At 40.8% G+C, this 72,089-nt stretch overlaps 1 protein-coding gene across 1 annotated transcript; it reads left to right on the top strand.

The window, feature by feature from the left end:
* The first annotated feature begins 42,368 nt into the window (after window positions 1-42,368).
* Window positions 42,369-69,639, top strand: smad6b (SMAD family member 6b). The gene is made up of 4 exons (XM_084733823.1): window positions 42,369-43,896; window positions 47,588-47,644; window positions 48,325-48,402; window positions 68,737-69,639. Exons 1-4 carry the CDS (start codon window positions 43,092-43,094, stop codon window positions 69,276-69,278), a joined length of 1,482 nt encoding a protein of 493 aa, XP_084589949.1. The 5' UTR covers window positions 42,369-43,091; the 3' UTR covers window positions 69,279-69,639.
* Window positions 69,640-72,089: the final 2,450 nt, after the last annotated feature.

Genomic DNA, 72,089 nt, shown 5'->3' with positions numbered 1-72,089 from the left:
AGGATTTGATTTAGTTTATGTGTTTGTGTTACTGTAATTTATTCTGACTCACTTCAGTCAACAGTGAGGAAATGACTGTGCATGAATTGAAGCTGGCTTGTATGTTTCTGCACACAAAAAATACAAAAACACACACTGCCTGCAGAATTTCTCAGTATTGTAAATGAAGAAAAGATTTTTTTTTTTTAATGAAGAATGACAATGCCATTGGACTCCTTATGTAACTGTGGTTTTGCCTTTTCTCTGTGCTGGATATGTACATTTTCCATGACCTGTTTTTCAACTGGCAACCAGCCTGGCACATTGTAGGTAATTGTACAATTTTCCCCTCCAGCTAGATGTTGTTTTTTTTAAACCAAAGCCTTTGATATTTCAACTTATTTTTATTCGAGCCTTTAATGTCTCCCAACAAAATCACTCAGGAGAACATTGCCACTGCTTCAAATTCATTTGCATCCCTGGACCGTGTAACGTATGGGTGTTTCTCCACTAAGAACTACAGAACCCTTGAATAAAATCATTTGATGACTTATAGGGAAAACATGATACATGTAATATCCAGAACTAATAAGGATAAAATCTGTGTGTTATTCTGCTTTGGAGACTAGTTTGACTTTAAGCGATTCAAACTCAGTATCATCTCTGCCAGCAAGTGGCTTCCCATATTGTGAACATTATGATTTTACTAATAGTTTGCTCCAATAGACAGTAAATTGAATCTGATTGTAGTGTAGTCCTTCTGTTTATGTACATTGTGTATTTAAATGACTAGTAGGAGACTGACGGCCCTTGGTCTGTAATTTCTTCACATCCATCATTGTCCCAGCGCTGTGTGTGTATGTGCCTGGGTGTATGTGTGTGTTTTGAACAGAGCCCCTGGTGTTTGGACAAAGCAAACACACTATCATTACTGGCATGATTATGGGGCATTGAAAGTTTAAGCAAATATTCAAAAGGCTTTGTCTGTTTTTAGGATTTTTTGATACACGGATGACCACTGAAATAGCTAAAACGCTGACAAGGTCAAGCCGGGCTGTGCTTTGTTCCCAGTTCTCCTGACAGTGTGAAGTTGGTAACTCTTTGCCACGGGTACAAATAGCAAGTCAAGAGGAATTTACTTAGCATTAAAGGACTCCCCCATTTCACTCCAAGTTAAAATAATGTTGTTCTGGATATAATCATCCAATTAGGGTGATGGAGGCAGGACTTGGCTGGGACAAGGATCACATTTCAAAGACTTGTGTCTGCCAGCCTCCACACTGATGGTAAGATAGCCAATAGTTAGTGCTCAAGATTGTGTGCAAGTTAGGAGGAGAAAAGCATTCCTGTGTGCCTATGTATGATCACATGCAACCCTGTGTCGCTCGATCCACCAATAGTATGGAAGATGATGTGCACATTATCTCAGTTCATCTTGAATATTCTTGCTTTATTTATAGAGCAGTTTCTAATGTGCATGCAGTATTGTTGGAGAAGGTTTGTAGAGGCTCTGGATTAAAATGAAGTCCTGGTTTCCAAAAATATTCTGGTACTTCCTGGACTTAAATTGCATTTGTTTTGAGGTGCTCTTTAGAGAGGGACATGTATACACCAAAATTACAAAAAAAACAGTTTAAATGCCTTTATTGTCAATGTCATGTTAGGCCTTAAAACAAACTACATCACATTTTGGCAACAAGCCTCAGGGAGTCAAAAAATATGCATTGATAATGAAGGCATTTTAATTGTAATAAAGGAGTGCCTTGAAGTTTTTTGTGATTTTTGGTGATGACATTACTTGCATGACCCAGAAGCTGTTGTTACCTTGCCTTGGAGCTGAAAACCTAGCATGATTACACTACATGGAGAAAAGCGACATTTTGTTTTCATAAAGGAGTCATACTAATAGTTTTAGGGCCAAGAGCATCATCAGGTCATTTACCATCATCCAGTGCAAACATGTAGACACTGAAGGTCGCTTCTGTAATTTGTATTCTTTGAGAGAGTGTTTTCAACCTTCCTCTTGTGTGTAAGAAAGTGTATAAGAGAGAGGAGGAGAGACATCCTGCCACTGACACGTTTACAAGCGGCCAAGCCTGCAGAGTGCTGGAGGCGTGGCCTGATGGCAGCACTGCTGTCTGAGTAATTACAGGCTCCCTGGTGGATATTACTAAGGTCCCAGCGATCCAGACTCCACGCAAGGCCACTCTCTCACTGTAGTTAAGGCAGCAAGGGGAAAAAAAATCTTAACCAAAGAGAAGCCAGGGAAGGAAAAAAACAAACCTTTTCCTTCTTTCTGGTCTAATTCAACAAGCACAGCTCTGTTTTCTGTGCATAGCGCTGTTTGGCTTCTGCCAGATATATGTACCCCAGTATAGGCACATTTTTATTATCCAGCAGGGCTCCTGGTATTTTGAAAATGAGGTAAGCTCAATTACCAACAAAGGGCTCCTCTCAGGGGTCTGTCATCACACAGGGATGAATGGGAGGGAGAGGGAGGAAAGAGAGACCCCTCTGCCTGTACTTTGATACTACAGGATTATGGGCACAGGCAGTGGCATGAACTGTAGCTGTGTAGAGACCAGATGTTCAGATGACATGTAGGACAGGACAGTAATAAAGTGGTACTCTGCTCACTTTTTTCAGTTGTAATCCTGATCTCAGCAGTGAGCTCATAAATTCTGTGTATTACAGCAGATATTTGGCTTCACAGTTTTTCTGTGCATATTGAGACCTCAAGCAAAAATGGAACAACTTAGATTTATCTAAAAGGTACAGTGATTACTGGACCGGTTAAAGTTCAACTCAAAAATACTTCCTCTGCAAAAGTGAAAAGAATCGTATCAGACTGTGTTTATTTGACTTTAACTCAACAGAGATGCCCACGTAAAATCCCCAAATTAACTTTTTTTCCTTTTCAATGTATTTTAGCATCTTTAGATAGATGATGTTTAAAATTACTTTAATATCTATATGACATCATAATGAATGTTGATTTTTGCAACAAATTAGTTACTCTGTTACCACTAATTAAATGATTGTGTTAATAAATGCAGCAAAATGTAGAAAGGCATATTATGCAGCATTTTCCTAAAAGTTGTAGATATTTATGTATTTATAGACTCATCTGAACATAATCCATTTCAGTCATCACTCATGTCCCACTAGAGGTGTGAAGTGGTGGCTGTATGTGCAGAGACTCAGCCTGTATTTCCTCATTTCCTCATTATTTTTCTGTGCTTAGGTGCCCAGGATCAGCTGAAAACATTGGTATTTGACACCCTGGCATATTTCTGGGGCATTTACAAACAGCTCGAAAATACTCTACTGATTCTACCTTTATAGAAAATATTGTGAAATAATTAATTAACTTATTGTAAAACATGAATTCAAGATTCTTGTTTTCATGTTTAAGCCAAACAACGTGTTGTCATAAAAAGTTACATTATGAAATAAAAATGACATTCTTTAGCTGTTGAATACTCTTTAAACCTTTTGAGATAGAACTAAAAGTGTAAGATTTGAAATGAAGGCCAATATAAATGCGGCTTACACATTTACATTTAAAATGCTTTTTAAATGGAGCTGGCTGCTCTGGTATTAATAGTTACACAGATTTGGAAAAACAAGGGAAAACAACACAGATGGAAAATGCAGTTGTATGAAGCAGTTTCTGATTTACTGCCCCAGCCTCTGGTATAATATCGTGTGTTGAAAGAGTTTATATTTTCCATTTTTCATTCCATGAAAATAACTTGTCACTTTCTCAGACAGCTAAAATGAAATGTTGTCAATTTGAAATGTGTTCATCTACTGTATGATTACCATTTTTTATGACTATTAGCCCAGTGGGAGGTCACCACACACTCTCTGACAGCCAGAGAGGAGTATTCAGAAAGTCAAGCTTTAATTTTCTTTATAGTAGCTCAGTCATAGTTTTTTGCCTCTGTTAAAGACTAACATTTAAAATGTAAATAATGCAAGTACCCCTTTAAATACGAGGGTAATTCAAATTGCTTAAGGGTGAGAAATACATTAGAACAGTTCTTGCTGTTTCCATCAACATATTTTTACATACATGTTGAAGTGTCATATTAAAAAAAAATGATGGAAGCAGCAAAATTATCACAAATGAGATTTGACACTCATTTGAGGTGGTTTTTGCCTTTTTGAAAAACAGTTAATGAGCTTAATGGGAGATGGAAATACTTTTTCCAAATAAGTTCTGACATTGCAAACATTTAACACACATTACTGATCAGCTGTTTCTGCTCCGACAGGCTCCTAATCGCTTCTATGGCTCTATAATACATCCATGATCATACACAGATGTGTATTGTAATGTGTAATGTAACCCTTCTCAGATGAATACATGAAGCAACCAGAAAAGTAATATTTCCATTGTGGTTTCCACATTGTTTTTCATCGTTTGAGGTTTGACTGGCTTTTTTAAAATTACAGCACGTTGTTACATCCTCTTCTTCAGCAGTGGTATAATGGTTTCCCGACTTGAAAATTGATGCTACCTACCGCTTATTCTGATGAACCAAGTCCTTATAATCTCCCAACGGTCATAACAGTAGTGGTTGGAAGGAAGTTTTTATTCACATTTTCTTTACCACTTTACTCGTAATGTGCTTAAAAGTTGCCTTACGTTTGGATAGAAAGAGGCTAATGAAGGTGAAAATAAAATCAGCTGAAATCAAGTTAAATAACAAATAAAAATGCACACAAAATAATGGAAAGAAATAGTTTTAATTAAAAGAGAGACTTACAGATATTGATGGAATGTACAGTACCTTGATCTATGAATGCACAACAATGAAATAAATGATAGATTTTTGACTAAATGTCATATTTTAAAGAAAAACAAGGCTTTTTTGTTCATAAAATATCCACGTAGTGAGAATTGTAAAAATCCAGAGCAATCTTATGTTAATCGTATTAAATGTGTTTGTTTGTTTTATGTGCCCACCACATGTGAGTGGTGCTTCCCAGGGGCAGAGAGCCTACTGCTGTGGTGACGCAGTAGGCACCAGAGCTGTTTGGGTTCCAGCCGGTCCGAGGAGCCGCCTGACGTCTCCTTGCTTCCTTATCTTAATGACCATTAACCGTTTCTGCTCTGTGTCAGCTCTGCAGCTTCAAGGAAGGGACAGGAAGAGAGAAAAAACGAGCGAGGGAGTCAGAACAAGAGAGCAAAAGAGATAGTGAGAGAGAGAGAGAGAAAGAGGCCCTCTGATAGAAAATTCCTGACAGCTGATAAGAGGGAGAAGGAGATCCAGTTTACTGCACAGATAGGGTAGGAATGTGTGGCCAGATGATGATGACTGGGTCCATGACTACACTGCCCCTATCTGTGCCTGCCAAGACACATCACCACTGACTGCCTGCATGCTAGCCAACCTTGTTTCCCAGAAAAATACTGAATTCAGTGTGCTCTTCCATGACTGTTCCTTCACCAGTCTTTTCTTTCTGACTTTTGCACTGTAATATCAAGGAACCATAATTATGTTGCTGCCGTGGTGCTACGCAGTCCATCCAAAAACACTATTTTCACTCTTTTGCACCTGACAGCGGTGTCTATATGTACAGCTACATAATATTGTGGTGCATGAAATATTCATGCGTGCCAGATGTCTAATTTTAGCATGATCAGTATGCACCACAAACTGCAGGGCTCAATGAACCTTTCCTTGGAAACACACAATTTCATGTGAATTATTGGTCTGCTACAATAGCAACGAAATGCACATGAGAGGAAATGGAATCCAGCTCAGACAGTGTGGAGCTCGGCCAGGCAGCCAGAGAGGGCATTTTAGCTGTGCAACTGAGCTCCCAGCTTTTTAATTTACGATAAATCACAGTGAATAGATGTACCCTAAAAAAGCCTGTGTAGACGCCGTCTCTCGCTCAAGAGACAGAGAGAAAGAGCGGGGTGAAGCAGATTGGGTTAGTGGGAGCCAGGGCTGTATGTGGATCAGACTCCCGCTCAGCTGTCTCCAGAGGAAATCAAACAGGCCTGTGCGGTTCATTATTTCGTCAGTCGACTCAGCAGCAGAGAGCACTGGCGACATGGCCATTTACTGGGAGTCTCCACTGACCCAGCTTAGCATGGCTACAATCAGAGCAGCCAGTCAGCTGGAAAAGCTAAGGATTCACTGCCTTGTGGATTTCTATCAAAACAAACTCCTGTTATGTAGTGTTCTCTTTTCATGAACTGATGAAAAAAATAAATAAGGGTTAATTCTCTTAAACTTTTGATCTTAAAGCTTAACTTGGGAATGGAGTGAGAACCTCTCCCCAGTCGCTGCCCACACACATCGCTGATGTGAACATGAGCTTTGTCACTGAGTCTTTAGACGCCAATATTTGGACTGAGACGGGTGGGGGAGGGTCTAGGTCTCCGTTGTTTGTTCTCCTCTTTGAATACAAAGTCCTGTGATGTGACCCCATCGCCAGACTACCAGTAGACTTAGAGTTGACAGGAAGTAGCAGCACACATGCACAGCAGACCGGTACTCAACCTCTGAACTGCAATCACCTCACCTTTCAACTGAAGAGAAAACTCAGGAAGAAGGAGACATGTAGTGAGGCACGTTCTCCTGTGCACACTTTGTTTTTGTTATAGAACTCAACATTAGGGAGAGATACTGGAAATATGTAATCAGGGTTTGTATGGGTGCTGTAAATCATTGAAAACACTTTTTAACGTATTGTTTTCAACGTTGGAAATGTACAAGTTTGGATAGGGTGCTTAAAACTGCTTGAAATTAGTGTCATAATACAGTGTTTCCAACAATATGTCAGTCTGACTGACTGTATTTCTAGTAGGTTATTTCTTAATTTACCATTTTGTTTTTACTTAATTCTCCACCTTGCTTTTCTCTTCAGTTCTCTGAATGTACAGGAAAACACTGAAATAATAAATAAAGATAGATTTAAATAAAGAGATCAGATAAGTCAGATATTAGCTTAATCAAATTGTATAGGATGCCAAGTCTACTTACAGACAGGTCACACATTTTTAAATGTGAAACAGCTATCATGAAACATAATTTTGAGTATATGTATATAAACATGTAGTTTACCACAGCTACAGCTGGTACAGTTGCTGGATAAGCTTGAAAATGCCCCTTTAATGTTCTTTAAAAGTGTTTAAATTTGACTTAGACAAAGGTGTAGGAATCCTGTATGATGTACCTCCTTTCTCTTACAAAAAACAAAAAGATTATCTGTCAAACTGGGATTGAAGTGTATGTGCTAACACAAGAGCTGATGATGCAACAACAGCATTAAAGGAGAGGAAGTAATGGCTGTGTTCGTGATATTTTTCCATTCTTGCACATCTCTATTTCTGAACAGAGAGCGCCCGACGGCTATCGGCTGGCTCAGACGCCAGTCTCCACACTATCATCAGGGTCTGATGAAGCAGATAGCTCTGGGAGCGCTCACTGCTTCGCAGTGTGCAGTCGAGCGTAGCGATATGGGTGGAGTTGAGGGTGCGGGGGGTATTCAGGGATGGCTAGACAGTTTGCAATCTGCTGTGAGAAACAGACAAGAAACGTTCAATCAGCTGGTGCACAGAAGACAGAATGGCACCAGCCGAGCGCCAGCCAGGCACAAAGCTGGCCAGAGGCATAGGTCACAAATGTTATCACCCGGCCTCCGGTGACATGCTAACTCTATCTCCATCATCAAGGTCAGGTCATTGTTTGCTTTGTCTGGGCTGAATCATAGCCAGCGCCCCTTCTTGTTGGTGGTGGACAAGCAGGTTTAGGTGGAGCATGAAGCTTATGGCTTCTATCAACTTTAGACTGTGGGCAAAGGTGTTTGTTTATGAGGAGGGTAATTATAGGCTGCATTAATATGTTTGTTTTTTTTTTTCAGAACCAGTCCATTTACTATGTATTTCATTAAACATCTGCCAATGCTGAGAACCAGTTTGAGTTCTTATTAGATTAGTCATTCGTGTGTAATTGTCAGCAATAACTTATGAAAAACTTTTAAAAAGGATAGATAACATCTGTGCACCTTTAGCATATAATTAGAGTTAAATGTTGTGTAACAGGTTGGTGGCAAGGTAATGGTTGAGATGCAGTGGCCTGCTTCTGATCAGCTGTCCTTCTCAGAGTACCTCAGTGACAAGAAGTGCCTAACACACTTCACTTGGCCTCCATCTTTTAAGCTAAACATTGTCCCATTCTCCTCCTCCATTAGACTCCAATCAAAGGCAACTACTTAGAATGACTTCCTGTTTGTGCCTGTCACAACCTATACACTCAAATGAGACAGGTGAAATATGGAAAGGTGTGAAACATTCCATTAGTCAGAGTAATTTATGAACTTGAGTCACTAGATTGTGGCATTGTTCAAGCAGCACTCGCCTTGCACAGGAGTGAGCCTTCCCCAAGGCTGCTGAATAGCTTTCCACTGAGACAGAGGGCTTTTAACTGTGACTGATGAGACGTCTGAGTATGTTCAGGCACAGTGTTAAAATGCTGTGAATCAGCTAATCGCACTGATAATTATAATGGAGGGCTTGCTGTACAGAATCAGAGAATGTCGTAAACCAATAGTGCCATGTTGGTGCTTGGCAGAGCTGAGCCAGTCTGAGCTGGCATAGTTGTAAAAAGAGCCAAAGGAATGCCAGCATGGGAACACAATGGAATAAAGGAAAACTCACAAAAATGTGGTCACCACAGTGCTCTGTTAGGAAAGTGGACAAAGTCAGCAAAACTAGTCATTTTAGTCATGTTTTATTTTACTACTGTATTGTTACTGTATTAACTGCATTAACAGTCTGAAGTGTGAATTTATGGCACATTGTGCTTTTTAACCAATTAACTGAAGCTTTCAGTCTGCTCCACTGGTGCATGCACATAGCTGTTGAATATGTTTTATGAAAGTAAACTGAGAGTACATATTTTCTAAATATATTTCCATATGTTCTCACAGTTTTGAAAACCTTTCTCCCAGTTTCACGTTATTATATTTCCTTGAAAATGGAAAAAAGTTTGCATGGGCATTTCCTGGGAATCCTGTTTCCCAGGATTAGACCCTAATACACATGTATTTATATATACATATGTGAAAGTTGTGGGACTACTTTCACTGTCACTAGCTATCTGTATGCTTGTTGTGCCATTATGTAAGCCATCTGGATATTCAATTGTGTTGCCTTATACTTGAGCTTCCATAATGAACTTTTGTACTGTGAAATAAGGAACTTGCTTCATTCATCCACAATTTTACAGTTGTGGAAATCAAAAGCATACCACCACCCCCCAGTGAGGTACACAAGTTCTTGATGAATTCCACTGTCACTCTGTGGAGCGCATAACTTGACATCTAAGTGTAACTGCAGGAATCCCGGAGCCACTTGGGAAGTGCAGTGTAAGGTGATCTGGAGTCATAACGGCTGTCATACTCTGCATGTGGAGCTTAAGCCTGGGACCAACCAGCCAATGGCCTCCTTCCAGCTTTGTAACATATCGGGGAATTCTCAGTAGGAGTTTCATTCCAGTGTAGCTCTCACAAAATGTGGTCACTGTGGCGAACAACAAGATAAAATAGTGACAAATGGAGAAAGGCTGACAGGATGCCCTTGTATTAGTTGCTGCAGCTAAACTCTTTCCTTAACAAACAAGCCATTGTTCCATTATTTTTTTTGTTCAAATCATATCACTGAGTTGTCCTAGTTGTACTGGTTCTAGATATCCAAAATGTTATGTATATCTGACAGAGAATCAGACAAATAAACAAATGTTAGGCCTGTTTGCCAGTGATAGAACAGAGAAGAGAAACAAGATGCATCATTGGCAAAAGTTTCAATAAAAAAGTGATCTATGTCATTTAAGGGGGAAAACTGTCGACATCTGGGACATTATTTTATTTTTCCACTTTGCTCCATCTCTGATGAGTAATATCACATAACTGTACATTTAGTACATCTGACTTTGTTGCTTTTCAGGAGGAAATATTCCTACATTGAGTGGTGTTTAATACATTTCATTTAGTGTAGTGGTTTTGCATGCAAATGAACCTGTAGACCGGCATGCGTAACAATATTTTCAGTGATTAACCGATGAAGAGTTAACTGTTAAAATCCTGGCATCAGGCTTATGTGTGATGTAGTTTTAGTTTATTTTATAGATTTTTCTCCTTTGTTGTTCTCTACAACCATTTTAACCACAAACACAGAGAAGAGAAAAGGCGTCTGTACATTTCTCTATAAAACATTGTATCTAAACTTGGTTATCAGTTCAAAACATCCTCCAGGCATGTGCATGTATCCCAGCTACATGTTATTAAACATGTCGACAGAGCCCAGTAATCACAGTGACATCTTGTTCTTCATTCCTTTGGTGTGCCATAAAAGGGTGTATGTTTGTGTTGGTATTGGCACGAGTCCTTGTCTGTATTTGTGAGTGTTTCTGCCTTTCAGAAAGCACACTTGATCATGATTGTGTAACTCTGCAGCACGGAGGCAAGGATATTAAAAACAGATGTGGCCTCTTAAGTCAAGAATATGGGGGGGGTCTTGAAGGAGGGGTTGTGTGTAGTTTCTGGGCAAAACATTCCCCCATTATTGATTGCTGATCCTCTGGTATGTTTGGGCTATCAGCGGGGTTCTAAGGGCTAAGATGATAAATTGAAATGGTAGGGGGATGGGTGGGTAAAGGGGAGCCAGTGAGTTCAATTCATAACAAGATATGGTAAGTTCATCCAGTTTGTCTTTAACTTTCTTCTTCTTTATTGCATTTGATATTAAACTAGCTCCAATTAAATTGTATGCCAAGGCCTTGTATGACAACGCAACAGGCTCTCCATACACTGAAATTTTATATGCCAAACCCCAGCACTTAAAGGTTTTTTCTATTTATCACTAGTGACTGTTGATAATCCCACCACCACCTTTGCCACCCAAAGCCACACAGTCATCACCTCCTCCACCTGTCACTTCACTGTAGGATAGATTTCATAATTGCAGGAGGATCCTGTGTGACTCTTTCATACATAGGCACATATTACCCTCATTGTCTCAGAGTGACAGTGGAAACAACACAGTTTGAGACATGTTTTATCTGTGGCAGGTTGCAGTGTGAGGCAGGGAAAGAAGAAAAACTTCCTTGTGAAAGTAGGAGTGCAAAGTATTCCCCACAATGCCACACTGCTGCAATTACTCCAGCGCCTGGTGCCGGGCCAAGACAATGAGATGACAGCTTGTGGTGTTGAGGGGGAGAGCAGTTCAACTCCCATCTCTCCTCTGTGTGCTGTCGGCCCGCAGCAGACCTATCTACACAGTAACTTCTATACTGCTGCGTCCAAAATGAATGTAATTCCATCTGGTATTCTGATCAGTTGGTTTCAAAACATCATAACCCAATAAAACCTTTCCTTACATTGCATTGTGTTTTTTGCATAATGAGCAAAGGTTTTTGTTGGAAGACAGATAAATGTTTTAACTCTTGTCTCCTAGCTGTCCATTTCTCCGTTCTTTCTGCTCACCATGCTGACTGATAGTTTTCACTCTCACTTGGCAATTAACTGGCACAGTCCTCCTCTGTGAAAAGAGACAGAAAAGAAAAAAAAGAGACAAGATTAGCCAGGCTGGGGGGGGAGTGAGGGATGTGGGAAGAGAGCTTGCTGCTGCCAGAGTGTCTGCCTCCCCAGGCCTTGTCCACTGCCGCCAAGGGCCGCCTGCCCTCCCGCCGCTGTTATCAGCTGGCTCAGCAGCGGCAAAGAAACGGCTAAACAAGGCACTGTTTATCTGTGCAGACTGTATTCACTGCACATCCCAGCTGCTGGGCTGCGGCACCACTCAAATCTGCCCGGCTCTGCAAAGAAAGGGCCGGCAGACCTGCTCTCAACAACAGTCTGCATAGAGGTGCCAGGGGTGCAGATCAATAGGCGACAGTGTCCCAGCTCTGTCCGACACTGCAGACCCGACAACCCCACCTCTACACCTCAGCCTCCCCCCAAACTCTCTCATAACCAAACTCAACATGGTACAAGTATATATCTCTCTGAATTAGAAATTTTGATGCACTTTTATCTGGAAGTACATTGTTTACGAATGATCTGGGTTCCCCATTTAATCAAATATAATGTGGCTGACTCATTCAGCAAAATGCTGAACAGACATAGCTATCAGACCATTGATCCAGAGCAGAGCAGATCATGTTACAACCTTTGATTAAAAATTATTGAAGTTGAAATTATTGATGTTCCTTTGTCCTGTGGACAGTAAAAATAGCACCTGGGACACAAAGAAATGGTGTCCGGGACAGTTCTTGGACAGTACAGACAGAATATATATTTGTTTAATTGTTAGGTCTTCAAATTCGAAAAATATGAAGTGGTTCTACGCTATGTCATATGCAAGTGTTAGCTATGAGATACATTCAAAATATGGGGATGTACATTTCCAATGCCATATACCATGACATGTATCAGAAACACATGTATTTGCATTGCAGTTTGCAGTGATGCATTCCTTGGTTAAACCGTTAATGTAACCAAACCACTGACTGAAAGAATAATGAAGTCTGATTGTGGCCAAACACCTAGAACTAACTTATTCAATTACTTTTTTTAGAAGGACCAGATTTGAAAAAAGTGAAGTGCAGAAGGGACAGGTCTTTACATTTCTTATTACTGATCTAAAGTCAGGAATTGAAATGTGTAAAACAATGAACTTTTTTTCAAAACAGGAAAAGAAAATTTATGCACAAAAGTACAGAAAAAAACAAAGCACCTTGGTTATAGAAGTAAGCTTAGAAGTAGCTTGTTTTAGTAAACATAATGTTCCATTCATCGTCTTTTTTATTCAAGTATCTTAAATTCCCTCTGCTTAAAGCTTTATAAAGTGTCTGCAATGTAAACACCCATTAACTTAGAATGTTAGCAGGTTAAATAAATGAAAATGATAGAGCTTTTGCGTATTTATAAATGATCAATGGGCTGGATTGAGGTTGTCAGAGGGTCAGATTTGGCCCATGGGACTGACCTGACTCTGATGACAGTCCTGTCAGTGGTGCACAATTGTTAAGAAAGGTAGTTTTGTCTAAAATTTGTGTAACATGGCCTAAAATAATGAATAGTTTTTATACTCATCACCTGTTAACTAGAATCATATATATTCTTATGCAAATGTGCTTGCACTGGCTAAAAGTATATCATAGGATTTGTGGTAGAATATCCTAGATACTCTACCCTAACAAGTTTGTCTGGCATTATTATTTGCCATATTCTATTTTACAATTTTTATGGGACTGTGCCTACCAGAAGCAGAGGTGCTGAGGTTCTAGTCCTTATTTTCAGTAACCATTAGTATCACAAAACTCAGCGTCAAGGCCCTGCCTGCGCAGAGGGCTGCTCAGATATGCTGGATCTGTAAGCACTCTCTCACTCTTCTCACACGCACAGACACACATGCACACACAAAACCATCCCTCTCTTATCTGTGGGCCGAGGAACCCTGACTCCAGCCTGTGCAGACAGTGCTATCTAACTGGGCCATGTCTCTATATACACAAGGAAATCACCCACTCCTCATGAAGAAATGAAATCTGCTTCAGACATCCTGGCCCTGAACTGGAAAAAAACAGAAAAAAACATATTTTGAAAGGCTAATGCAGCTTGGGACTAGTCACACACACAAGCCCTTGTTGGAAAAAAAACACTTTTGGCCCTAAGTATTAGAACAAATCCTTCTTATTCCTCTGAGCATGTTAAGGACAATGTCTTTGTTGTGGCTTATGCCGCCTTGGCGTCTGTCCCAGGCCATTTTTCTATGAAGCATGACACAAGCTGTTGCATTTCATTCAGACTTTTCATTAGATGAGCTGGGTCAGCCTGGGTCAGGATGGCTGACCTCTCAACAGGACAAACTGTTTAGTGGTGTTGACTTAACATCGCCCAGACTCTGGCGTGGTTCTCGCCCTCCGTTTTAGCTGACCCGTCCGAAGCGCTCACCACAGGAGAGATCAGCAAGATTCCTCATAATAGCCTGATGTAAGACCCAACACAGTGGGAGTTCTGTGACACCGATACTCCCAGGATCCTCGGTGGCAGAATATGCTGACTTATCAACACCACTTGATGAAACACGTGTTTTGGATTCCTGGAGAGTGTTTGGTGTTTCCATGTCAGTCAGTCTCATCACCACAGGAGGTGTCACAGCTCTCACAGCTCCAGCATAACTTAAGAATTAAACAGTCTGCTCTGTTTCATCCTTGTGGCCATGATGGAAGAAGGAGACATCGTGTCCCGCAGCTTTGCAGTGGTGTATTTATGTATAAATGCTGTAAAAATGATCAGAGGACTCAGTGATAGTAGATTTGTGGCTTGCATAGGGTCTATAAAGTAAATATGTATAATAAGCACAACCTACAGTATATTTTCGTTAAGCTCTTAGTTAAACTCTGACAGTAAACATGGGGCAGGATGAGAACCAGCCACTTGCTTCACTTTTGGGAACCATGAGGGGGAAGTTAGTTAGTTTGTGTTTACAAAGCACACAAAACAGTCTGAGAGCCTTGCTCCATGAATAATTGATGATTATTCAAAATATGACTCACATTAGTGGTTTCTATGGTAATGAATCATTTTGTCGTTGTGGAGCTATGTGGCGTATTAGGCCTGGGCCTGTTCCCTGCCTCTGGCTAGATATTACAGAGGAACTTCACAGAGATGCACACACAGGCTTCAATCAGACTCCAGTGGAGGGTATAGGGTATCTTAGGCCATAGTTTTGTGGTGACAGGATGGCTGAGCTGTCTGACAATTGAACAAGATGCCCTCTACTGAGAAGCTTGAATGATGGATTGAGAAAGTGGCTCTTTGATTAATGTGTTGTGTCTATCTTGTCCTTGGTAGATAACAGAATGCATCATGCTAACACTGTTTCCAAATTCCAAGCACAAGTTTTACAGGGCTCAACAATAAGGATTCCTCACTTGCCCGGGGCAAGTAAAATGCCATGTTGTGCAAGTAAATCTGGCAAGGGCAAGCGTTAAAAAGTCTTGGAGTAGTTTTTGGTATAAAATGGTAGAAAATGCTGTTTTCAGCCTCTATAATATGCTGATTCCTGCTTTTCTCCACTTATTATCATATTAAAATGAATAGTTTTGGATTTTAGACTGAGGTAACAAAACTTTTAAAGATGTCACCTTGAACTTTGAAGAACTGAGATGGACATTTTTCACTATTTTTGACATTTTATATACGTTGCAACCCTAGATTAAACTTGACAACTTTCGTCTTTGTTGTTACTTGATAACTGCTAATAAAAAAAGGATAGGTTGTATACGCCAAGTAAGAATTATGTTGTACTATTTTACCTGCCTCTAGACATTGTTTGAAAGTTTTGCAGTGTTGCATTAGCTGTACCAATTAATATTGATCACTAGTTACCCATTTTGCATGTCATGCTATGGGCATTTTAAACTTATTGAATGTCATTTAATGTTGTTTAGTCTGTGCATTTTGAGTTTCGGACATGGTAACAATAGTCAGGTGACCTTTGTTGTCATGGTTTATATTGTGAAAAGGTCCTAGTTTAGTCTGGTTTAGGTACCAAAACTACTTGGTTAGTTTTAGGAAGATTGTGGTTTGGGTTAAAATACACAAGTTCAACATCAAAAACAAAATTATGTTAATAAAATTCTCCTTCTTTCTTTTAACTGGCTAACATAACGTCACTACTCACTGAAACTCTGGCTGGGAAAATGTGAATACAGGTTTAAAGGAGAATTTGACCTGATGGTAGGCATCAGGAATAAACTAGAAATAGCATATCTTCTCATTGATGGTCTTGTTTGCTCATGTAGCTGAGACTGTTTGATAACTAGTTAAAAACTCTTTGTAGTATTTTTAATTTCATGTGCTAAAGTTCAATAAAGTCAGAGTTGACGTTTGGTTTTACACAAGACGTGATCTGTGGTCTCCTGGGTGAAAGTCCTATGTTTGTTTGACCCATCCATCCAGCCCAACCCTCTTTATATGTGTACTTTGTTGAAGAAGAAGGTGTTGTGATAACATGCAAAATGATTCAAAGGACCAGTGTGTAGGATTCAGTGGCATGTTTCGAATACCTAAAGAATTTTCAGTGGCCAAAGGACATGCACTAATATTTCCATGCCACTGGCAACATGGACCTACACCCTCTACAGATACAAACTGTTCATTCTAAGGTAACAAAAACACAGGCATTGTTATTTTCAGTTAATTACACACCAATGAAATCATACTAATGAATATTATTTTTAATTTCTGCAATATTCTGCCAATAAATCCACACAAATCTTAAACACTGCCCCTTTCAGACATTGGCATGCTATTTATACGTCATTTGGTGAGTCCAGGCTGAGTTACCTGCAGCGGCAGCGTCATGCAAACCACAGCAACTTTCCAGCCCAGAAACAGAAACCACATTCTACTGACACAATATATCCACAGACTATTTCATCCTAAAACCTCAAATAACTTGTTTCTAAATGTAGCACTTGAAGCAGGTTAACTAATTTGAAAACGGCTGATGTACTGGCATGATTCAATTTCTGGGTGGTATCCACATGTTTGAATGCATGTCTTATAAGTTGCTTTGGATGAAAGCGTCAGCTAAATGAATGTAATGTAATGTAACTTCATCAATAAAGGTCGGCCCTTACTTCAGGCGGGTGTCACTCAATGTACTCTGCTTAAGGAGGTACTGCACACGCAAACATGTTTTCTGAGCTGTAAACTAAATTACATACATGTGCTGTGATGAAACACACCAATGCTTTTGGCAACTTTTTATCATTTCTAAAAAGTGATGCACTGGGTGGAGTTGAGCTCAGACCTGGGGTACTGTTGCACTTCTTTAAGTATTTGCATTGCACGAGAGCAAATGATCTTTCTGAGCCAAATTAATATTTTTTGTGTTTATATGTTCTCATCACGCAGCAAGTCTCCAAACCCTCTCCAAGATAGTGCCTATAGAGCAAACCAAGCTCTGTTAAAAGCATGCAGATTATCCAATTATTAGGTGAAGTGCCCTAATTTGAGGGACCAAGGTCTGTTTTCAGTGGTTCAAGCCAAAGACAGTATCATTTATGATCTTATAAGGATACTCAAAAATAGCTATACGTGATTGATAGATAGATGTTCCTATAGAATAATACAGTACATGTTGCAGTGTCTTACATTCAAAGTGAATTCCACACTTTGTCAATCTTGTTATATTTCTCCAGCACCTTGCTGTGCAGTGCTCTCCAAATCTTGCCCATTCATATCTCTGGCCTTTTTAACTTCCCAGAAGTTTAATATCGCCAGTGCTCTTAATCTTTTCTGTCTGGATGTGGCCTGAGTGACACAGCGGGTGTCTCTGGATCAAGCTAGAGAGAGGAGGAGGGCTTATTTTTACCGCTGGTTTGGGAGACACTGGGCTGCAATCACTGGGAGAAAATATGGTTCTAATTACAGATTTCTGCCTTGTCTTTCTCCCTGTGTGTCTCTCTCTTTCTGCTCCACTCACTCTGTCTATTCAGCTTTCTTTTCATCCTCCTCTCAAAAAGCTTAAGTGTTCCTTTTACGATTGTTGTGTGGCTTAATTTGAGTTATAACAAAAAACATAACAATTTTAAGGGGACAAAAATACAGTTTTTTTTCTCTGACCTGTGGCGCTATTTATCCATCCAGATTGTTCTGGAAAGAGACATTGTTGAGTAGCAACTGCTCCTAATGATTATTTTCATTATGGATTGGTCTTTCAATCTTTCTCTCAGGTAATTGTTTAGTTGTTTGGTCCATAAAATGTCAGAAAATGGTGAAAAATGTTGATGGAAGTTTACCTATAGTGACGTCCTCAAATGTTTTATTTTATCCACGATCCAAAGATGTTCAGTTTACTGTCATAGAGTTCAAAAGAAACCAGAAAAAAATTACATTGGAGAAGCTGAAATCAGAGAATAATGTGGACATTTTCTCTTAAAAAAATGACTCAAAATGATGCATCGATTTTCAAAATGGTTGGCTTTTTTTTTTTTTGTGGCACTTTGAGCACCACAAGCCGAGTGCTATTTACAGCCATTTTCCATACACAGAGCTGGCTTGGCTCAACTCAGTTTGACTCGGCACGTCAGCCCAGCACATCAGGGGTTTGCATTTCCATTAGAACAGGGCTAACCACTTGAAGGTGTGTCTTTTACCTGAGAACAAGCTTGAGGAAGCTCAAGTCAAGCAGCTGTATAGCAGTGCATAAACTGTTCATATACATCTCCAGGATAAACACACTGTTTCCTTAAATTCTTCATAAAAAGATTCCTCATAATAAATCCTGTTTTGTTTCGTTATCTAAATACTTTTATCACGGAGCAGCACAAACAGGAAATGTTTTCATTTGGGGGTCTCATCAGCAGTAACTTAACAGTGTGAAACAGTAAAATAATGCAGATACCTGAAAGTACAAACTATGACAGAGGAGAGAAGCTACATTTCAAAATATTCTGTTAGAAGCTACAAAAGAACTGAGAGCTGAACATGAAGAGACTTTAAGAAATGTGCTGAGCTGAGCTGAGTGTCACGACACTTGCTTGTTTGAGGGGAAGAAAGGGAGGCTCATCACGGGTTGGCCGCGGCCAGCGTTATGTTATTGCAGCCCACTTGGAGGAGCGCCGGGCTCACTTTGGCCCCACTCTAGAGTAGCTCCATATCATGGCACTGGTGGTTATATTCAAGAGAAGGCAGACATCTCTACAGTTGATATCTCCACAGCTCAGGTGCTCATACCAAAACGATCTCAGTGGACAAAAAGCACAATAGGCCAGTGGAAAAAATACCTATTCTTGATTTGGGTTGAACTGTCCCTTTAAAGAGAGTCCTATGCTGCTGTATCTTAGAGAAATGCACTCATAAAAACAGGTAAAGGGTATAGTGTGTTTTGTGCAGCACTCAGCTCCAAGCTACTCATGAAACAACATCTGCAGCAGCACACCAGGCCAATGATAATGTTGTGTTTAAGCAATAATGGTTGTTTTCACAAGTTGTCAATTTGAGATTATGATGTATTGCTCTTAACTATGATCGACGAGCGTGTGTTATGAAAAATCAGTCGCTGTTATTTCATGCAGGGTCAGCATTGTGCGGACCACCAAACATGATGAAGTACCTCCACAGGCGCGTATGTCTGGCAGCTGTCATTGTATTGTAAAAAAGTTACATTCATACCAAACTAAACCCACAGACAAAGATGGTGGATTAGAGGCTTCCAGGTCCTACAAGGGCCTTCATGGAGGATGATTGGAAAAATGTGTGGAAAGGCAGTAGTGAAGGAGGACTAAGAGTAGGGCAGGGAGAGAGGTAAAGGGATTGAGGTGGAAGGATTGCACTAGAGAGGAAGAGAGAGGGGGAATGCAGGATTAGAGGCTAAGAGCAGTGTGGAGAAAGGGATCAGAGGCAGGGGGAGTGAAAAGAGAGAAAGAGACATAGCAGAGGCGAAGGCGTCTGCACCCGCCAGCAGGCCATGGCTGTCAGTGGCAGGGCCTCTCTCCCAGCACCAGGGGCTCCAGGGCTGTGGCCACATAATGAAGGCTTGTTTGAGTTCACATTCAAACATCACAGAGAGCGCCTGGAAAAACAGTGCCCCACGGGCTACTTTTATTAACCCAGCTAGGATTCCCAGCCTTCAACCCTGTGCCAAAAGGCTTCCTCGTTTCTCATCCACACACACACTGTCTGTCTGGTAGAAAACATTGTCATGTTGAGCCTGGAACATATAGCAGCTTGGTTGTGGCTCTGATGGTGTTGGAGACTCTCCTCTGTCTCCCAACAGTGAGAAAATTAGTGAATCTCTTTTCACAAGCGAGGTTAAATGAGAATGAGACTGTTGCACAAGATAAGGTTTGGTGCCGTTACACTTTTGGCTCTTTCTGTCTCATGCAGAAGCTCATCTGACTGCTCTGCTGTTTGTCTTTTCTCTCTCTACCTCTCTGTCATAACACACACAGGCCTGCTGAATGATGGCCCTGTGAGATTCACTGGGGAGGATATTTGACTCAGGATTTTCCGATAATAGGATTTGAAGCATGCTTGCAACAGATAGTGGTTTTGTGGTGAAGGGAAGGAGTATGTGATCCTGCTTCTGTATGTAAATACAGCAGCCGTTTGCAACAGCAGTTATAGTCTGTGTTCCTGTTGTTGCAACGAAGATGATTCTGGTTCTTCTTTTATGACTGCAACAATAGCTAATGTGAGAACCAACTTGTTTAAGTCAGGATATTTGGAAGCAGCAGTGGTCAGTATAACTCATTGGAAACCATAGTGATCACGTCTCTCTGGGTCAAATGAATCACTATAAGGGGATAATTATTGTAACTGAATTTTGTTTCTCTTTATTTCTTATGCAGATTACCTTGTTTGTTTTCTGTCTCCATCACTAGCAGACTGTTTGTCATTGTTTGAGTAGACTACCCTAAGGAGCACCAAGTTTGCATCTCATTGGTTTGTGGCAGTTTGTCATGAGTTTCAGCAAAGCTTCTAGGAAACTACCTTTTTCACTGAAAAAAAAAAAAAGACTTACTTTTGTGATTCAATGTGCACACAGAAAACTGAGGCAGGACCAGTAGCAGGCGGGTTACCACAAGGCATTAAATTAAAATAGAAAAAATAGAATTAGGCCTCTGTGGTTTTAATTTTTTCTCTGTATGTTGTCATTTATGAAGAGGCCCAAAACTACTAATAATTACTACATTTCATTACCATAAATAAAACTAGGGTTCCGGGATGTCTACCAAATTGGCATGTGACGATATCGACAGTCAAAAATCATCAATGGATAATGATATTGTTTTTTTGTTTTTTTGTTTTGCATGCTCACCAGCTCTCCACTGTAGTCACCACCACTTCCCACTGTTGCTCTGACAGCAACCTCCAGCTGTCTCCCTCAACCAAAAAACTCTCCAGCATTTAAAAGGGTCTTTATCTCTGAACCTTATGTGTGTAACTTAATTGTATAGAGCCTCTGAAGTTTAAAACAAACTTAGCTAGCTATACAGAGGAAGCTGAGCTAAGCATTGTGGATTTTCCTGGGCAGGTTTAATGAGAAAATGATAAACGGGACATGGAGACGTAAAGTTAATGCAATGACCAGCAGAATCAGCTCCTACATATCAAAAACAGAACAAAGCGCCTGCCTTATGGCTAGGGCTGCACAATTAATAGAAATTTTAATTGCAATCGCAATGTGGCTTTCTGCAATTTTCAAATCGCAGGAGGTACAATATTTGTTAAAGGCAAAATGAGTGTCAGAGATGCCCAACCCTATTATAAACAGCATTGTATAGGAATGATTTTGTTCCATATCTTTGATCTATGTAAGTGGTTGATCACTGTAACCGGGATCACTATAAGCCGTTTCCACTGTATTCAAGAAACAGGGCTTTGTTTCTTTATAACATTAATTTAGAAAAATACCTCTCTCAGCGTGACACAGTAGGAACCATAATAAAAGAAATAGGAGGGCTTTGTTGTTAATTAGTTACCTTGGAGTTGAACTGTAATGACATTTAACCGAGGGGGCTGGTTGAAATGCAGCATGGGATACAAGTCCCTTCATTTTTTCCCAGGGTTGCCTGTTTGAGGGGCCCGTCAGTCCTCTGGACTTGCACAAATCCCCTTAAAACCCCTGGAGTCACTGAGGGTGTATCAGGCCCCTGGATCTGCTGTGTGCAGGGCTGGGTGATGGGCTGTGGTCCGGAGCCAGCCAGGGGGAGAGAGGACAGCTACTGTGAGGGCGCCCGGAGAGCTGGGAGTCACTCAGCCACAGAAACCCTGTGTTTGTGTATGGAGCACAGTGCTCTTATCTCCCGCCTGTACTGACGCCACACTCTTCCTGTTTCAAATCTTTACTGCTGATTTTCTCTTCACTCTTGCCTCAGCCCCAGCCAGTCCTGTTGTTTTTGGTGTTCTTGTTCTTTTCAATGGAGATTAGATAGAGTTACTGTGGCGACACAAGAGACAGAGGCATTGCTGGTCTGAATGTTTGTGTTTATGTTAAGCAACAAAATGTTAGCCTGTTTTAGGGCTTTAAAAAAGTGTAATGATAATAATTAATCCCAAAATTTCTTTGATTAGATCAGATATTGTTCCAAAAAAAGATTGTATGCACCTCTTAGAAGGTTTAAAAGACTGTTTATCTGTTTTAATGTTGAGACTTAACAATGGAAAAAGAGAAGTCTACTCCAAAGCAGGTTACAAGACAGCAGTTTGATGCTTTTTTTTTTCTTAATATGATTTAAGATGTTATAAGTGTGTAAGTGTGTGTGAATATTCGATGTGCTTATCACAGATTAGTAAGACTTAAAGGTATTATATGTAACATCTCTGCATTAAAATGTACTAACATATCCTAAATGTTTCCAACTACATTCAAACCCAGAGAAATCCACAATTTTATTCAAGGTAATGGTGCATATCATGTGGTTGTCAATGGCATCACATCCATGTTATCCCTTTAATTGCTTTAACTTCCAGGAAAATACTGGATAGGTCAGAGAGTGAGAAAGGAAGTATGACAAACATAACTAAACATAATATGAATAAAACTTAAATATATTACCTCGTTCATGAACTTGATTTCTGCCTGAGTCATGTCAGATAGATTTTTATTGGCAATGGTGGTTGTTTAACAATGAAGAAAACATCTCCCATGATCCCATACTATTTCCCAACAGTCATTCCTGTTGTTTTAAGTACCAATTGATGAGCTATGAGTAATGGGGTCTCCATTTGATACAGTGTTAACAGTCTGTGCATCACGGCAGGTTTTTATAAAAGACGCAGTTTACGCAATTATCTTTGAAGATGAAAATAAAGGTCAATGAATCTGAAACATTTGCTACAGTTCAACACTTACGCTATAGACAATTATTAGGCATACAAAATGTGAATGTAAGTTTTTTGTGCCAAATGCAATTATAGATTAGACAACTCTCAGCCTCCCGATGCCGCTTTCCCCGCCCGGGTTTTCTTTCCAGTCCCAGTATAGTAGCCATGAAAATCCAAAAGTTCTGTTGGGTTGCTGTTGTGATAAACAGTAAGACGTGATTAATGCAGTATTGATTACTATATTTTATTTTTGAGTGCTGTAATTAGTTAAAGTTACACAATCATATTGAAAAAATATACATAGAAAATTTCCATGATTGAGTGATTATAATACCCCAGAATAGGTCAGAAAAGGTATAAAGACACTAGAGACTGGAAGCAAAGTTGTGCAAGTTACATGACTGTCAACCTGTAGTTGATGTTAGGCCTGAGAAAATTGTAAATTAGATTATACTTACTGATTTTACATAAACTGAAAGGCATGAACAAAAAAAGTTCAGCAGCTGTGATTTATGATCAATTACGGCTGCATATCCCTCTGAGTTACTGAATCAGTGACTAACTTGATAATGAACCAGGTTAACATCTGTTATTGGCTAAATAACTTGGATGAATTAAACTGGTACTTACAACCATGGTGGCATGTTGAAATGCATGTAAAAATAAAAAAGCTGTTCTCAGTGGAAGCTTTCATGACTAGTGCCCCAAAAACTAAAGAGCAGGTGCTTCAAGATCTTAAGTGCTTATACAGTCAACACTGCATCATCGTTTTTGCAGTTGAGTTCTTCGGTTCACTTCTAATGTTTATAGATTTAATGCTTGATGTGATTCCAAAAAGTAAGTATACATTATACTGTATAAATTAAGAAAACATGTGTCGACAGAAAGACGCTCAGTATGTAGTACATCAAAACAGATTATATTGCATAATTTGCGTACAAAACAAGTTTGCTAACTGTGGGAGGTGTCTATCTTTCTTCTCCTGCTTTACAAAATCAAAAACAGCCATCTAAAATACATAAACACTGAAAAAGCTCCCTAACAGTCCCCTTCTTGGTATTTGCAAGCGTCACTACCAGTCTTCCTCTCCCCTGTCTGGCCTGCCCAGCTGCCTGGATGGCCGATTTTGATGGCGCCAAGCACTCTGCAACTCTGCCGTAATCAGGAACAGCAAGGGGCAGTCTCTATCACAGAGAGTTTCTTTCCCTTTCCTTTGTTTTCCACAGATTTCCTTCCTCGTTTTCTTAGATATTCTCTCCCCACTGATGTAAGTCCAAACAGAGGCCTATTTAGAAAGTAAACAGATGAATGAGGGGAGGTTCTGGGCCTGGCGTCCGAGGAGTCAGGCGCAGAGCGGAGACGTCTCGCTCCACCCGCCCTGTGCTGACACAGCCTGTAAATATACAGCATGACAAATGGCATGGCTCTGCAGCAGTCCCCCAGCCAATCTCTGGCAAGCAGGCCTGATGCCGGAGAGGCTAGCCGACAGGCCGTGTCTGATTCACTGTCACAAGAGACACATTGTTTATAGGACAGAGAGACACTGTAACACAAACACTAATACCCCTCGAGTGGGTGACACACTGGGAAAACCCTTGGTTTGTGGCTCCAGTGTTGGCCTGAAGGCGAACATTGCAATGAGAAGTTTGTTACAGCTCCTAATCAAAAAGTGTGTGTTGTACTGTGTGTCCCTCTTGTATATCCCACTGATCAATCACGTTCCTGTACCCAATTTTTTCCCCAGCTCTCTTGAGATCTCTCCAGAGAGAGGCTCTGGTTACATCTGGCGCAGCTTGGCTGTTCATGTTTGGCTTCCACCAAACGTGTATGTGTGTGTGTGTGTGTGTGTGTGTGTGTGTGTGTGTGTGTGTGTGTGTGAGACTATGATTGGGATAATATATTTTCACCATAGCAAATTTATTTTCATGCTTCTTTCTAAAGGACATCCTCTTGGGGAAGATCCATCTTAGGAGAGCTCATAATAACATTTTTTCTTACTTTATATTTACCTCACTTTTGGCAATAACCTTGGCTATCATGCCTGCCCTAGTTATGTGATAACTCTGAATAACTATGTGAAAGGCCATACATGGTGAAAGTATTGAGATGTTGATGGATCTGAACTGTTTTGGAGGCAAGGTTTAGAGAGAGGAATGTCTTTGAGGAGGAGGGGAGGGAAAAGAAAGAGTGTGGAGGCCCCTGGGGGGAAAAAGCTCTGTTTGACCTCTAAGGATAGACCTGCAAACTGAAATGGCGACACTCTTTCCGGCTATGCTCTCTACCAGGATTTCCTTCCCTTCTGCAGGCCCACATCGACTGAAGCACCAGAGACATGGGCCACAGTGGGCCACCTATTGTGAGCGCAGAGTAGGCTTACTAGCTGAGGTCACACAGGGAGCCTGAGCGCCAGACTGGCAGGCGATCCACAGTTTCCTCCAAGATAGGAGATCAAGTAAATCAGAGTTAGTAGTCGTTACCCTTTAAGGGTCCTAATGACCACTGCTCTTTTCCCCCAGCACACAGCTATGTCTGCGATGTGGAGCATTATGAAGATGGTATTTTGTGCTATCATCCGTTTTTCATCGACTGGCTCTCCTTTCAGCAAACATGATATCATCCTGGTATCATGGCTAACTTAATGCAGCCAGTATTAGTGTTGTGTTATGTAGCATTAGCATATAGACTGGAGCTCCATTAGTCATGCTCTGGACTTGTGCCCCACATGAATACTATGTTACCTCTTAAGAGGATCCATTTTTCACAGGCTGCCGAGGGCTATAAAGACAAGAGACAAACCAATTGATTTTAATTCGTTGGCAGTGTCAGGGGATTCTGTTGGAATAGACACATGGAAATTCATCTCCCAAAGCACCAGTAATGACAACTAGCTGATCAGGATATGGCTGCTGGAAACTACTTGATTCTGATCACATTGTCTAGCATTAGCTTCAGAGGCTTCCTTGATGGTGAAGAGATCCCTCATTTAATATCTAGCATTCGCAGACTGTAGTCGTATTTGATCAGCTGAAATCATGCTCAGATTATCTAAATTTTAGGCAAATATATTCGATATGATGTCTGATAACTCTGATAGGTTCAACACCGTGGATATAATGCAAAAATCTGTTTAGATATACTATAAGTTACATCACAGTGACATCACTCTCGTTATTTCTCCCTCTGCAAATAAGTAAGTTGAGTTTTTTATTAATGACTAACATAATTTTCTTAGGCCTGCCTTGTTTCTAAATGGTTGGAGACAGTTTACTTACTTATAACACCAACCAGCTCCTTGTTTTCCTTCTAAACTTCGTCTTTTTTGATAATATACCTCTAAAAAGAGAGCTGTTGATTATAAATTAGCCTCTCACATCATCCATGTCGACTGCTGACTGGGGGGGCAGAAACATTAAGAACACCAGCATTGATTCTGACCACAGAAAATCAAGCCCCCAGGGAGAGCGTAGGGCTTTGAGGCCAATTTGACATAGTGGCTGAACCGTGTAATGAAAATGGCCCAAAAAGACTTTTTCCCATAAGCCTACACTGTGAAAGAAGTGTCTGTAAAATGGTGTATGCATTTTTTGATCTTTACAACTTCCACGAAACAACTGGTTTCCGTAACAGGGTTTGATCAATTTGGTTCAATAATACACTTTTCCTACAAATAATCTACAAACGCCCAGAGCTGAGCAATATGGACAGAATCAAATATAATAATATTTTTGACCACATACCTCCATATCGATATTTATCCAGATTGTGACAATATTGTGGGCATGACTATTGGTGCTTTCACAAACTATTAACATACTGAGATTTTTGATAAATAATCAGCAGTAATGTTGATATGATGACTAATTGGGCAAAGGGATATAATAGAACAGCTAGAGCAGTCTGGTAAATTCTGAAAATTGCACCACTTTATTAAAATGCATCCTTTCAAACCTGGAAAAGACACACAATGTTACGATATCCAAAATACAGGACAGTATCTGGTTTTGATATAATATATTGATATAATATCAGTCTTCATATTGGGCATATTGAGAGTCCTTTGAACAGTGAGTGTTACACATTTCACAACCTATTTTGCATCATGGTAGTGTAGAGACTTGAAAGCATAAATGATTACCTGGAATCAAACATTCAGTTCTGAACCCATTAAATCCAGATTCCAGTGATGTGTCATTTTCATGCAACCTATAGTCCTTACATAATATAGACTACTATGAAAGATGTGATGAAATCATTCCAATCTGATGAAACAAGAGTTTTAGTCTTGAGTTAGTCTTGTGAGAGGTGTATGTTCTTAACAGGTTGTAAAAATGAGGTGTTTCCTTTGAATCTTGAAAAATAGTCTAGGATTGTAAAATCCAGGCTAATACCCCTTTGTTGTGTGCATTGCACCAAATGATAGAGATTTTAGGTATAAATCTTGTCTCTCTCTGCAGAGGAATTCGTAGAAGAATGAATTCCAAATGTTTTGTTATACCTTTTGCTATGTTTTTTTGGAATCGGTCCATACTATAATCTCAGTGGATCTGCTGAGTTAGTAATTTACCATGGAACATTGAATTTCACTTATCTGTAATATAACTGTGCTGCAGGTACGTCAGGAATTTTTAAACCTACTGTTAGTGTTCTCAACAATGTGCTCCTTCTCAAGCTTAAGGACTCACAGGGATCATTCGCTCACTTCCTCTCACTCTGCCTCACTCTGAGGCTTGCACAGGTCCAGCAAGGATACACTGGAGCTGCCTTGTTTTCAGTCTATGATTCAATGCCTGCTGTTCTCCTCTCTTATTGATTTACTTCATGGGCCCCAGCAGTGGCAGTGTAGCATCAAGGACGGTAATTAGCCTTCCTGTATGGGAGCAAAAAAAGTGACTCTTATAAGTAACTCTTCAGGGAGGACCTAAGCCAGGGTGGTGCCAGGGCAGAATGGAAAGTGTGCCCTCTGTGCACAAGTAAATCATCACTGGGGGAAGACAGGGTCACAGAGCTGACCCCATTGCACCAGCAGGGCTTAAATCACACTGTCGCTGGGTGAAGAGAGACAGTACAGGCTACATAATGAAAACAGCATGTGCCTTTGGACATGGCTGCTGTCTCAACTTTGAATAATCTGCTTAAACAAGCTCACTAAAATATTTTAGCTGTGGATAATGTGGATAATTGCATGTAAATACTGAACTGTCTGAAGATTTTTATTCCATGAGGGTCTATGTCCACATAGTGTTTTTTCTGGCAGAAAGGCACACTGGCATGAAGCGTTTGTGTAGTTAAAATAAAAATGCTGTACATGGCTTTTGTTTCTATGACAACAATATCTTGAAAATAAAAAAATAATAAAAAATACTTTGCTTTGCAGAGACATGTTGAATGAAAAAAAGGGCCTCCTCCATCTTCTTGGTAACCAGGGTGACAAGTCCCCATCTAATATGTGACTGGTTGCCTGAAAAAAGCGAAGTGACACCAGCGCCTTTCTGAAAAGTTCAGAGATTTTCAACTTGAAGTGCTCAGAGTGGCTGCACAAAAAATTTGGACTGCTCAGGAAAAAAGACACTGGGCACGATCACATACTGCCACAGACTCTCTCTTCTCAGTTGTATCAGTGTGAAAAAAAAGACACTAGTGCTTAGAAAGAAACTCTAAATGGAGAGAGGCCCTAAGGCCGCAGACGTTCTCTGTATCTTAGTTTGCCAGTCAGGTCTGGGAGCTTCATAGTGTGCTTGTCCTCTGACCACAGCCAGAGAGACAAGGCAGGCCTTACACTGTTAGTGATAGTGAATTGGCCATAATCATTATCAGCTCTGTGGTAGTGAGTGGCTCCCACTCTGTACAGGCGGCTCCATGTCTGACCTGTCTGTGGTGTGGCCAGGCTCTGCTCAGTGGGAGAACTAAATGCTGAGGGTTGGGGTCACTCAGTGTCTGCCGCCTCCCTTGAATATCTGCATGCCATTAACAGCAATGACTCTGATGACATGTTCTTCCTGGCCTTGTCTGAGCTCCTTTGCTTCGGCTGGAGGTGCCTGTGGCCCCTGGTCTTGAGGCACTTGTCTATTTTGGGAGGTCATTTGGAGCCGGACACTCTGTCTCCCCAATGCAGCCTGTCTCCTGATACTGCTATCAACTGCCGGCTTTTAACAGGGAGGCACGGCAATTTACAAGAGTGACGCCAAGCAAGGCAGTTATCAGGACCCCAACACCAGATTAGCTGGTTGGTCTTCTAATGAGCATCCTTGAACAGGGAAATGGAGGAGGGACAATAATAACACTATTATCCATGTCCATGACAGAACAGGAAATACTCCTCAAAATGCACCGTCTAAGAGAAAAAGCAATTTCTTCTCAAATTCAGAGACGTATAGTCGCCTTAGGGATTCAAAAATATCCAGCTGATGAACACTCTGTAATTTCTCTTGCTGTTTGTAGAAGAATTATCACATTTTTAGGAAAAAAAAAATTGGCTTGTGCATAGAAGATGGGGGATAAGAAATAGAGGAGAGAGGAGGTGAATGGCGTCCAACAAAGGTCCCCAATGGGGAAATGAACAGAGAACATTGTTATCAAAGTGTATGGTACGTACCTTAACCACTAAGCCACCACAGTGTCAAGTGAACTATTACATTTGATTGAATGCCACGTTTCTTGCTTTAGGTTTTCACAATCCAGTAGCCACATTGTAATTGCCCATCCATTAAAAAGTTAATGTGTTTTTTTTTCCAGCTTATCTGGCGCCATGAAAGTGTATGTATTTTAGTGGCTTGTCATGTCATCCCAGACTGTTGCACAGTGTGCAGTGTAGCTTTGCTCAGTTAGTGGATGTCTGCGGCATCAAGTGGGAAGCACTGTCAAATGTATGCATGTATTTACGAAGTCATAATTATTTCACCCAATAAATTAACAAATTATTGAATATCCAGTTCAATTCCTATTTACATGTAGTGCTGAAAAAAATATCAGTTTATAATCACTTAAGTGTTAAGTCTTAGTATTCAGCTTAAACGCAAAGCATTCTTTGGTTCTTGTTTCTCTAATGTGAGGATTTGCTGCTTTTCTGTTTTATATTATCGAAACAAAAAAAAAACAATTTGAAGAAATCAACTTGGGCTCAGACAACTTGTTTGTATATGCCACTATTTTGTAACAATTTATTAAACTAAATTAATAAATAAAGTAATTGACAGATTTATTGAAAATGAAAATAATCATCAATTTCAGCCCTATTTACGTTTCTACAGCCGCAGTGGAGGCTGTAGCATAGAATTTTGTCAGTCAAGTATATATGAAGCTTTGAGGATTCAATTTCTTTTCCCAGTTCACACCACCGTTAACTCATATCAGCCAACATGAATATGTTGTATCAGCAAAACTCGCATTTTAATGACTTTCCTCGTCATCTGTGATGTGAAAACATCATCATCAATTTTACTTTCACACAGAAAGTAAAATTGTGCTTCCTCCTACTTTTAGTTCAGGTATAAAATCCCAGCGCACCACGGAGTGTGTCTCCTGCTGGGCTGCTGATGATGCTATCTAAAGCGTGTCACCTGCCCTGCACGCTCCGTGGTGCACTGGAGTGACTGACAGCTTTCTATTTCTGTCTATAGACATAGGAAAAATAGTAAAATCCCACCACAACTGAACTTAACTGAAACTAGCCAATGTTTATGCGAGCACAACAAACTACAATGAAAAACCAGCAATGGATCTCGCCCACCTTTTCTTCTCTTCTTTTACGTTCTCTGAATTTGCCAGTCAGATCTGGAGTGAATGACTCAACTTGCAAAACTAGTTTCCCGTTCAATGTGGCGAGTGAGTTTTAAACTGGACTCTGCGGCCTGCCCAGCCCTGGTCTCTTTAAATGAAGTTAAAAATCATAAAATGTGTCTGTGCAGAGGTGATGTCATACTTGGCATAATGTTTCACTGTGGATTTTAGGAGGGTTAGATTTACTAGCATTCGGGAAACATTAAAAAGTGCAGTGGTTCACACTAAGTGCCTGTGCTCTCTGTAGTGTTTCACCAGCCCCCTCCTGCCTTCATGCAATATACTGCCACTGTTGGTGCAGAGTAGTAAAAACAGATATGCAAGAGAACCTCTCAGAATATAAACTGAAACCAGTCAACAGTGTATTCATGGTTGAAGTTTGTTGCTCTGAAAACACCATGCTTCCTTTTGTCAAGCTTCAGCATGGAATAATGAGTTATGACTAATCTGGATGGAGAGAATACAAACTTTCCTGAGCATTTGCATGTGAATGTTGTGCCAATGTGGGAGTTTGATATCTTCCTGAGGTGTGAAAATTCGCTTACTGCCAGTTAGTTTTGGCTCGAGTGCTTGTCTTCTGGAACAGTATTTTCATTTTTGTTCTGCTTGTATGCAGGCCGCAGGCAGTCCAACATGAAATTTATGAATGCATTAGGCACATTTAGACAGTTCCAATGAAGTGAGTGCAAATATGCAGCCAATTATAATTCTGTGGTAGTTATAATTTTATAATTGCAGTCAGCTCCTCTTTACTGTAGGTAAATTACAGCAGCATATTAAAAATACATAACATCAGCTATGGTTTAATACATTTCAATGAGTGCTGTTAAGTGTGGGCTTGATGGAGGCAGCTTGCAACAGGAAAGTCCCCTGTGGATATTTCGGACCCCCAGGGCAAGATGGCGCCCACACAAGAGAACCTGTGGCACCACTTGGATATGACAGCCCGTGATTATGTTGTGTATCGACATTAAAGCATTCAATCAAATGGAGTTTTTCCAAAACAATAATAAGAAGAGTGGGGGTTGTTTGGTCGAGACAGGGTGTGCCTCCCACCACAGGGCTTGTTACCTTTGCTCTTAGACACGCCTCTAATTTGCAGCCAAAAGGAATGTAACGGTGATTAAGATGAAATCACACAGCAGAGACAATGCAATTAAATGTATTTTAAGGGTATAAAATGCAGTCTGTCTCCATCACCACCTAAAAAATTGCTGATAGAGGGGGAATGTGTTATTATCATCAGAGGTTTTCCACAGGTTTGTTGTCATGTTTCCAGAGATTTTAATAGCCGTCTGAATTGTTTTGGTTTTATTCTAGGTTTAATCTAAATATCCAAAGATTTTAGCTGACTATAATGAAACAGGTGTAGTTCAAATGTAATGCATACATTTCTCTAGAATTGCCAAACTCATTATATACTCCTGGAGTAAACATCTATTAATCTGTGCATTAAGTATACAAAATTTCTGCCCCTTTCACTGATCTTTCTAACATTAAGTATGTTACTTTTTTTCATGTGTACTTTTTTTTTTGTTACACATTTGTTTCAATTTGAGGACAGTTCAAAGACCTTCTTTGTAGTTATATATAATATTCAATACTATTTTCAATAGCATGGAGAAAATTTGACACATTAAAAGCATAAAATTTTAGATTTTTATTAAAAACTAAATATAACAGAGCTATAACATGTTACAAAAAAGAAATAATAATAAAATAATTCTAACCCTTTTATAAACAGTCATTGTTCTCATCAGATCAGGCTTGTAAAAATAACTGAATGAGCTAATTAACTAGTCTAAATTTTTCACTCAAAACTCTCTTTCTCTTCCCAACTTGTCTGTCATTAACATTTTCATTTGTTTTTATTTGTTGATAAAACTGTCAGTACATTTTGTGATTTTGTCATCGTAAATTAGTTTTCATTCAGTTACCATCTTGTTTTTGTGAGTGAAAGATGTCATTGATGAAAATTATTTGTGAATGAAATTACAACTCTGTCTGATCTGTGAGTAGAGTATTATTGTCTTTAAGGCACACAGTCATTGCAGTTATTAGCACCTTATTGTAAACAGCAGAGAACATTAGTTTAATAATTTCTTATAGTGTGTGTGTGTGTGTGTGTGTGTGTGTGTGTGTGTGTGTGTGTGTACTGCAAAACTATGGGCAGGATTGTGTGGAGATCATGTTATGCTCATGTGGCTGGTTGTTACTCCATCCCCAGACTTTAATCTTAGTTTGTGTTTGTAGTCTTTGAGGTGTGGATTAGTGGGAGTGTTGAGTCAGGCCCAGGCGAGGGCCCAGGAGGTCAGCCCGGAGAGAGGCCCACGTAAGCAGGCTCCAGTGCTGCTGAATGGGCCGATAATGGCCTGGATCAGAAGGAATGTGTTCATGGAGCCTTGCTACTGACAGCCGGCCCCTGGGGACATGAATTACTTTGACTGATACAAAAAGAAGATGACAAAAACACTGCCTCAAGCACTGTCTCCCCGGACTCCTTGTCTCCAACACAGCTAAATGAATCAAATTGCCTCCAATTAAAGATTTAACCATACTTCTTTCCCCTCGGCTGTTCCATTTTCTCTCCCTCCAGTTTCATGATACAAAAACATCACTGAATCATTGTAGTAAAAAACAGACAATGGGTTATAGCTTTGTAATGTTTACACAAGTGTTACTGGAGTGTACATGTGGTATGCAACTGTTTTATACCTTATTTTTCTGCAAAGAAATTATTATATAACTTGGATAATTATATGGGCAATAGAATTGTGTCATGTGTGTTGGAGGAATGTGGCCTTATTCTGCAACAAACAGGCAATTCATTGATCTGAATATAAGCTTATGATCTTGAAGTATTTTGGTTTTGGGCTTACAGATGGCAGATTTCTACATATATAATGTATCTAGAAATCTAACTTTCCCCAAACCACACCTCTTTTAAGTGCCCTTAACTCCTGAAACTGCCACTCATCCATAGTTTGAGCTCTTTGGAAATTTTAACCACGCTGCAATCTCTGCAATGCCTTGATCCTCAAGAGCCGTGTCAGTCAGGGTTCACTCTTGCCTCACTGTTGAACCATTTTATTTAGTCTACTTTCCTTACTCTTTATAACATTTGTGTTAAAATGTGTTTATAAAGTCAGATTAGATCATACTATAACACAGTTTCCCAATTAAGTCTGTTATAAAATATTACCAAGTACAGTTGATACTATTTATACCATGCCCAAATGCAACCATGAAATCAGCAATTATAACCGCACATTTTGCTTCTCACTTTATTCACAGCATGACAGGAAAGAGAACAGATCTCACACATGCCTTGGTGGAAATTCACATTTGAACTAATACTGTGAAAAAATAATTTTGTTGATAGTATCAGTTGGTAAACAGAAACTGGGCATTGGTGATCATATAAAAATGTAAAAATACGGTATTCATATCAATCACATCACATTCAGGTGTGTCCGTTTTACTATTTTTTAAAATAATTTTATCATTTACCACAAACTACTCTGTTGTTAAGTGTGCCTCTCTTTCTGGAACATTTGCTAAAGAGTCAGTTATTAAAGGGATAGGTCAGATTATTTGAAGTTGACCTGTATGAGGTACTTTAGTCTGGCACTAGTCAGTGTATTGCCTACAGTAGATGGCGGTTGATGTGCCCTCACTTCAGAGAAGCAGAGAGGAGCACCAGTATGGAGGCTGAGCAATGAACTGCTGTAGAGAGAGTCAGCAGCAACATGCATTTTAGGCACTGAAAAATATGCCATATTTAGAACATTTTCAGTTTTACCTTGACATCAGACAGCCTTTTCCAACAGGAAACTGCCATTATACAAGACAAATATTGATATGTGTTGCTAAACCTGATTCCGCTGCCTTCATATGTTAGTTTGTGTTATTGTGTGACTGTGGTGCTTTAAAAGGATAGTTCAGATTAACCAAAGTCACACAATAACAAAAACCTACGAACTGATCAAGACAGTGGTAGACAATCAGCTTCCATGTTGTGTGATGTAAAATTACATCACACAACATGGTCAACATTGTCAGTGGAATTTGGTTGCTTTGGAGCAGTTTCCTGTCAGAAGAAGCTGTCTGATGGCAAGGTAGAGCTGTTAAAATCTTCTAAATATAGCCATCACTTAAAGTGATATTGCTATTTTTAGGTGGCTTAAGTATGTTGCTGACCCTGCCTGCAGCAGTATATTGCTGAGCTCCCTATAACGATACATCTGCTGCTTTTTCAAACTGGGGGTGTGCTGATTGCCATCTGTTGTAGGTTATACACTGAATATCAATAAGTTCCACATACAACTACACTTCAAATAATCAGAACTATTCCCTTAACATGGACTAGCAAGCCAGGCAGTCTAACATTACTGTATCCTCCAAAGAGCACATTAACACAGTTGATCAATTAGGGAGCCAGAGAGCTGAGATCACCTTCAAATAAACTACAAATTAATTAGGCCCATATTTCATCACCACAAATTTGCTCTGGGACTGAGCATGTTCTCTCCAAACCGGTTCCCCCCTAACCAAATTAAACAGACACTTTGTGTGGCTTGAAAGACAGCTTCCATCACAGGTTAATGCTTTTAATGACACTGTTGACTATTTGACACCAGTATCTCTATTGTGACTGCAGCATCACCTCAGTTCCCAGTGGCATGTGTTGGCATTAATATGGTATGCCATATTCCTAATAACAGCTTTATTTTGGATTAGATGCCTGGTTTGAATGTTGTTAGTCACAGACATGAAGTCACTGAACTAATGAGGTTTAAGCAATTATAATCAACTGTTATACAGAGCTAGTTTGTCAAAGATCTGTATGTTCATGTCAATGAATTTTGTCAAAAATGCAGATGCTGGCTGGAAACTTTTCTGGATAATGCTGGCGGGGAAAGAGATATCAGCTGACCACCTGCTCACTCACTGACCAACACAATATCAATCTGCGCATTTGATTGGCATTGCCTTTTCTACGCTGCCTCGATCCATAGCAAACCAATCCAAACTAATGTGTTAAAAAATGGAAGTCACACAGTAACACAAGCAAACTAACTGATCAAGGCTGTGGTAGACCAGCAACTCTCATGTTGTGCAAGGTAAAATTAGTTTTTGTCTGATGTGATATAACAGCTTCAGTTCCAGCACCTCTCATGTAGAGAGTTTGTAGAAATTCTGGTTTTGTCAAAGAAGTCTGGTGGCTTTGAATGTTGGCTTCAGTTTCCTGCTGGAAAAGGCTTTTTGATGGCCAAGTAACATGGTGAAAATATTCTAAATAGAGCGTCCACTTAAACTTGAACTACACTTAAAATTTATTTTTTTGGATGGTCGTTTTTTTAGGTTGCTAATATGTTTTGCTGCTGACCCTGTCCACAGCTGTACACTGCTTAGCTTCCATGCAGCTACTCTTGAGAAAGATGTCAATCCAAAAGTGATCCACTACTCCTACACAGTCTTGAGAAATGTTCTTAAGCAAAATACGCTGTTTTTTTTTTTTTAGCTAGGTTTTCTTACAGTTATGAACATTTATTTTCTCAGATTTTCATGGATGTTCAACTTTGATATCATATATGCATTTTTACAGGCAATTAAACCAGCGTTCCAGAGGCTTTATTGTGAGTTGCTCGCCCACTCTGCCTGAAGCGTCAGTTGGGAGCTGGGCTGGCGTGACCACTGCATTATTACCCAGGGGTCTCCAGGGGTGCATGGGCCTGGACCTTCACAGGGAGAGGGGCAGGCCAGGGGACAGGCCTGTGTGAACAGCTGTGCCCTGTTTTAGATCCGCGTACTCAGTTACCTCTTACTCTTTGAAGAAGTCTTTCCTTACACACTTTCACACATGCAGCACACATTAGTAGAGTAGGGCTCGGATAGGATGAAAAGTTCAAATGCCTAAACTTTGATTTCTCAATTTTAAAAAAGAGCCAGATGGTTTTGGTGGCTTTTTAAATTGCACTTTTGAGAATGATGACTCTTCAAAGGTTCTTCAAATGGAGCTTTATAGAATCATTAGTGTCTCAAGAACTTCTTGAAAATTTGGCTCTTTGCTGCTACAGGAACCAGTTGTGAATCTATATAGCTAGTAATTGTCCAATTTAAAACCATAAAGTTCTTTGTAGAACCACAAATTGTTCTATGTATAAGCCATAGTGGTTTTCATTGCACTGTAACAGTGGAGCACATGGCCATCATGTGGTACAAAAGATTGTACATCCATACTGAGCTGCCACAGCAACATTTCAGAGAGATAGCTTCAACCCTATTTTAAGCAATGGTTGGCTTGACAGTTCTGTGTTAACTATGCAAGATTGGAATTCAAGTGCATGACAGAAATTACTTAAAAAACATAAACGTTGTCTGATAACCACAAAGTGTTTCCATGTAGGAGCTTCTCAATGCTGTGAAAGTTCTGTATATATTTGATAATTTAGCAATGTCAGGAATTAAGTGGTGTCTTTGTGTCACCAATCAACATAATTAGACTAACTGATGATTCAGCAAAGCTTTTACTTTTGTGATTTCAAACTCGTATCATTTCAGCTGATGTACAGGCAGAATTTTGTGTTGCATCAACAGTTGAGGAAGAGGGAACACAGTATTTAGAGTGCTGTCTGTCTGGAGAACCGATCTGATGAGTCACTAACACAACAACCAGTGTACTAATAGTATACTTAAAATAAATTAAAATACGAAGATATTAGATCGATACTTAAACAAACAGATGGCTGTATAAACAATTTATTAATATATAGTTATTAGTTATAACGGTTTCAAGTGTCTGCCATTGGACCAAGGTTTTTCACTGATGAATGTACATAACGGACCTCAGTAACTGTCAGAGTAAATGTATAGCTTATAATCTATATATAAATAAAAATATTTAGTCAAACAGCCTCAATGTATTACAGAATGCTATAAAACAATTTGCATATACTTTGAAGGACCAGTGTGTGGGATTTAGTGGCATGTAGTGGTGAGTCTGCAGACTGCAAACACCTCTGCTCACCCTCCCCTTCCAAGTATGTTGGAGATCCTATGGTGGCAAAAGCAGATGTTTGTGCAAAGTACAGAACTCCATTCACTGACAGAAAATCAGAACAACAAAAAATATTATTATTAAAACATTATTATTATCTAATGTAAGGCTCAAACTAATGATTATTTTCATTATTGAGAAGATGGAATTAGAGAATTTGAAATTTTTTTGTTAAAAAAAATGTCCCAAAATGATTAATTAAATATCAAAATTGTTAGTGATTCATTTAATAGTCAATCAGTCGATTAATCATTGCTGTTCTAATCTGTTCATGTTCACAAAAGTAAATGCCTCTGAATTTGCAAAATTGATGTTCTCTTATATCAGAGTTGCATTTTTGGATTCTTCAAAAGCAGTAAAATGTGTATTTATAGGTTACCTCACCACATACTCCTACACCCTTACACTGGGCAATCAGTCTACAATCTCTAACCTTACATGAAAGCATAAAACTGTCTTCTTCCTTTTGCACGATATCCTCTTGATTTATACCTGTGTGATCTCTTTCAGTGCTGCACCTCACCCAAATATCTGCATAAGTGGAATACTTCAAATAAAAATGTCAAGATGGTCTAAAAATCGCATTCTTTAATGCAAAGAGGCAAGTGCTGGAAAAAGGTCTGTGTGTGTCAAGATACTTTGATTCGTTGAAGAAAGTTGGGAGGCAATGTGAGCAAAGGTTTGCAGGGGGTCATACATTGGTTCTATTTTAACAACTTAGACTAATTATCAAATTATTCTAGATATTCACATAGGTTCTATAGTTAACTCACTGTAACAGTGACCGAGTCAAGACCCTCTTACAGGGTCACTGGATCATCTGTATGTAACTTATGCTGCACCCGATTCGAAGCATCTAAAATGTCTGCGTGCTCCTGATGCTTTCAGACATTTGTCTCACGTGAATCAGTTCCAGCAGCAGCAGGGATAGCAGAGCAGACAGCCTCTGTGACTTATGAGCCAGCTGGGTTTTCCTTTGACTTAATTGAAAATTGCATGACACTGATTTAAATGAAGCGGTACTCTGTAATAACAGTTTTCTTTTCCTTGTCTGACATGTGATTGAGTTACAAAGGGGAATGCATTTGCAACAGGTGCCTCTAACAGAGTGCAGGCATGAGGGCCTCCATGTCCACCCTCGGTAACCTCCCTCTGCCCCAAAGCCCTGAGGCTGCCAGGGAAACCTGATTCCAGTTCAGACACTGGCACACTCTGCTGCTGCTGCGTCTCCACTGGTGCAACCCTGAGAGCTTCAGAGATGTCCTAGTGAAGACAGTGGGTGTGCATTACAAATACTGTTATAAGAGCTATTAATAGGTAATAAAGCCCTTATAAAATGCTTCTTAAGATTAATATGTATTAAGACTATAAATGTTAATAATAGCATTATAGACTGTTAAAGAATAAAAACCTATGAGTTTCTTCTAATTGTTAAAATAGCATTACAAATACTTAAATTGTATGTCATTGTTAAACTTCTTAAGAGTTGACAGTCCACTTCTTTACAATTAACAATGCATGTTGGGTGCACTGGATCTAAAGTGTGAGCAATCCTTATTAACGTTCATTAAATCTTTATTATGCACTTATTAACAGTAAGCCATAATTTAGTATCATTGATAGTGTGGGTTAGTATAAAGCTTGTTGGTCAAATCCTGAAACTCATCCTCATTGATACTGCTTGTAACTAATTTTTGAAATAACTTCAAAAGCATTAAAAGAACATACATGTATAAACTATAGAGAATTATGAAAATTATGAAATAGATGTGTCATATGAGTAATATTAGTGAAGACTTTTGTGTAGGTGGAATTTTATTTTTGGCACATCACAGCTAGTTAAATACTTTTGCATTTCATTCATGACTCCTTACAAATTCAATAACAGGCGTGACTTTTTTTCACTAAGGGGCAAGGCCTCAAGGCTTTTCAGCCAATCAGCAGTGCTTACTCTTAAACTTCTGCTTCTTGGATCATGTTAATACATCTCGGGGAGTGGCTTTGCTTCACTGATTTCAGTGCCAGGATATTTTAACTCTTACAGGGCCAAATTAACTGTGGAGCATCAGTAATACTTAAATGAGCTTTGTGGCCACGACAACAAATAGTTAAAAATGTTACTAATATAAATTTTTGGCTGTCTTCTTCAAAAATCTTCAGCAAATCAACACTGAGTACATGTGTGCCTGCAATAGTAAGTAGCTGGTAAGAATCAGAGCAGAAACAGGAGTTCCCTGTTATTTACTGTTTGCCCTGACAAGACAAGAAACATGAGATAAGGTGGAGACAGACACGTGGAAACGTCAGTGAGCAAGAATTCACCTGTTGTGTCTCCAGCCAACATGAAGACCGCTGTCTCTGAAAGTGTGAAAGGTCAGACTTGTCATTTCTTTGTTTTGTCACCTAAGGCTGCTGTAATAGCTAGGAATCCTGTAAAAGCAAAGACTATTTAGGGGTTAACTATGAAAATATATCAGTCTGCTTTCTAAAACTGTGTTGTTATGGCACAGTGCTACCATAAACCCAGCAGCAGCCTCTTCATGTTCTTCTCCTTACATACATACTCATAGTCCTGACAAACTTACTCACAGGTTTTTACTTTACTACTTTCTACTATTTTCATGCCCCATGGCACTGAAAATCCTCACAGAGCAAAAGTTTGTTAGTGGTTAAAATTACATTTGTTCTCAAGTTTACTTGCAGATACTGGCACTGCATTGCACCTAAAACGTTTTGTTTTATTTTTCATTGTAATGGAGTGACAAGTTATTTACCTTGTGGATGTATTAAACAATGGATGACGGATCCAAACATGGCAACCCATTCATTTTGATGAAAGCTACTGAGCACATACACCAAAATGTTCTCCCATAACCTTTGTGCATTAGTGTTTCTCTCTGGCTGAGCTGCCTGAATGGCATGAAAATAATGTAAATAAAATTAATGATATCTTTTTGACAATTTTACCACATATTTTCTTACAGTTTGTAACACTCAGTTTTGTGTGCACTGCAGTCTTCATCACTGTTACGTATTTACTTGCCTTTGAAAGATGTAAACACTCAGAAATGCCAAGTATATGTTTGAAGTGGTGTCTCCATTAAATACGGTTATTGTGTTCCAAAGAAAAAATGTCCCATTTAACGCATCACATTTCTTTATAAAAACAAATAATTAATAGCAAATAAGAAAGTGTTTATCTTAGTCATTTATGTTTTTAAAAAGGTGAATGTTAGCTGATATGTCTTCACCAGATGCCCCCCTGATGCTATTAAAAAAAAAAATTAAGCTGCGGACGCGATGGATGCATATCAGTTGTGTTTATACAACTTTCTGGAGAACATGTTCCTCACATGTGTAGTAGATCAGCGTCAAAAACAAATTGGGAGTACGTTGATGTCCACGCAACTTCTGATGACACATTTACATCACATAGACCCTAGTAGACCCTTGTGCCCTCACGGACAAGGAAAATATAATACTGGCTAAACTCACCAGTAGGAGTCACTAGTGCAGTGATGCAGATGTGAACCTGCGTTAGCTTTCCAGAGGTGAACGCTGGTGATTGCGTTAATTGAATATGCAACCAAGGCGGAAGAACCACTAACCGGGAATCACACCCAAGTTCTGCTGTTGGGCAAGAATTTGACTCCTGCTTCTCAGATGTTCCTGTTTACAAAAACAACACCTTATACAAATCTTGTTGCTTTTTACAAATGTACTTGACTAGAGGTTCAAATTGTGATTTCAAAGATTAATTTTTGTGTTGTCACGAAATTACCTTTTTAACAGCTTTAGTTTTGTTTAGTCCCCTTTGTCCAGTTTTTTTGTTAGCTATACAAAAATTAAAATCACTTTATTATTCTGATTCCTCATTTGGAAGATATTGTATGTGAGGTAATAGAAGTTTTTTCATTACCTACCTATAATAGCAATTGCGATATCAATACAATACCAAAAGTCCTGCTTAAACATACTGTAGATTTAAAGTTGTGTCCACTGCAAAATCCTCCATTACAGTTCATTTTTAAATGCTAAACTGAAAGCAATGGTCACACAAGTCTTATTCTTAGGGAAGTCATTCACTTAAGTCATTACATCAGTAATGTAAGGTCATTGTGGTACTTTGTTTTGTTTTTAAAGGGGAGGAGGACTAATGACTGGCAGGCTGTCTTATTACTTGTTTTGGTCTCACTACTTTATCTTTATTTTTCTGAAACTTCATAAAATACTAAATCAAATTTGAGTGTCAAAATAATCCAATTTACAATGACTATGTTTTAGTGTCTCCATTAAAAAAAAATTAACTGACTTTTCAGTGGGGAGATGAATAAAACAGCAACACTCTTCTGCATGAAAGTTTTTCTGTTGCTGTTTTTTTCTGCTCATAACAATAACAAATACATCCTACCAGGCAGCCTACATGTAAATAAGTTTTAGTAACTTAAACTTAAAAATTAGAGGTGGGTGTTTCGCCTTTAAGAGTTAAGAAACTTGAAACCTTGTTTGCGCAACAATCAGTGCAGCTCACAGCCGCCAAAGTGTCTAGACTAGCACATGATGGTAGTCAGCCAATGGCTCCACCGCTCTCCTCGGGGGCCCCGTGTGTGCGTGTGTGTGTGTGTGTGTGTGTGCGCTGTGTGTGTGAGTGTGTGTGTCTGTGTGTGTGTGTGTGTGTGTGAGGAAGAGGGGGGAGAAAAAAGAAAAAGAGAGAGAAACGGAGAAAGAAAGGGATCGGAGCTGCAGTTTGGTTTAGATCTGAGTAGAGAAGCAGGACCGGATTGATCCTCCTCATGTAATTCCAGCTCGCATGGATATTTTGTTGGGATTGTAAAAAGAAAGAAAAAGAAGTGCACTGACATCTGAAGAAGACGACAAGGATCCTGACTTCCAGTGCGTTTTCCTGGGATTAAATCGCCTCGAAGTACCTCATGCTCTACGTGCCGGTGTAGAAAGTAGATTTGAGGTTGTTAAAAGTCCGAAACTGTTTGAGGCTGCGAGTTGGCGTGTCGGGTTGAAGGCTGCTGGTTTTGGATTATGTTACTAAGTATATTATGTTATGTTATTATGTATCCCACTTCTTTTATTCGCTCGTAACAAACATATAAACAGTCAGTTCCGCCGCGATCCTGGATAATAAGTCATTATTTACAGTAAAATCAGCTACATGAATGCATTTTGATCGGAATGCTGCAGTGCATTTATTGCGCGATTTTGTTGTTGTAGATGCAACAAAATCGCCTTCAGTCTAATGTTGCGGTTTTGCCACCAATGCTCGTCAGTCGGCTGTGCATGCACTGCACGGCGTTTCACAGACATTAATGTTTTGCAACGACCGGAGAGGTGTGTGTAATATTCGGATATCCGTACAAGAATAAAACCCCCTTATAGATTTTCAAGTTGTCGTATGTTCAGGACGAAACGCTCAGGTCTTGTGCGGCGACTCTGGAGAAGCCGTTTGATCCCAGATACAGAGGGGGAAGATGGAAATGGCAAAACTAGTGAGGGCTGTAGGGACGATCTGTTCGGAAACAACCCAGAGAAGATTCCCAAAACGGAGCTCAGACCGATGACCCCTAGCGGGTCTCTTCTTGTTGGGGACATAGGGGGTGTGGGCGCCCGGAGCCCCGTGGAGAGCAGCGGCTTGGGGGTCACGTCGGACCAAGATGGGGGTGCGGTGTGCGTCCAAGAGCAGGGGAGCCCCCGCTCCATACAGGACAGAGAGTGCAGGACAGTGACCTGCTGCTTATTTAAAGATCGGGACCACTCCGAGCTTAGGGGTCCAGAGACGGCTCAGGGTACCAGGGATCCAGGGTCGTGTCACTTCGTGCTGAGGAGCCTCGGAGGACCGCGGGACAGCGGCTCTCCGGAGGCGCAGGAGGCGATGCCACGCACGGTGTTGGAGCAAGAACTGAAGTCAGCCACATACTCTCTTTTAAAAAGGCTAAAGGAAAGGGCGCTGGATACCTTACTGGAGGCGGTGGAGTCCAGAGGAGGGATGCCCAGCGACTGTGTTATGATTTCCCGGACAGAGCTGAGGTTGGGCGGCCATGTGGCATCCCCACAGCTGCTTGTGTGTAAACTGTACCGCTGGTCCGACCTCCAGCACCCTGCTCAGCTCAAACCGCTCTGTGAGTGTAAGAGCTTTGGGGCCCTGGACAGTCCAACAGTATGCTGCAACCCCTATCACTACAGTCGGCTCTGTGGGCCAGGTAAGAGCATCACTGTCTGTCTGAAAACTGTACAGGCCTGCCAACATGCTGCCAAGGTAGTCCATTAACAGATTCCATCTGTGTCTATCCTGTTTGTTTTTCCAGCATCGGTTGCCTCTAACTTTCTTGTTTTGAACAGCAGCTTCTTATGAGTTTTCATTTAGGACAGTGGTTTTCAAACAGGGGTCCAGAGACTGTTAGGAGTCCTTGAGACATTCAAGGGAATAAACAGGGTTGGCTGTTTAGATTGATTGTAATTTGTAGTGACTGTTGTTTAATCATTGATGGACTATAAAGACTTTATCATCTTCAAACCTAAAAAAATACTAAGAAGGGGGATTCCTTAAGACAAAATCCTGTCAATTTGGGGGGTACACGGTCTATCCTGCATCTGTTGGGGGGTCCTTGACCTGAAAAAGTTTAGGAACCCCTGATTTAGGATGCCACCCTACTTTTGAATGTGCCTGTGTTCTGTGAATATACAAGAAAATCCTGCAGATACATCTTAGCACTTAGGCCTGTTTTGTCCATTTGCATGTCTAATTCGGCCACATGATTAAAAAGAGCACTGAATAAGTCATTTTAATTGTTAACATGGCAAAAATGAACTTTTCAAGATTGTAAAACTGTAAACAGCCTTCAAATATGCTCAGAGAATCTGTCCCTATCTCCCTGTTTTGTTTTGGGTTTTTTTTGGGGGGGGGGGTTTGTTGTTTTTTTTGTTTTGTTTTGTTTTTTTGTCTGGTATTGTTTGCTGCATACAGAGAGATAGAGAAAGGTTGGCCGTTTGATTAAATAGTTAATGATTACTAAAGTCATGCTTATGGCAAGGTGAACAATAATAAAATCACTTTGAGCGAGGGATATGAGCCAAGGTAGATTTGAGGAACATAACCCAGTGTGGTGTTATTCTGATGCAATCTTTACTGAGTTAAGTATATTTGAGGAAAAATGCCAAAATGCATGCAAGATATTAAATCATTGTCACTTTTGAAAATTACAGTTGCCCAGAAAGTTGTGTTTCAGCAGTTTGATTCTACGCAACAGCATCACTCACACTGGCCTGCAAAGCCTTTCAGTGAAAGAGAGCGTTTGTTTGGACTGCTGCTGTCATTACAACTCTTCTAGGTTTAAGTCTTTTATAAATTCCCTCGTTCCCTCCACACTGTGCATGACATCTTTAATGTGTCTGAATATGTCAGTGCCTTCAGAGTGATTGTCAATAAATCCTTGTTTAGTTCTTACCTCTGTTTCTTGCAGGGTTATTGGCAGGTAGGCCGATCTATCAATACTATATGATTGTATACACTCACTCAGAGGTTTGAACCTGGTGCCATAGGTCAGTTCAGTTGGTGTTGTAGTGGAGGCTTGCACTTCATTTCCACAATCAATGAGCTATCTATGGCTGAACCCCCCTGACCTATATTAGACAGATTCAATTTTGGCAGGGGACAAGCCTGTGATTTGGCAAACCTTAAACGCTGGGCCACTCGACCCTGCTGACCCGATGACAAGGCGTGGTATCATGTGTAAAGATGCAAGCGTCAGTATTTCTGTCTCCTCACTGGCACAGGAGGTGGATTTTCCATAACATCCATGTTTACTAGAGCCAGCTGGCCATGACACGCTCTTCAAAGTCATAAGTCCAACAATATCAGAATTTATTGCATGCATATGTGGGAAACTGATGTTGATTTGTGCCTCACGTCTCACCATACTGTCCAACTTGATAAGAAGTGATTGATTAGAGCTCCACGTTTACTGATAAACCTCAGTGTTTGTTGGTTTGAATAGACTGTGGTAGAGAGAAAGAGAAAGGAATTTGTTCCCCCTGCTGAAGTGGATATCATGCTATGTGTGGTGAGTCTCTTTCCACTAAAACTAGCAAGATGAATTGTAAGAAGAGGGAGAGGGGCACATACCCCATATTGGGACTAAGGCTCGTAGTAGACATAGCTCACATGCGCTCATGCGTGGCCCGATAGAGCTGGTATTTCTTTCATGCTATTCAAGAAGGGGGGCTTTGAATCAAGACCTTAATCACTGTTTTTTTCATTGTTTGTAAATGTGGAAGTAAGAAAAAATTGAATCACATGAGAATAACATTCAATACATGAAATAGACATTAACTGAAAGACATTTTAATCAACTCAAAACATGCCCCAAAATAAGTTGTGTACATGTTTCAACTGCAGTTCAGTCTGCTTGTTTTTAACTTTATAATTATGTGTAAATAAACTGCTAGTCTAGCTTATATGCATATGAGTTTTTATAGAATAAAACAGAATATGTATGTGTGGCAGAGAGCTTGGATTGAAGTGCACAAAAACTTTTTCCTTTTATTTTGCCAGGCATTATACTTTTCGAATGAGATCAGTTTCAAGTTGCGCTTTAAAAGCCCTTTTGTCCTAAGGAGGTCCCCTCATGCTATTTAGGTGAAGGAGTGGTGATAATATACAGTTTGCATACTACTGGCGCCAGACTGACTAGCTGTGTATCTGAGTGACTGAGTTCAGATCCCAGCAATTACTGCCGCCACTCTTAAAGGACCCGCTGCTATTATGCTTTTCTCCTTCCCCTTTTCCCTGTAGGCGAGGTCACAGTGTGCTCACAAAGTTTTCTTTCCTTTGTGCTTCTTTTCCTTCTTGTGCAAGTTATTCTCTTCATTTCTTTTCTTTTTACTGGATAAAATCAAGGTCTCTGAACACAATGAACTTAAAAAGCAGAGATTTTTGCTCAGATTCATTACACTACTAACCAAAAGAAATGGTTTGTCTCTGTGGTTGTTGTGATGACTGCTTTGGTTAAGTAATATACGCTTTAATACCAGAAACAAATGCATACTTTTCTGTTGGCATTATTAGTTCTTTAATGAGCTTTTTAACAAAATGGTTACATTTTGTAGTGCAGACACAAAGCTCTAAGAGTTCAGTTGTAGTCTGATGTCGACTTTGAAATGGAGCCGAAAATGTTTCAATAGTTTAGTTATTTGTTGAAGTCTTAATGATAGCTTGTGCTAGCATGTTTCTCTTTGCTTTTATTAAGACTCATCACTGTAACTTGACACAAAATATGATGTTGTAAACAATGGTTTTTACCTTTGAATTGCTGTAATATGAAACATTGAATAGATTAAGATCTTTAGATGCATAAAGAAGAGTGTAGACTACATGATGTGTCTTACAAGGTGTTAACAGGTATTTCACTGATCAGCTTTGACAGCTGCTTTACTAAAGGGGCTTTTATCTTGTTAACACACACTTCTTATTTTATAGTATATTAGTCCATGTGTCCAAAATGTTTAAATGTAGAATATGCAGGATTTGCCAGTTGCTGTTTGTAAATGCGCCAGAAAGAGAGTTGATGGTTGAGGCTCTTTCCCGGGTCGTTAAATACTGATGCAAAATAGAAAAATAGAAAATAATAAATTGCAGGCACGTTGTCTGCAGATACAGACCATTCTGTACACTCTGTTTTGAGGAAAATCCTGCATATTTCACATTTAAGAAATGTCCAATTAGATCTTCTTATACCCCAAAACAGTTAATTCAAGTTTGAGTTACACAGATGTTACTTTCTTAACTTTGGTGACTTGACAGCAGGGATTGTAAAGTCTGATCAGACTTTTTATTCTTTTAAAGAGCAATTCTTCCCTTTATTAGGTTATTGACATGACTGTTTTGTGTTACAGAGTCACCCCCACCTCCTTATTCGAGGCTTTCCCCTAATGAAGAACACAAGCCACTGGGTAAGTGACAGATGAGCGCTGTGGCACCTGAAGAATGCTTTCTGTTAAATCCTGACCTGTTAGAGTTCATTTGAATTCTGCTTTTAATATTTGATTGTATGTGTTTTGACTTGTAACCAGGTAATTATGGAACTGTAATTACTTTATATATAATCTTTTTTTTAATAATTACAGCTATTCGGAGCCTGAAAATTGCAAAGGGCATGCCCAGTCTTTTGTTTGGGCTTTGGTTTAACAGGAATAAACAGGAATAAGACAGTGTGGTGGATTTTAATGGCTGTAATTGGGCACAGTTACTGACAATCTGCATGGTGGCTTTGAGATGAGACCTAGGCCAGCATTTGGCATAATGTCAGCATGCCAGCCAGAGCCGGTGTGGGTAGTATGGTGTGGGTAGTATGTACTGTGGGCTGCTGGGACTCTGGAGCCTGGCTGCTAGCTGGGGCTGCAAGCCTGAGTACAGCTGAGGTTTCTGGCGGCATTTGGGGGGATGTCATCAGGTAAATCCTGTTAGTGGAGGTGCCAGGTTATCCACAGTGGGATGAAGCCCAACATGGTGTTAATTGTTTTGAATTTGATCTGAAATAAGACTCACTTTCTTGGGCTAATGATTAGAGAGAAAAGCTGTTGTCACTATCTGGAGACTGAAAAGCTAATTTTTATCATTTTATTCCCCACAGATCTGTCAGACTCCACATTGTCTTACACTGAAACTGAGGCAGCCAGCTCACCAAACATCACACCAGGGGAATTCTCAGGTGGGTGTGTTTCTCCAGCTGTCTGTCAGGCTACAAATAAGGCGATTATATCTGAAATGTCTTAGGCTGATTTTAGAAATGAATGATTATAAGAAGTTTGTCATGCCAGAGAAGCCGGTCTGTAAATACTAAAGTAATTTGCCAAACAAGTTTCTCAGAGGACTTTAATGGCCTTGTGTGCTGTACATTTTGTAAGTAGTACAAGTTGTAGTGTATGGGGGCATTTGTTTTTGTTTTTTTGGGGGGGAGTTTTTGTTGCCATAGTAGCAAATGTGTGGTTTTTAACATTTTGTTACAACTATAGAAACACTGGGTAACTGCTAAATTATAATTAGGCTTTCTGAAGCTGACTGTGGATAGTGATTGGTTTGGTCAGTGGTTTACAATCTAATAATGTGTGTTTGCATTAATTACTGACAGTGGCTGATCAGGCTAATTATCAGCTAACTGTGCTTGTACTGTTTTGTCCTCATGCAATGTAATTATCACTTACAGTTATTGCACCATTGGCTTTGGCTTTGGTGCCCTACATCTCGGCCACGATGCCCCAATAAATTTGTATTTATCAAAGGCCAAAGTGGCCTTGCCATAAAAATGATTCAAATCCAGCCTGACATACAGTTCTGGATGATCAAATGCTAACATTTTTGTCCTTTGAAATACAGTATATAGAAGTAAGGAGGGTTCTTATAATTTAATTACATATATCAGATGCAACTTAAGTGCTCTCTTGACTTGACTTCGGGTATATTTGTGAGCAGCTGTTTGAAGTAGTAGGGCTGGTACAATGGCACATTAACTAGCTTATATAACTAAATAAATTAACTAATTACTGTATTACTATGGACACATCACATTAAAATGAGCTTCCACATGCTGTGCTATATATAGATGCAAAATATATAATATTTGATTACCCTGTTTGGACAGAATGTTGAGTATCCACATGGTAAAGATTATTTATACAGGGTTTAGGAGCTTAGCTTAGCTAGTTTGAATAATAAAGCACATAAGACAAAGGTTAATTTGTTGGATGGTTGCTGGCTGATGGGTTTGCATGTTGTTGTCTGTGTCTTAGTACCTTTGTCCATATCTGTGCATATAGCTTTTAATCAAAATAATACAATCTGCGAATCACGGTTTTGTCACTGAGCTTGCATGACTCTGGTCAGTGTTCAGCATCGTTTTGTTGTTCTGGCTTTGAAACGGTTAAATTAAGTCTGGAAAAAAGAAAAGAGAGGTATAATTACAGCTCAGTGCTCTCTTCTGCATAGCTTTTGAGTCTATGTGGATGAATACGCAAACTTACAAAGGTAATTTCATTTTGATGTTGCACTTTATTCTGTCTCATTAAGGGCCATTACGAACAGTCCGAGCTTTAAAGATAAAGGTTTCATTGTGAGCGGTGCAGAGGTTCAGCGGGGCGTGTGCGCTGGCCACAGAGCCGGCCTCCCCTCCTCTGTTTTTCTTTCAGAAATATTTGAGTGGGATCAAACTGTAATAAGATCCAAGCTCACTCAGAAAACACACACAAGTACACATAGTTGTGCACATGCATGTGCGCAGACACTCACATGTACAACTCTATCTAGCCTGGCTGTAAGTGGGCTGCAGGGAGGGGAGGGTTCAGGGAAATGGAGTTGCTCCTGTGAATGGGGCCACACCAAAGGAAGCGAGTAGAAACAGTCCTGTCCTCTGATTTGAAATGAAACACTCCTTTCTCATGCCTCCCCCCTCATACTACAACACGCATAGTACCATACAGACGGGGAGTCACAGCACTCGTTTTGGGGCTTGCTCCCTTGCTCGGGGAACAGCATTTCCTGTTAAAGGGTCTGCCATGGCTCAGAGGCTGGGACACTGAGCAGTTGACATGGCTACCTGGCAGTGAAGTATTCAGTCAGCAAGGGCCCCCTCCTCCCCAGTACACATGCTGTCACCACCTCAGCATGGCCCGGCGACACTCCCTGAGTCAACAAATGAGGGGCTTGTCAGAGCGCGCACCACAATTCCTCAGAGACTGTGGTGAGGAGGGAGGATCTAGACATGCTAGGCTTTGGTTTCTTCCAACTGTGTTGCTGCTTGTACGGGCCCGGCCAGATCACTCTGCACTGGCTGTGTCACATTCAGCTAACTTGGACTTAGGGAACGAGAATGACCAGTGCTCTAAGGGGTGGTAGTTTTCTGCTCTGTGAGCTAATTTGTGTCTCCAGTTTGTCTCTGATAACATTGTATTTGGACTGTGTGATTAGGGTTGGACATTGAGAACCGATTCCAAAAAAGCTATGATTCCAAAGTAGAGCTGCACAGTTAACTGGAATATTATTGAAACTGCAAGGCCAAGTGCAATATCTAAAGCACAGAAGCTGCAATTTTTTGATAAAGCAAAAATGTGTGGCAAAACAGCATTGTAATGAATTACTGTAGTGCTGCAGAGATGCTCTGACCCACAAATCTTGTTCTTCAGATGTAAGAGAATATTTTCAGTGAAGATTGAAATAAATTTTGATGAAAAAAATGACTATTCCCACTAACTGTATTCCATGTCACAAAAACAGTATAACAGTATTTTTACTCTATCATGCAGCTCTATTCCAAAGGGATCAATAAGAAATTTTAATTTCGATTCTGCCTATAGATTCCTTCACAAGGTTTACAAGGATGACATACTCTATATCATTACAGTAAAGTAGCCTAAGTAATCCCCAAAATATTCAAGAAACCAGAAAAGAGGCTTCCAGTGTTACTGGTATATACCTAAAATTAGCTTAGCTTATTGTTTCCACTGGTATTTTTTATCTGTGGTAATTAACATATCACAAAACTGATGTGAAGAACACAAGAGGATGCTCAAAGAATCTGAACTATAAATAAATCTAATAATCTAAATAATACTATCAATAAATCTGGACGTTCCCCAAGCCGATATATGATGGTTCTTTGGTTTGAGATACAAAAGAGTGTGCATATCAAGTGAAACAAACCATTAGCATCTTGTCAGTGATGCAGATTCTCCACCAAGTCTGTGTCCTAGTTAGTCAGAGCATATTCCATCATAAGACTGAACGCCTGGAGGCCTCCCGCTTAGTTCGGCTTTAACATACAGGCCTGTAATCCATATTGTCAAGTTATCCTGTGTTAAACATGTTGCTGACCTGGAGATGACTTCCCCCGTGAATCCCCCTGCAGCTCTCGTAGAGAGACTGGCTGTGTGTAACCGGAGTTGTATGGGATCCAGACTCCACCCCTCGTGCAGGAACAAGTAAACCTCTTAAAAGCAAGTCTGGGGGGCACTGAGTGGATGGGTGGGGTGTAGTCAAATAATCAACTACAGTTTGCAGCCCAGGGCTACAGAAATACCCACTGAGCATTCTTCTGCATCGCACAATGGCAGAGACAGATCGGAACTGGTTGGTTTGGTAGATAAGCTTGTTCTACCACACCAACAAAATATTCAAAGGAATTTAAGTAGTTCTGCTTCTGCTTTAGATTATTTAGTGCCATGTTAATAGGGGATATGTCTTTAAATCAATACACTCTTATGTTGTTAAGTTAATGTTAGAGTTACGTTTAAGTGCACATACATTTCTCTCGTCCCCCTGGCTGATTCTTGTACTTGTTCAACATGCTAAAATGTTCTTACTCATGCATTCCTGAAAAGCTTTCCTGTATGCACATTCTTGCATTAATGTCTTAGTTTGATACTCTTCAAACACTGTGTGGTCATAGACATTTGGAATAGGACTGATTTTGAAACGATATCTGATTAGGATTATTTTGATTTATTAATTGCAGGGCTCAGTGATCACTTGTTTGCCAATTAAAATGCCATGTAGAGCTAGTAAACTGAGCAGTTTACTTGCCTGACTGGGCGAGTGGTTAAAAAAGTACTTAACTAATTTGATAATCGATTGATTGTTAAGGTTATTTAATGCAAAAATGTCAGAAAATGTTTTCAGCCTCTTAAATCTGATCAGATCTAGTTTCCCACTTTTCTTCATATGTTATCATATTAAAGTGAATATTTTCAGGATATGATTCACAGTATTAGATGGATTCTCTTTTTCGTATTAACATGATTATGGTGTGATTTTTGCAGGGATCTGTACTGTAGTATATGTAGGTGACATTTAACTTAAAACGACCAGTTGGAGTTTCACTAAAATTTCAATTAATTGTTCAGCCCTAATTAAGACCCCTTTGAGCCTTTTATTAGACATGGTTGTGTCACCATCTGGGAGAGAGACAGCCCCACCAGGCACTCTGTGATGTGTGTTTACGTCATGAGTGGGACAGCGTTTCGATTCTGTGCATACATAGTATACCTTAGCGCTGTGTGTGTGAGAGAATGTGCCTTTGACGGTGTTACCCTCCCAGTCTGCCCGCACACCTGTTTCCTCACTCCCTGGGCCTTGTCGTGTGGACATCAGAGTGAAGCCCTTTGAAGCAGGTCTCATTGCTTCCTGTATGACTGTCTGAGGGGGTGTTTTCCCCCTACGCATTGACTTTATTATGTCAGTTACATTGTCTCTGACATTAGGGGCTCTTTATGTTTGTCCCTTCTTTATTGTAAAACTGCTCTGGCCATCTTGTGCTCTGTCTCAAGAATTTCAGTTACTGAAGTCTTTTTCAGAGAGACCAGTGTCACTGTGTGTAGTGATAGTAACAATATTTATGTACAGTAAATGATGCAGGCCATCCCTTTGCGCCTGGTTTAGACCACTGTAGGATCATGGCTCCAGCCTGCCTACATTCTTCAGTCATCAGAGGTTGTGTCCTCAGTCAACCCAGTGGCATTTGTCAGCATAACACTGTGTGTACACGCTCAAGTTGGTGTGAGTTGAGATCACCCATGTGAATGGAGGGGCTCCCTCAGATTTGCTGGGTCAGGTGACCAAGAGGACATCCAGAGTGACCTGAGTCACTGTCCTCTTTTTTTTTTTATTTTCCTCTTTTCTTCCCCTTCCTGAGAGCATAGGAAAGTTGGACTGGAGGAGCGGAAAGATTGAACGTTGTTAGACGTGGATTACACAAAGTGCTGGAAGAGCTCATCAGCAGGTAGTCAAGGTTCCCACACAGTAATCATACGGTGCTCTCCTCCGTCTGCATGCCTGTCTCTGGAGGAAAGGCCAGTGCTGTCTCTCTGGATGTCTCGTCTGCAGACAGGCACTGTGTCAGGTCCATTCTGGTATTGACTGATTCTTCCAGGCAGAACAAGGCAGTTAGTAGATAAATGGGAAGGACCCTGTGTGAGTCACACAACAGATTGCTCAGGGAAATTATAGTGTGCAGCACACAGGTGCTGGGACCATGAAGACACATCTGTAAAGCTTTTGTTTATACATTTGTAAGTCCATGTTTCTTCTTCAGGGAAGTCCAGATACTTACTGACATACATTCACATGCAAGGGCAAAGCAAATTAAATTGCGCAGTCAATACTAATCACAGCCCGCCTGTCTGTGTCAGGAAGAGGCCAGCGCTAAGCATCAAACCATTCCCTCTGTCTGTGTCAGAGACAGTGGAAATGCGTGGAATAATTAGACAGTCTAATCAAGGCATGTGATTCGTCTCTTGATTAAAGTAGATTAGACTGGACTAGACCCGGACTTGTTGATCTGACTTTGAAGGCATGTGATTCCACTTCTGCTAGGAACTAATTAAATAGCATATTATCTACTGCACACATCCGAAAAATTTGGGTATAGATTGCACCTCTGATTTGTTCTGAAATCTTTTGTTCAGTTTTTCTGTATTAGTGGCCTTGGTATTTAATGGACAGCTCTTTTAAGTTGTGCTCTTTTTTTTCTCTCTTTCATGATGCTGAGTGACATAATGTAGGTGACATCATTCATAGCACACCCAAATCCACAGGCAAATGATTAATTTATAGCATAGCAACCATCGTGTTCAGTTGAATACAGTGGAAACGGCTCATAGTGATCATGGTTACAGTCATCAAAAAGGTTATATGGGGGTGTCCCTATAGCTCAGTTGGTAGAGTATGTGCACCATGTATTGAGGCTGTCAGTCCTCTGCAGCGGCTGCTGGTTCAACTCCTGCCTGCAGCCCATTTGCTGCGTGTCTTCCCTTCTCTCTACCACCCTGTCCTGGCATATCTTCAGCTGTCCTATCACAATAAAGGCAAAAAGCCCAAAAGATCAAAAAGCTTGGGACAGAAGCACTCCTATACAAATTCTGTTTAAATAATCCACTTATGCAAATCAGTAGGGGTGTCACAATTTTCCAAATCCACAATTCGATTTGACTTTTGATTTTATGCTTAGGGTTCAATTTGATTTTTCAATTTTAAACTTTTTTTTTGCACTGACAGTTCTATCATTGTTAGACTCTCGAGTCATGATTTGTAAAGATCAGCAGATCATTTGTGTTATTGACTGATGACTGTCATTTACGTTTTCAAATTCTCATTGAAAAAGTGTCACATAATGGCGCATAAGCTACACTGTGTTGTCTTTGAAGTCCTGGACACCCCAAGTAAGGAGGAGTAGAGAGGAAAAAGTATAGCAGGAATGACAGATTCTACATTTTATTTTGATTACTGAAAGTGAAAGCTCAATTTGATCAATTTTTGATTAATATTGAAATTATGACACCTCTACTAATCAAGTAGTACTGTACTTTCATGATACCTCACCTTGCAGTAACCTGTCTGCAGCGGGCTACCTGAGTCTCCTCAAAGCTTATGACAAACTGCCATAAACGAGCTAACAAGATGCAAGTAGTTTACTCAAACAACGAACAGTTGGCTATTGATGGAGACAGAAAACAAATGTGCTCGAGGAAAGCACATTTGTAGCCCAACTAATACTAATATCACTACCTTGACTATCTGCCAATACCAATACCAATACCGTCTTTTTCCCTCTCTTAAACAACTATGCTGTCATTAATACATTGGTATGGATGCAGTTTGCAAACACATCATGCTCAGACTGAGAAACAAATATTTGACTTCCTCTAATGACCCGGTTCTGAAAAACTTTATTTTTTCACACACAGAACTTTTAGCAGCATTTTTGATTGGCCAGCCTTGCTCAATTATCATAAATGTAAATTAAAGTGCAACTTCATGCAAAAGTTTATATCTGAATTTTTAGAAAAAGGAATTATAATTCCAGCGTAAATCACTGGATATGACTCACCACCCAGTGTAGCCTGTAGTTAAGCATTTACATGATAGTTTAGACTAATGGATCGTATTGGATTATGCTTTTCCCCCCGATATCTGACCCAGTGACTGTGGTCGGTATCGGACCAATACTGGTACAGATTATCGGATTTACGCATCACTTATCTAGCTGCCTTGATGTGGCAGCAATAAACTGACTCTGCAGTACTCAGACAGAGGTATGGTCTGATGGAGTGACAACTGCATCAGCATGTTTGCGATGTCCCCCTCCCCACCTCGAGGCATGATCCCCCCTGCTCCGTCCCACAGACCCCAGAGTGATGCAGCCTGGGCTCATCTCCCCCTGCAGCCTGGCACATGGCCTCAGGTTTCCACCGCAGCCCTGAGCCTTCCCAGCGCCTGGCCGCCCACACTCCCTCAGGAGCCCCAGTGCTCCAGGATACGGGATGTGGAAATAATGTGACTCGAGTGCTTCCACCCTGCCTCCCGAAATCAGGTTTTGCGGATTGTTTATTTGAGGGGAAGGAGGCCTCAGACAAACATCCTGTTTTAAAAAGCTGCCTGGGTTTTGTAGCAGTGTAGGGCGGTGAATTGCCCCTTTGACAGTGGGGGGAGACTGAGGAATGTTGAAGAGAAGGCCAGCATCTCGGGGGACATGAGGGGGCTCTCCTCATCCGTTTGTCATGTCCAGTCTGCAGAGTCCATTTTAAGCTGGGGGGGGGTGGAGGGTTGCAGCTATACATCCTGAAGGGTCTTGTGCTCTATTCTCTCTGTAGTGGTGTAGGGCCTGTACCCACAGTCCTCGTCTCAAGTATCCGTTCCTGTCCTGGGAGGCTGGCTTCCGTTTCCCCTTACGTAACACACATACACATAGAAAAAGAGCCATTGATAAGAGCGATAAGGCCATTTTTCATTTTCCCTTTCTCAGCATTGTTAGACTGTGGTGTGCCAGAAATGCACTTTCAACTTGTTATCCCAGGGGTTATGACATTGAGGATCCTCGGTGGAGTCTGCATGACCTAGTGGCTCATTAATATAGCATGTTTGTTGTTGTGTGTGGAAGGGTGTTACGTGTTTTGTACGTATCTGTCAAATTGCAATGAGGTCCTCTGGCCATTACATTAGAATGTTTTATTTTTTGTTTTCCAACTTCTTTTGGGTTTTGTAAGGACTTTAAGATGTGGGCCAAGTCAAGATTAACAGCAAAACACTTTCCTGAAAGTTTATAATAGAGAAAATTTGTAAGGATGGGCTGCCTGTGTCAAGCAGCAGAAATGTGAGCACTTTTTTTAATAGAAGTACAGATACTTGTGTAAAAAAGTGAAAAAAAAAAGTCAAAGTACTGAATTTCTTTACTCAAGTAAATGTGAAAAGGTACAAATTCTGAAGTGTAAAAATATGAAGTATCTTACTGAAGGACATTACAACCAGCTGTTTCTGTGCAAAGCTGTTTTTTTATGGCTGGGCAAGTGGGTCAGAAAGCTTCTTGCCCAAACTGACTTTTTACTTTTGAAGTAACATTTTACTGGCTCCAGGCAAGTAAAATGCTACGTGTAACTGTCGTGTTGAGGTTGTGTTACACTGAATTTGCTCTAAGAGTTGATTTTCAGTGTGAACCGGCAACACAGGTCCGAGACGCCGTGAGGTAATGTGACCTCTACGTGCGGAGTGAAAGTCATGCTAATCTAAAGCAGTCCTTGCAGAGGCCTGAAACCCCTTTATATGTCAACAGAAACTAGCCTGCTGAGGTTAGTATTTATCTGTCTCCGCTTGGCAAGCCAGTGTGGTGCCAGTTCTGCTGGGTGTTTGACTAACTTCTGAAGGGCTCACAGATAAAGATAAATCTATAGCCTCATATGAGTCTTTAAGCTCACAGTGCTGTGCTTGTCATTTTGGATTTACAGAATGTACTGTGCTCAGGCAGGATAAGCTAGACTGTGTTTCATTTCAGGCCTTACCGCACAGATAGAAAGCACAAGTCTGTAGAAATAACAGGTGTGCACAGGCTATAATTTTTGCCCCATATTCTACCTTAGCAAACAAAGTAAGTGAGCTAATCTTGTCGTGTGCTCAGGGAGGGCTGCTGTTACCATCTTCTCTTCCTTCACACCGCAGCGCTGCACCAGCCTCCACCAATGGCTCCATTCATTCAACTCAGGGCACAGGGTTACAGCAACAAATAAAGAGTGTGCAATGCCATTAAAAATGTAAGGAATGTCCAACTGTTAGTTTAGTGTTTTAGTGTGCCTCCTCTCAAGGCTGAGAGGGGGAACAATACTCCCATTTGAGCTGGCCACTGTAAATGTGCTAGCCTTGCAACGCCTGGCAAGCAGTCGTGAAGGAGGTGCCAGTTGTGGATGCTGTTTTTATTTTCTGACCATTTTACCCACAATTATAAATCCAGACACTGGCCTTGGCCGGCTATGATTTAGGCCTGTGGTCTGATTGCTGGCGAAAATAGATGTAAGATTTTTTTTTTTTCCCCTTCCTCCCCAGAGGAGCATTGACAGTTGTGCCTGAACCTATGGCTGTCAGTATTTTTAAAACTCAGAATAGCCGACGCATTCTTTGAGCCTCCAGAATGCTGTGTGTGGATTAGCTGTTGGGGCCCGTGTCATTCGACATCTCTACACAAGCCTTTTACAGCCAGAGGGAAAGGATAGGAGCTCATTGTTGATTGTTGAACAGTAAACTCCCAGTGCATCAAGGCCTTGTTAATTTTCTGTCTACTGTTCGTGTGTAAACCGAGAGACAGGGACTTGGATTTTTTTCTCTTTCCTTATCTTGTACTTGATCTACTTGAGCTCTGTCTTCATTCCACTCCCTTGTCCTAACATGGGGCCAAGTATGATAGACATAATTTGGAGCCTTTGATCTTGTTCCCGAAAGATGACGCCTTTTAAATCAGAGCAGAAAATCTTTATTTTGAGTGACGGTCCTGCAAAACACCCATGATAACATATTGTTTACAATGGCTTAGAGTATGTACAAGTATGTATGTCCTCAGGTTCTACATAAAGTACAACTTGGCAGGGCAGACTGTTCTCTGAGATCAAGTTTTTGCAAGTAGTAGTTATTACAGGTCATAAACATGTAAAAATTCTCATTGATTATGCTCCCCAGGGAAAATTGTATTTACTTTTGTAATGCGTGTTTCACTTATCTTTTATTTGTGTGCATTTCTGAAGGCTTGGCCGTGTGTCTCAGTACGTGCAGTCAGCCTGTCGCATTTCAGGGTACGGTTTAGATTAGAGGTCTGGCTGTAGCTTCCCCCTCTTCCCCTCTCTGTGACTGCCAGCACATAATTTACTTAATGAAATCCTGCCATTCCCTTTAGCTTCAAGATTTTTTGCAGATGTTGACAGGGAAGGACTTTGTGAATTATTGGAAATGTTCACTCCTGCATTTTTAATGAATGTCTTGCTTGTTGTGAACGGGCCGACTTGTCGGAGATGGGGGGAAACAGTTGTCTTTGTTTGGGGAGCTGGTGTCTGGATGCCCGCGGTGGAGCAGTGTGGGTTACAGCCCAGCAAGTGTTGTGATTGAAACAGAAACTCTGGTGCCACATTATCCTGACAGAACACATTCTCCTCACAGACTCTGATCCACTGGGCCGATCAATAGGAAACCATTGTTTGAACGGCAACTCTGTCCATCATAGCTGGTCCACCTCCCAGCCCGGTGGAAACCAAATACCCACCTTTCGCCTTAAATTAGTCAGACTAATATAACTCGTAATAATAGAGTTCCTTGTTATTGTTCATTTGAAACCAAGTCTCCAACATAGCAAGAGTATATAGGCCAGCTGAAGTCGGTTTCCTTCCTCAGCGTAGGGTCCTGCTTTTGACTCAAGCAAAAGTAGGAGTTAAATTAGAGCTGCAACAATTAATGGATTAGTTGTCAACTATTGAGTTTATTGACAACCATTTTGATAATTTATTAGCTTCCTAAATGTGAATATTTTTCTATGTCAGTAAACCAAACGTCTTTGGCTTTTAGATAAAGCACTATTTTTTTTCATAATTTTCTGACATTTTATAGATCAAAGAACTGAGGGAGCAGTGATATACCGATCTAGATCAATATGTTGATTGAGATATTAACAATCCAATAGCATGAAGTGAAAACATCGATCCATATTGGCATCTCTAACATATGCCTTTATTTTGATATACCCATGGCACGTCTGTGTCACCATTTCTGGCCAAGCACACCTCCTTACTAAACAATCAAACAGTGCCAGGGCCAAGCAGATAATGGCAAGCAGCCAGTCCGCTTGTTGCTCTTGCTACAGCAGTATTAGCAGCATCAGTGTTGGGTTGAAAAAAATGTGCATGCAGACTTAAATTCAACTGTGGTTTTCTGTCAGGAGCATGACACATTGACTTAAAGTAAGAAAGAGTATAAATAATACATACATACATACTACATACTGTGAGTAGAGGAAAAATCTGCTAGCTGCTAGGCTAATTTAGGTAATATCAAATTCCATAGGCCTAAGATAATAATGGTGACAAGAACCTTGACAGTTCTTGAGTAGATTTTATATTTTTGTTGCATGTTCTTGTTGTTAAGCCGTGTATTATGTGTGTTAGTGGAGTCCATTTAAAGTAAACTTTACAGCACTTTATTTACAATTAAGGATGTTTTTCTTTTATGGCCAAAATCAGAAAAGGAGTGACAGCTTTTTCTGTAGCTGAATGTGTTAAATGGACGTATGATATTGTCTCATATTGATCATCTATGAGAGACCTTGTGATATAAGCAAATATTGTGTCACTGTCCAAAGAATCAATGTAATATTGTATTGTGATGAAACCTGTGATTTACACCCCTATAAACAAATAATTTACTAAAAAATAATCAACAGATTAATCAGCACTTAAAATAATCGTTGAAGCCCTAAATTAAATAAAAGAATAGTTTAAAGTATGCATGTAAAAGTTTCAGACCACACTTCCAAAACTTCCTCTCTCGTGTGACGTGTAATTTGTCGAGAATGTTTCGTCAAATACGACCCCTGAAGGACAAGAAAGAAAGCAACCTTTTTGCTGCACCCCTCCACCCCTCACCGCCCTAACCAGAGTAGGAAGTTAGGAGGCACAGTGAGGGGAGGAGGAGGAGGAGGAGGAGGTAGGGGGGGTGGGGGGGTTCAGGAATGTGCAGGGTCTCCTCTACTCAAACGCTCCAGCCTTCTTGGCTCGAACCTCCCTCACACACACACTCACAAACAAACACACTCACACTCGCACACACACACAAACAGATAGGTTGTATGAGAAGGTGAAAGGGCACAGCCACCCAGCAGGATGTTCGCTGAGTGTTTTGCTTTCTGTGCTCTCTCAGACTTCGCCGGCCTTTCACGCTGCCTGTAGATATGACATTTACAAACATCCCCCTGCAGTTTTCACAGAGCTTTTACATGCCCTGAAGGACTCTCGAAGGCCTCACACTTGCATCACCACCATCACTTTATGTGCTCTACATCTCTGACACACATTGCAGAGCTTTCTTTGGAAGAAACTTTGAGGAAATGAGCTGCACAAAGAGCCATCTCCCTCAAAACAGTGGTCTCTTACTCACGCGCCTAGACGGCTCCTCCGCATTAGCCTCCTTAGCTTCCTGTTCTTTTTACACCCTCTGTTGTTTATTGATTTAATTTATGGATTCTGTTAGTTATCTGCTATCAAGGGTTCAGCACTTTTTCCTCCCTCGTGGGGTCATCTCAAAACAGAAACGGAGGGAAAGTGGAGAGGAAGTGGATGACAATGTAAAGCATTCCCATTGTGACCAGCCAGGCTTGGTGGCTGGATTCAGTTTCTCCGGCTCCCACAGCGTTTTTCTCCCGGCACGTAGCTCTCTTTCTATCTTTCTGTCTCTATCTCTCTCTGCAGAGAAAGGCCAGACCTCAGGGAGAAAATCCATAGACATATAAGAGCAGCTCCAGTTAGCGTGTCTGTCTGATAAAGCCGACTTTGATGGCAGCGATAGCCCAGACGCCAGCCTAAATGTGGCCTGCTCAGAGGTTATCCACTCTTAGAAATAAAGGTTCTTCCTAAACGGCTGACATTCTTCTCAGAACCATTTGCTTGTGAAGAATTCTCTTTTCTTCATCAAGGGTAGTTTGTAAGTCTAAGGAACCTTTTCATCCACGGCCCCGTTTATGGAAGGACGATGGATTGTTGAGATCCTTGGTCCTCTTTAGTCAAAGGTTCTTTGTGTCATAATATAAAATGTTTCTAGATTAAACTCATGGAATATAAGAAAGCTCTTGATAGAGCTCCCTGGTTTGGTTCTAGATAAAACCTTTAGAATATAAAAGGCTTCTCTGTAAAATCCCATGGGTGGATTCTAGATGCAACCTTTGAAATATAAGAGACTTCTCTGTAGGTTCTAGATAAACCCCAGGAATATAAAATGGTTCTTGGTAGAACACCCTGGGTGGGTTCTAATTAAAACCCATGGAATATAAGAGTTTGCTGTAGAGCCCCCTGAGTGGGTTCTACATTAAAACCTTGGAACATAAAAGAAAGGGTTCTCATTAGAACCCCTGGGTGAGTTCTTGTTAGTGCCCTTAGAGGGTGGAAAGGTTCTAAACAGGACTCCCAGACAGGGTTCTGGGTTGAACCATTACACTGTAGAATGGAGCTCTGTAGAACCTCTCATAGACGGTTCTGGGTGAAACCTTCCACAGATGGTTGCTCAGTATAACTATTTCTGTTGGGTTCTCGGTAGAACTCACTGAAAGGGTTCTAATGGAAGGTTTAAAAAAGATTCCTCCAGGAACCTAAAAACGTTCTCCTATGAGAACGGGCCGAAGAACCCTTTATGGTGTTTGTTGGCACCTTTACTTGTGTGAGTGTAGTGGGCCTGTAGGAACCATTGTCTACAGAGTTAAAGTCATACAGTACTCTGAGCAGCAGGAGGAGGCTTTGACTTCGGTTCCACTTTGTTGCTGCAGCTGTAAAAGAAAGTTAAATCTAACAAATTATAGGAGGCGGGAGGCACAGGAATGCACAAAAAAATAATTTGTTCTAAAATTTCACACACACAACCACAATGTACACACACACAGGCACACAGTCCTCATACCCCCCCTCCTCTCCACCAGCCCCCCAGCCTATCAGTTCATTGGTAGAGTCTAATAGCTGGAGGGGAATCTAATCCTTGGCACAGGATGAGAGACTGCTGCCCCCCCCCCCCCCCTCCTCTCCTTGCTGCTCTCCTCCCCTCGACTGCGCTGCTTAAAGGGACTGGCAACAGTGTTTTCCTTTTTTTTTTCCTCCCTCCTCAGCAAAGTTTTGGAGGAATGAGTTCATCTCTGCTCCCCGCTTTGGATTAGGAGAGATGAAGTATAATGGAGGTGGCCCCGGAGCTTGGTGGGGAGATGTTAGCACGGAGGGGAAGCTGTTGTTTGTCTGCCTGTCCCTGACACTCGGCCTCCCATTCATCTCACTCCAAGGCTGTGGAGCTGTGTTTACCCCGGGGCAGCTCTTTTCTGCTTCTCCCTCTGCCCTTTTTTTTCTCCCCCTCCTTTTCATGCTGTCTTTAAAAGCATTACTGGATGATCATCAAGGATTGCCATTGAAACTTTCAAGCCCCCATTTTTGTGTACTTAGTAGTAATTATCCAGACTCGCCCTCGAGTGCAAGGAACTCACAGCAGGGCGATCTGCTTTTTTTCCCATATGTAAACCTGTGGAAAAGGCTGGGGCAAGTTGTGTTTAACATAGGCATATTTAAGGGCTGTGCTAATGGCATGTTGATCTTCTGTTGGAAAAACGATTTAATAACTATAATCATGTCAGTGTTTGCAGTTTCTTTGGCACGTGACAATCACAGCAGCCTATATTATCTTCAGTAAAAAGCTACTTATACATGAATGCATCAGTAACCAGTAATGTCATAGTGTCACAGTTTTTCTGAAGTACTGATGATACTTTAAATACATTTTGCCAATACTTACATACCTTTACTTCAGTGACATTTTTATAGCACATAGCATGATTTTTATTTATAATGGAATATTTTTGTATTACAGATTCTTGTACTTAAAGGGATAGTTAAGATTATTTGAAGTGGGTTTGTATAAGGTTCTTATTCATAATATTTGTATTATATACAGTAGATGGTGATTGGCACAGCCCTGGTTTTAGAAGAAAGAGACACCAGCACAGAAGCTAAGCAATGTACTGCTGTTGGCACGGTCAGCAACAAAAGATATTTTAGCCACCTAAAATAGGTCTATCTCAAAAAAATCTGTATCAGCAAAAGTGTACACTATATTTAGAATATTTTCACCACTTTACTGTTAAACAGCCTTTTCTGACAGGAAATCACCATTATGAAAGCCAAATATCGCTCTTTCCAAACTCCAAAGGCAAAATCAGCAATTTACAGAACACGGGAGTTGCTGTTTTACAGCTGCCTTGATCGGTTAGTTTGTTTCTATTATTGTCTAACTTCTGTGTTTTAAAAGGATAGTTTGTATTCACAGATGTCTCACAATGACACAACCTAACTAACAGACTTAAGCAGCAGTAGATCACTAACTCCTGTTTTTTTTTTTTTTCTTTTTTTGGGGGGGGGGGTCTTTTCTTGCCTTTATTTGATAGGACAGCTGAAGAGTAGATAGGAAGGGGGTTGAAGAGAGGGGGGGTGACATGCAGCAAAGGGCCACAGGCAGGAGTTGAACCAATGGCCTCTGCAGAGGACTGACAGCTTCCACACATGGGGCGGACGCTCTACCAACTGAGCTAAACAGCCACCCCTAACTCCTATTTTCTGTGAAGTAAAATTACTGATTTCTCCTATGGAGTTTGGTTGGTTTGAGGAGAGCAGTATTTGGCTGGTATAACAGCAGTTTCATGTTTCCTGATGGCAAAGTAAAGCGATGAAAATATTCTAAATATAGCATAAATGTACTTATATTGGTGTTTTTAGACAGCCCCTTTAAGTGTCCTAAAATACCTTTTGGTGCTGACCCTGTCCACAGCAGGACATTGCTTAACTTCCATGATTGTATTTCTCTCTGTTTCTCCAAATTGCGGGTGTTGTACTTCATACAACCCCACATCAAATAAGCTGAACTATCCCTTTAAGTAAAAGCTCTGAACTCTTCCTCCACTGCTTATTATCTTCATGCGCTCTCATTTTTCATGCAGATGAACCTCATATAGCTGATGTCTCAATCCTTGTTCATGTGTCACTGTTTGCTTTCTGAGTTCCAGCGAACTGATTTAAGTCTGTGTTTGTTGTCAGATCTGATGTCCTGCTTTTGATACTCTGAATTCCTCCAATCAGACAGGCCGCGGGGAAACAGAAAAATCAACAATTTCACATGGTTTCCATGGAGCTCACGCCTTGTTGTGGAAATCAAGCCCTGCACACCAAATGCTCTCTGTTGTTGGAGTAGTGTTCATTAAATATCTCTGTTTACTGTGTGACTGTATTCAGACATGTAGTACGTGCAGTTGCAGGCGTCCTTTGCTACCTTTAATTCTATAACCGTGTGAGTGGGCTTGTTATATTGTGAGTGTTGTAATGTTTACTTATTTCTTGGTGCTTGAGGGAAAGCCAAACAGAGCCTATCCTTATCATATTGCTCAAACTCTATCTGCGTTATTCCATGTATTTCCTGTTTGCCACGGAAAATGTTGCAGAAAAAAACATTTTCCACAGATCTATGTATCTCCACTTTTTTGATCCTCGCACTTTGAGCCTGGTTATGTAAGGCATTGAGAGCTGATTAACTCCTTCACATGTTCAGATCATTGCCCCTGGCTCCAGGAACATGGCGTGCAGCGGTCATACTGTGGCTGCGTCCACACACTCTGAGACTGACACTAAGAGGAGAGGCTTTTGAGAATAAAATAACAATAATAACATTTGCTACTATTCTAATGGGTAAACGGAGCTGTTAAAAGGTGGCAGGGTTAAATGGATGCAGAGCACCAGTAATTGCTCCCAGCCCGTCATGGCTCCACCCTGAGCAGACCCTCTGAAAACCCAACATGGAGTTCAAGAGAGCTGGGTGTCTTTGCTGTGGTCAGAGGGGAGGAAGACGCACGCCCTACCTTCATCACCTCATGTCTGACTGTCGGGTTTGGCCTTGGCCTGGCCAACACTCTTAGAAATACGAGTTCCAAAGGGTTCTTCCTTAAGGGCTGAGGTTCTACCCAGAACCATTTGATTCTGATGAAACATTTTTTGAAGAATATGCTAGCCAAGCGTTCTTTGTAAGATTTAAGGTTCCATTACAAAACTTTTACATCCAAAGAACACTATTTGGAAGAAAGTATTGTTTAAATCCATGAGGAACTCCTTCATCAAGGGTTCTTTGTACCATAATATAATAGGGTTCTCGTTAGAACCTTCTCAGAGTGTTCCAGATAACAAAACCTTGGAATATAAAAAGGCTCAAGGTAGAAACTCCTGAGTGTGTACTAGATTAAACCATTGGAATTTAAAAAAAAGGTTCTCTGTAGAACCCCCTTAGTGTGTTATAGTTAAAACCGTTGGAATATAAAGGGGATCTTGGTAGAACCCTCTGTGTCAGTTCTAGATAAAAGCCCTTATAATATAAAAAGGTTCTCAGTAAAACCCCTGGGTGGATTCTTGGTAGCATCATTAGAACGTGGAAAGATTCTGAATATAACCCTCAGACAGGGTTCTGAGTGGAACCATTACACTATAGAAGGTTTCTCCTTGGGAACTTCTCATAGGGGGTTCTGGGTGAAGCCTATATGTTGGGTTCTAAGTAAAACTCTATAAAATAGTTTCAGGTGGAACCCTTATAAAACCAAGCTGAAGAACCCTCTATGGTTCTAGTTAGCACCTTTATTTCTAAAAGTGTTTATCACTTTCTGGCCACATATTATTAATTAAGCCTAACTTCATATCAATTTGGAAAAGGTAGATAAACATTTACAGAACATTTAAACATCACTGAAGAAATTAGGCCTCCTTAAAAATCTGAGCATTTGAAGAAGATTGAGCAGAAATCAGTAGATCTCTGGTTGTAGTTGCTGTGGTGATGTTGTTCAAACAGTTTGCCGATTGGTGATAGCTTGGTTCTGTTAAAGAGATCCTAATGAGTTCTTCTCTCAGAGGCCTCACCTCAGCACCCCCACCCAGCCAAAACACACAAGTCCAGGAGAAAAACACAAACACGCCAGCTGATTTTCTTCCCCATCCGAGCAGACACATGTGCGCACAGGCACACGTAGACGCTTAACACAACAGAGCGACAGGAAAAGGCCTGGCTCATGGTGTGCTCATTGTCTTCCCTCAGGCTCAGGCTTAACATCTGATACATTTCTAACCTTTGTCCTGCTCATTCCTCTTCCTGGTCCTCGCAGTCTCACTGGCTACCTCAGTTCCAGGCTACGTGTGAAAACTAGACACTATTGACCAAATTGTTTTTGCTTTATTCTTCCCATCTAAAAAGGAGGAGACGGTAGCCATTTGGTCTTTTGTGTTTGTGTGCACAGTTTCAAAGTGAGTTTACCTTGATGTGTGGGCTCCATTTGATTTGAGACAATAGAGGGCCATAAACAAGTTGGGGCTGAGTTCTTTGTGTGGCCTAGCCGCGCTGAAGTAAAAGCTGAGCTCAGAGTGGAGGAGCTGGAGTGTGGAATTCACTAATGGCACATGCATGTTGGGGCCCCTGAAGAGAGGGGGTCATTTCAGCCATCAGTGTGTGCGCAAACACACAGAGAGCCTGTCTGCAGCTTCCCTCCACCCCCACACGTCCCTACTCACTCACTCACTCACTCTTTTCCTCCCCCCTCTACAGCACAGAGAGCCTTGAACCAGCAGGCGTTTTGTCTGTGCAAGTCTGGTCAACGTTTTTGCTAATCTTTGTATAAACTTTACTAGCGTGGGTCACTCAGCAGAAAGGTTTAGTTGGGTGGGAGGTGAGCGAGGCATTTTGTTGCTGTGTGGATCTGCGATGCTCCACCTTAAAGGCGTTTGTTAATGGGGCGGGCGGTCATTAAGCCCTGAGAGCAGAGAGACTGAAAGGAATGGGGCCACAGGCCCAGGCTTTAAATCCTCTGTGCCAATAGACTCTCTGAAGCAAAATAATGGCATCACTCTGTGTGTGAGTTAATGGGAGCTGATAGCATGAAGGCTGGGGGGTCAGCGGGTCACGGGCTTGTGCTAAGTTGTCAGGGAGCTGAATGCCGTCCCTGGGCCCACAGCAGGGGGAAGAGCTGGGTGGAGGGGGAGGGGGACCCCCTGCCTGGCCCTCTCCCGTCACCCCCACTCTAGTGGAATGTGAAGAAGACGAGGGAAGAGGAGAAAGAGGCACCCTCATTCTGCAGAAGTAAAGAGTGAAGAGACGGATGTGAGATCATACTCTCTCCTCTCCTCGTACCACAGACTTTATGAGCAATATAAATGTATGACAGCAGCGTGGACTGAAGCAGCCTCTGAAAGCAGTCGACAGAGCTGTGTGTCTGCTCAGTACAGTGAAGATAGAAGTCCACCCAGGGAGCAGTAACTCACTGTGGAGTGCTGAGGGCTGTCACTGAAAAGAGTTCACAGACTGCAGCCATGAAAACTGAATTAACAAGCTGATTTACTGGACAGAAATGTTTAAGAATCAGATGCCAACAGAAAAAAAAAGTGTTTTTGTCTTAAGCTGTGTTTATTGATGTGTGCACAGGCAAAAAACAGACCTCTCAAGAAGTTTTTTTGTAGATTTTTAATCCAGCTCCAACACACTACTACAGGGTCTTATTTGCCAACTTTCAGTGGAAACACTGAGTGTAATCCTTCATTCATTTTAGTAAACATGATGTGTTTTGAAAGTGTGAGCAGCAGTGAGTGAGGCCTCAGTGCTGGTGCTCAGTGTTTAATCATTACAGTGCCCTCTTGAGGCAGGGGAGCAAGCTGCAGGTCTTCAGCGAGACTGACCTCACTACACTCTCCACCCCCAGGATATGTATAGTAGCTTGTGTGCGTGTGTGTGTGTTGGACGGATGTGCATGCAGTGGTATTTATACAAGGCTTAGATTTCAATACAGTGCCTCCTTCAGTATTTATAGTGTGGCCATCTGCTCTGAACAATAAAAAAAGATAGTTAATCCCTAAAAACTTAAGCCTTCCTTTTTACTGGCTCTGTTTGCTTTTGTTTATGTTTTGTTTAATGACCGTCTCTCTGTCTCTGTCTCTTTTAGATGCCAGTATGTCGCCTGATGCCCCTAAGCAGAGCCACTGGTGTAACGTGGCATACTGGGAGCACCGCACACGTGTGGGTCGCCTCTACACAGTGTACGAGCACTCCGTCAGCATCTTCTATGATCTACCTCAGGGCACGGGCTTCTGCCTGGGCCAGCTCAACCTGGAACACCGCAGCAGTACCGTTCAGCGCACACGAGGCAAAATCGGCTACGGCATCCTCCTCAGCAAAGAGCCGGACGGGGTCTGGGCATATAACCGCAGCGAGCACCCCATATTTGTCAACTCCCCCACCCTGGATGTGCCTAACAGCAGAACTCTGGTGGTGCGAAAAGTGATGCCGGGCTTCTCCATCAAGGTGTTTGACTATGATCGCTCGTGCCTCCTGAGGCACACCACAGAGGCGGACCTCCTGGACGGACCCTATGACCCCAACAGTGTGCGCATCAGCTTTGCTAAGGGCTGGGGCCCCTGTTACTCAAGACAGTTCATCACCTCCTGCCCCTGCTGGCTGGAGATCCTCCTCAACAACCATAGATAACACAGACGGATCCCACAAACTATCCCAAATATCATCTACCTAGATTTAATATAAAGTTTTATATATTATATGAAATATATATTATACTTGTAAATACGGAGTCATTTTTACAATGTAATTATTTATGTATGGTGCAATGTGTATATGGACAAGAGGAAAAAAACGGAAAATGCACTTTGGCTTATATATATTATATATATAAATATATATAAAGATAAAGAATCTTTCAATACCAACTTGAGAAATTATACAGCAAAATTAGGATGAGTCTGGATTTGGTGTATAGTTTTCATATACTATTAATATCCAGACAAAAAGCTAACACCATTCACACATTGATAATAAAGTATTCGCATAATAATTCTCTTTGTTTGGTCTGCATCATTAGCTCTTTCTGTTTACAACACATACAGTATTTCTCTGATTTATTTTCTGGCATCCAAGTGTATCAGAATTCTTAATAGACCTTTGGAAATAGAAATAGTAGTGAAAACACAGGTGATACTGCTGATGTTCCTGTCCAGTTGAGTGTAGCAGAACCCTTCCAGTTAGCTCACATTACAATAGAATGTGTTCAATCCGTTGTTCAATCCGGATGTTGGCCATATTGGAGCTACTCAATGTAAACAACACAACCAAACTTGCCACTGTTCCTGATTATTTAAAATGAGGTTGGATTTACTGAAATACAAACTTGTGGGAATATTTTCCTAAACCTCTCCATTTGGACATATTATGCTGTTTACATCCCAGTAGCTCCAACATGCCTGCGCATCCAGATAAATGATAATAATAGATGGAACAGGACCTTCATTAGTATCATGAACAGTAACACCTGTGTTTACTCTACTATCTAATGTTGAAATGGCTGCTGTATAAAAGGTCTATTAATCTAAATGACAAAACTTTTAGTACCAGGAACTTCTTTTCATTTCACTTTCTTTTGATGCATAAAACCAGACGGCACTTTTTCATGTGGCAGCAGACTAATTTGCTTCATCTTTGCAGGTCTTTATACCGTGGTGAAAATACAGGCAACAATGGGCAGAAGGAACCATTTAGTTCTTTGAAAAGTAGTTCCTGGGACTAAAAGTTCCAGCTACTTTGGGTGGAAATGTGGCTTATGTTGCCGGTCCATGCTTTCTTCTGCAGCTACATATGGATTTGTCGAGGCACAGTGAACAAAAAACAAACTATTTTGCAGCTGCAGATTTTTAAAAATAGTGGCTGAAATGTTCGGCAATGCAAGCCCCACTGCCAAAAGTTCCTGTACTTTTGGAAAGTAGTTTCCCCAAGCAAGAACTTTTAAGAGATAGAATGATGTTTCCAGTACTTAATTCAGACCCCACTCCATCCAAATGTTCCTAGTCTCCGGGGAAGGTTCTTGCAATGGAAATGTGACCATTGTGTGACATCTTCACTAGTTGCGGGTATAGAGGAGTTAATTAAAAGACCTAAGCAGATAATTGATGATATTTATATTTCACTGGCATCTACAGTATCAAGTATCAATCACTAGACTTAAAGAAATTCTAGCTCAAATGATCCACATGTCCTTGAGGTCCTAAGGAGCCCCAGTAATGAGGCCCGAGAGGAGATGGTGTAGTGGAGGACAGTGTAGGAGGAAATGATGAAACTACTCAGGCTCAGCAGTTAGGTGATCCTTCCAGAGGTGTTTCTCCTTCAGCAACATCATCGCTGGCCCGTGGTGGCGGGTCTCAGGTCTCTGCAGCCAGCTTGTCTCACAATGGACGTTGTTATAACTGACCAGGGATGCGGCACCCTGAAACTGCCACAGTGATACTGGAATGTATGCAGAGAAACCAAGAAGTTTTACAAGCCTACTGGAATCTTAAAAAACTACAGCCAAGGTGGATGTGGTTTAGCTGGCTTCCTTCATAATTGCTGGTGTTGGGTTGTCAGATTGGCGGTGGTGGTAGTGAGGAGGGGTTGGGGGGTGGAGGTCTCTGCCAACATTCAGCAATAGAGGCATTCACTAACACTCTGATTCTGGTTTAATGAGTGCTGAACTGTGTAGTTACAAGGATATGCATTTTTAAAAGTGGGCTCGAAGACATCGGAAGTGTTGGGTGAGCTCTTTTTTTTTAAAGTTTGAGAACAATGTACTGAGAGCTGCTTCTTTTTTATGACAGGTTGTCATATTTTTTTGTTGAAAACACTACTTACCAATCGTGTGTGCTGCTGAGTGCAGCGTCTCCGTCCTTCCCCTCTTCCATAAAGGCTCAGACAGCCTCCTCCAGGCCTGCTGTCTGTCTGGAGCCAAGACTGTGTAGAGTTCAAACAGCAGAGAGGAGTGGCTCCACTCCGCCTCTGTCTCTGCCTCCGCTCTCTTCCCTACAACTGGGGGCCATTATCCTGCTCCTTTGTGTCTCTGTTATGGGAAAAGGGCCCACATCACCACTGGAGAGGAACTGGCAGACAATTATATGGGGTGGCGAGGAGCTAAGACACATAGTGGGCAGATTACACAAGCCACCACAGAGGGTATGAGAGGGGGCCTAATTAGACAGGGCTGGGGAGAGGCCAGGCGACAATACACATCAACTGTAGCTGCATCTCCGCTGCGCTCCAGAGCTGGAATAGTTGTGGCAGGAGGACTTTAACTCTGGGCAAGATGAAGGAGGGAAAGGAAAAGCCATGTAAGCAGCTTTGTGTGCTCCATGAGCTCAGGAATGGTATTGATTAGCAGGCTGCAGCCCTCAATCATTTTCTGGAGAAGTCTGTGTCGCTCTCGGCCCCAAAAAACCCAGCCGCCATTTTGTTCCACTGTTTATGATACACTGAGCTGTA

Source organism: Lutjanus erythropterus, chromosome 13, assembly GCF_056507025.1.
Source record: "Lutjanus erythropterus isolate fLutEry1 chromosome 13, fLutEry1.hap2, whole genome shotgun sequence".
Classification (NCBI taxonomy): domain Eukaryota; kingdom Metazoa; phylum Chordata; class Actinopteri; order Lutjaniformes; family Lutjanidae; genus Lutjanus; species Lutjanus erythropterus.
The sequence above is the reverse complement of the archived record's forward strand: the minus strand, read 5'-3'. Positions and strand labels throughout refer to the sequence as shown.

What these genes read in the sequence shown, in the direction of transcription:
- smad6b (XM_084733823.1), top strand. Translation starts at nt 43,092, where the DNA reads ATGTTCAGGACGAAACGCTCAGGTCTTGTGCGGCGACTCTGGAGAAGC. An exon ending in CAGTCGGCTCTGTGGGCCAG is followed by an intron (nt 43,897 to 47,587) that starts GTAAGAGCATCA and finishes TTTGTGTTACAG; the next exon opens with AGTCACCCCCACCTCCTTAT. An exon ending in CACACCAGGGGAATTCTCAG is followed by an intron (nt 48,403 to 68,736) that starts GTGGGTGTGTTT and finishes TGTCTCTTTTAG; the next exon opens with ATGCCAGTATGTCGCCTGAT.